Below are 71,093 nucleotides of genomic sequence, written 5' to 3'. Positions count from 1 at the left end.
ATTAGGCCTCGTGAGGTCACAGCCTTCATTGGAAAGCTGCTGTTCCTGCGTATCATCCTGTAATGGTTTGAGGAACCCAACCTTGAACACGTCATCCTTTTAAATGTGCAATGCAAACTACAAACACTGCTTTCTACTATCATTGCTATCAAGAAAACCCTACATTTTTTAATCTGTTTTAAATGTTTGATACCAGATTACTGTATTCATTTTTCTACGACGTTCGTGAAGCCGATAATGTCTCGAGGCACTAGTTTTGTTTTATTTGTAAAATACTTTTTGTACAACAAACTTATCATGAATTGGAGTCTATAGACACAACAGCATCAACATCACCACCTTATATAATAATGGATTGAGAAAAGGTCCAATATGGGGTCCGGGGATTCAGATAAGTTAACCTGATGTGTCTGAAATGTACATTCACGGATTTAAAATCGTCCATACACTTAATGATTCTATCCGAGGCAATTACAAGCACATGTGACGGTGTCAGGAAGCCATTACGCTGGTTAATTGCTCGCATAGTCGGCACAGTCGTCCCAATTACGCTTCAGCAAATCAACATCCTTGACGCGGGCATCCTGCGCCCTGTTGCCGTGCAAAGGCGCTCCACCGTGGCCGTGGTCGGAAAGCGTGGCAAGAAAACTCATCATTCCTGGAACCATCGCCAGAGTGCAACCGTGCAAGATGCACCGTGTGGTGGCCGGAAAGATCGCACACATCGCCTTCGATCGTCGGCCGGGCCAGCCAGCGAAAGGCACGGAAAGGGAGCCTCCAGTACATAGCCTCTGGGTAGACCGTTTTATGCCCTGCCAGCCACAAAAAGGCCGAAAGAGCGCGCCGAGAAGTAATAAATAATGCGCCAAGGGTCGATCGGCAGCAGCAGCAGCCTCATTCACGCACGGAAATGCCGAGTGCATAAATCCGGGTGCCGAGTAGGTGTGCATGTGTGGGTATTATGCTGTGTGCATAAGGGGCACCTGCGTATGTGTATGTGTGCGTCCGTTTATATAAGACCCCGTTCCGTTCCGTATCTAATGTTTGCGTCGGGAGCAACGGACCGGAGTCAAAGAGGAAGGAACGATATCTTTCGGAACGCAAGACGCGCGCATCCGAAGAGCATAGAGCGCAGAGAAAGAGAGAGAGAGAGGGAGAGAGAGGTCGCAGTGTGGCCAGGAGCGAAAAAGGAACGTGCAGGAAGAAGAAGCGAAGGAAAATGCTGCCGAGCAAGTTTCCAGCTTTACGATCGTCATCTTTCAACCCCTTGGCGCGGACTCCGGAGACTTTCTAGTCCGTTTGACAAACACTCCGTTTGGGCGTCTCCGCCGTTTCGTTGACGGCCACTTCCGATACGGTGGTTCCAAAGTCCAAACGAAAAGGCAAATTGTAATACTTGCGCTCCGAGGCAGCAGCCCCCACGTGAGCAGTGGCCGCGAATGGCAGCGACAAGTCCTACACGCATACCAGCGCGCTGGTTGGCGATCACGGGATGTACCCCGGTTTAAGGGAAACAGGCGTCAGGCTGCTCGGCTTATTCATATCTGCGTTCGGTTGTTTGCTCACTCGAAAGCCTCCTTGCCGTTTGGAGCATAAGTGCCTCGCGGCTGGCATGTGGCTGTCGGTGATTGGCGATCCCGGAATGACCCCAATCGGTCGAAACTCGCAGCGTCTTGAATTCCCCCGGGGCCCGGCCGTTTGTTGCGGTGGTAAACTTCTTATCTTGTATACATTTATTCGTGGTCCGGGGGCTTCCTGCGCTTCGCTCTCTTGGGTGGCTCAGCCTATCTGCGTCCCATATGCTCTGCCATCAGCGCGTTTTCGAAGCCTTCTCTGACGCTCTCTCTCGCACTCTCTTTGTTTCTCTTTCTTTTCCCTATCTTTCTCGAACGTTCGTCGATGACGCAGTCCCGTATTACGATCTTATTTATAACGTTTTTGCTTACCCATCAACACTCGGGCCGATTGTCGCGGAGTATCGTCTGTTTTATTAGGGTAAACAACGTTGTCCCATAATTGCTTCCAGGGTTGCGAGATTCGGTTCTCATTCGAAATCACTCTCCATCGCTCTCATTCTCGCGCTCCACACAGAGAGAGCGATCGTAGCCCAACCAATGGCACTACGATCGGTGTGAAAGCGATGCACGAAAAAACGGAGCGATTCTGGGTCGAGAAAATCCGGAAAACGTTCCCAATCGGCCAGTAATAAGTGTGTTTTTTTACATGATTCTCTAGCTTACGCCGTTACGCGAGATCGCCGTTTGACGTTTGGCGAGCCCACGACGGCACTCGCAACGCGTCGCGTGGAGGACTCGTCGGGGTTGCAGGTGATCGCAAAGGACTGAAATGGCAAAAACCCAACCACATCAGTGCTGAGAGAGCCCCACGTTTTCTCGCGATCGTGAGCGTAGGATTTGGGCCACCGAATGAACGGCCACTGCTTATGATTGATCGCTTATGATTTATGCTCCCCGGTAATGAGTTTTTCCAAAACAATTCGTTTATGACAAGAAATAAAGAACGGGGAACGGGGAAGGAGGGATTTGGAACGACTGGCTAGTGAGAACAAAGAGCACGATCGTGAGCGGGAGAAAATGAGAACGAACGCAGCGTGCTCGCTCGCTCGCTCATCCACATCCGCTCTCGATCCGTGAGATGCCTACGTCGTGTCTGCAGCATACTCGTCTCGTCGACGCGAAGATTACGCGTTCAGGTTTGATTCAATTTATGAAATATTTTTGCGTCTCAAACACGCTGTTTTGTAGCGCGAAACGGCGATCATCCTTTCCGGATCATCGTTGCTCGGGGGAATGAGCGCTGATTTCGCCCACCTTCTGGCGGATCATCCCCACGGAGCCGGAGCGCTCGATCGGCCCGAAAAAAAGCGGAGGAAAAGTCGCCCATTTTTCGCTACAAACTAAAATAACTCGAATCGGTCGTCGGCGGCCAAAAGTACCGCGTCTCCTTCGTTTGCAGTGCGATTCTCGAGCGAGCGAGAGAGAGAGAGAGAGAGCGAGAGTGTGAGAGAGGGATGCGGCCTCCACCGTGGGAAGGGTCGCGGGGGCGGTATGCGGTGGCCACGTCGCCGTGCGCTACATAAGACCCGGGTTGCCGTGTCGAGCATTCAGTGTGTATGTGTTCGGTCGGTTTCGAACGGACCGCGCGGCGTGGCTTATGTACTTCGGCTCCGCGCCGTGTCCACGCCAACCCTCGCCGTCGCAACGGACGGAGTACTAGGCGAGGTATGCGCTCCGGCTTATGTACTAGGAGACACCCCGGCCCGCCATCCCGCCATGCCACGGGGCTGACGTTGACGCTGACGTTGTTTCGGTTTTATTACATAGTAGAGGCGCAACCAGCAGCGGCAGATTCGACGCCGCGACCGTGCCACGTTTGATGATGGTTCGCCGTTCGCCTCGTTCGCTGCGCTCCGACTTCGCTTGCTCGAACGCGGTTCTTACCATCTTTTTTCGGTACGCGGCCATTCGGCGTTCGCGTCCGCTTGACCCTGAGACTGAGACTGGGTTGGATGGGCTACGTGGACCTATTGTGTTACTTTTACAACACGGCCAACGAATCATCGGCAGCCCGGCAAAGGTTGCGCTTTATTTTATCACACTACAGCTCAATCGTTTCCTCTACTAACCAGTATCGCCAATAGGTATCGCCAGCCCCGCACGCACGCAGCGCCGTCGTGGCCGGATATGGCTTTATCTTATCGGTGAGCTTCGCCTTTTCGGGCTTCATTTTTTACTCGGAAGCTTCCGCTACTCTAATTCGGCCTGCGGATTGTTGGTGATAAACGCGAAAATTTGGGCCCGTTAAAAACAATTTCTAGCTATCGATTATCGAAAGAACCAATACCAACCTTGGCGCGCATAATTTTGCCGCATAACCACCGGGGAGTGTGTCCAGATCTCGCACCGAACACAAACACGTAGTCCTGTGGCCCGAGCGTGTGTTGGTGCGAGTTTTTCCCACTGTTCGCTTTTCACCCTAATTTCGCACTCTTTTCGCGACGGCACGGTTTCGGCTTCGGTGTGCGCACACGGGCACACATCGCACACGGTTGACTGCAGTTGCTTCACCACTGCAAGATGCACACTGGCTGCCAATTTTTCCCCAAATTCGGCGAAGCTTTTCGAAGCAGACCGGCGAACCTGGCCGTGGCTTGGGAGTATTTTGCGATGCTAAGAGGCCTTTGGAGCTATTTCGTTGGCAAAAATCCTTCGGCTTGGGCGGGAAACTGTCAAAAAGATTGCAATCGGAGCAGGCGTTTCAGCGCCAACTCTCATTGGAGTAGGCGTCTGGCGCTTCCCGGAGCGACAGAGAAGCTAGCCGCGGCTGGGTGTGATTTATTGATTAGAGTGCGTAAAACCGACGGCAACCCTGCCATGTTGGTGGCCCCGCGGTTGGGGTCCACTGCCACGGCTCGAATATTCGAAGGTCAGCGGTGTCGAGAAAGATAATGATGAAGACGGCAAAAGTAACGTGTCAAAAACTCTGCCTCTCTGTTTCAACAGTTTCGATGCGGGACCAACAACCGAAACTTCTTGGACTCCTTGGATTGCTAGGAGAAAAAGTGTGCCCAGGACGTTGGAAGGACGTTGGATCCAAGTTTGTGCCCTGATGCCCATGAAGCTCAACTCGTGGAAATGATGAGGTATTTATATAGCTTTGGTATCATTTGAAAAATCTTTGGATGAGTCCTATTATCGTTACAACAATTCAGAAGTTATTCAATAAGGGTAGCAACATGTATGCTTCATTAATACTGAGTTGTTCCGTAAGTTTTGCGGTTTAAAAACAGAGGGCGTTGTTACTAGCCTATTTTTTGTTATGTTTTGCACACTCTTCATATGAACGTATGTAAAGTTTTTTTTTTCAATCGTTCATTTCATTCTTTTTTTTACGAGCCATTTACTGTCGACGCGTCACAGCTTTTTTTATAATAGAAAAAATCATCAATCATTTTGGAAGGTTTTAAACCAAGGCAAATTTATGAACGAACGTAGAGCGTATGTAAGGACTATTCGCATTCACTTGGTATAGTAGAAAGGTATGTTGTTGAATCTAAACGTGGTTGTACAAACCTTACAGACGATCATCGTTAAGTTTATGTGGATTACTTGCAAACTGGAAAACAATATTTTGAATATTATTGAAAGCTTTTAGAACAGTCGAAGGAAAAAAAACACAAGAATCTTTTGACACTGACAAAACTCCATCCAGAAATTGTTGGAGCATCTACCGTATTCATCAAATTTGGCCCCTAGGTTTCCGACTTCCATCTGCTTCCAGACTTTCCAGACCCTCATTTCAGTGCAGGAATCAATAACTATACCGAATAATTCAAACCCTAAAATTGTGCTTGTCTTATCGAACCACAAAACTTATTGAACAGCCTTGTATTCGGCTCTCCCGGTTCCACAGGAAACCCCTTGCGGGCTGACAGCTTCTAGAATCTCCTGGAACCTCACGGCTCCATCGTACCTACGTACCTCGAGCATTTATTCTACTCGGCTAATTTCTCAACCACTCTGCAACACAAAGCGTTTAAATGTCCTTGCCCACGTAATCGCATCCTAACGACTTTGTCATTATTTTCCTGCTGCTGCTGCTTCAGTGTTATTGAGTTGCTGTACATAGCGACAGCACCACACGGGGTTTCTCGTTTCTACACCACGGTCTGGCCGACAGCCTTCGTGAAGAGCTTATCGTGAGCTGGTATTCGTTCGTTTGGCACAGGTCAACCTGACGATCAATAACGGGCACAAGCTCGGAACCCTTCCCCATCATCTGCCACCTGCCACGGGCCCGGCCGCTTGCCCCATCGCCAGGTCAGGCTGCAAACTAGCTCGGCTTTGGTCGGCCAAAGAAGAAAAAAAGTTGTTGGTATTTAGTTTTAGCCGACCGGCTCCGTCAGCCATATGCCGGCCAGTTTGTTGCGGTGCGATGGCATGGATGGTGGTTTAAAAAAGTAGAACATCCAAATGGGAACAACGGCACCTTGGTTTTCCATTTTCATTCCATGTGCCGCCGGTGGTCGGTGTCCTCGTGCTGGACCCGTTGTAGGTGGCCAAGTGGATCGTGGAAACCGCAGAGCTGGTACATTGTATCACCCAAAATGGGGGCAGGTGTCAGGAGGCCCATTAATTATTAGTAGTATGCTTTATATATTGGACCAACACACGATGCCACTAAACTGTCCTTGCTTTATTGTCTTTGAAGTAGCGCTTAAAAGGCCTTTCGGGCATTGCAAAAGCTCCCGATCCTCACCGGTGGTTCTTTTTTAGCTTTGCACAGCGTATTTATGTAGCCCTTGTGTGCTGACAAAAAATGGCGTATACCTTCGTGTAATATAATGGAACCCATGGAAGGGGTTGTAATTAAAACAATGTATTTTTATAAGGGTACACATGGAGTTACTAGAATTTTATGACAATGAAAGGGTGCAACATAGATTGATGTATTTGATTAATAATCTTTCATCTTTATGTTAGTGGGTTTATTATGAACACAAAGGATTACATTTTAAGATCTCTTTTTGCTACTAAAGCTGACAACTGAAACGACAAAAATATGGCTTATCGAAATAACTACGGCAACATGTGCAAATTACTTCCACTGCTGATTGTTGAGTAGCGAAGAACAAGACTTTCAAATGGTTTCCATCATGAAACATCATGAAGAAAATTACTAACATAAACAGCTAAAAAACCCACGTTTTCGTGCAGTTGCTTTTAAGCCTCTCAAAGAGTCAAATTCTCTTCTTCTCTCACCGTTTGCCGACGACACGGCTAATGCGCTGTCAATTTCTTCCGCCTTTCGGAAATCATATTTACGGTTTAATGAACAAAAACTTTCAAACAACTCCCGAAGCCCATCTTCACCGGCCGAATGGTTAGTGAGCGGTACAAATATGCAATTATAATTCTGTCGCCGTTGCCACATGTGTCAGCGCCAGCGATCCACCGGTTCGCATAGCGCCATTTTCAAAGTTTTCTTATTAAAGCGCCCGCTTCCGCTAAATATCGACGACGGAGGCCGACTTGTCGGATTCCAGTCTTCTGTACGTTCCAAACTGGAACGGAAGTGCCGGGGGAAGGAGTTTCACGTGTCTATGGACGTTTCTTCTCTCCGGGGTTGCAAATATGCTGCGACGGAAGCAGCGGGACTAACTTTCGCCAAAGTCCTCTCCGTGCTTCTCCCAGAACAAAAAAACCCTATGGCGAGTTGGAAGCCGCATTTCCATTATTTCGCTATACCTGTGTCGTCCCGGTTCTCTGGCGGTTGAGTTGAGAGCATTCAAAGATTAACGTTTGCCCCAACCGAAAGAAGCTTCTCCAGTGGAGTCTGGCGGTACCCCAACGAGGAGTGCTTGAGCGTGGATTCGGCACGAGATTCCGGGAAGAAGATATCGATTGGAGGATGCTTCTGTCCGGCCTAGACCTTGTCGGCCTTCCACGAAAGGACCGACGGGGAGCAGTCTTCTGATCTTGGACAACGAGCCCTGCGTTGAGACACGTTCAGGGCAGGGGGCCGCAACCACATCACTCGGGGCCCCAAATTGTCGGGACGTGTTGCGCATCGTCGGAACGCGCTACCGTCATTGTCGAATATTTTCTGCACCAATTCGCACCCTCTGCTGCTGCTGCTACAGCACTGATTTCCGATTTCCGATTAATGTAGAATTCATTAATTTCACTCGCATTGTCGACTTTCGGCGCGTACCTCGTCGGCGAGCATTACCCAGACGACCGGAACGACAGCAGCTCTCGACAATGATAATCGATAAGGCCAGGCACGATCATCGTCGTCGTCGGTAAGCCGCGAGGGGTTCCATAAAACCGGAAACAGTCTCAGGCTGCGAGGGTTTTCATGGTACGGAAGACGCCTCCACGACGGTGACGGTGATTGGTGGTCAAAAATGAGAAACAATGTTTCAAATTTAATTCGATCGGTTAACTTTAGGGGTTTCCACTTGTTTTTAAATATTTTTTGCTAAATAAATATCCTCTGGATAAGCTCTTTGGTTACTCTATCCTATTTATTTTATTTGGTTGGGCTTTGACTAATTCTATGCTTTTTTAGATTGTCCAAATGGCCAAATGCCTGAACACTACTGTTAGATTGCTGATATTTCTTTACGATCTAAGTATCAATAAAGTATCCGTAAATATTTAAAATTGTGAAACATTCTTTGACCAACAACTAGCCGGCCAGTTTTCCCTTAGTGCTCCGGTGCACCTTCTAAGAAGCTTCTCTCGGAGACAAAAACCAAACTGTCGTCTTTAATCCTGTCTCCACCTTCCAAATCGGCTCCGGGCAACAGTACAGAACGGAAGCAGGATCCCGAAAAACAAAGTCCGAGAAGGCGGGATGAAGACACGGCCCAACCCCGCCGAACCCGTGGGACGGGAAGCCGGGCAGCAGAGAGCAACCTGAGAAAAAACGACATCACCGACGACGACACCGCACGGCTTGGACTTATTGATTTTTATTGATCTGCCAGAAAATCCCCTCCGATTGCGTTCTGCGACATTAATTTCGATTATTGAATTTTCTTGTCGTACATTCTGGTCGCATCTCGCTGCTTACAGTCAGACAGAATTAAGAGAGGCGGCAATGGGCTGCGAACTGGAAGTTGCAGGGAGGAGTTGCGAATTGGGCTTACGGCCGTGACCGAAAGTCGGGCGGGGATTCAGAAATAATTAGTCCTAGTCATTTGAGTTTTACAACTTGACCAGCGCCGGCGACAGAGAGTATCCTTTTCTGGGGGGGCCTGGAAGTCGGGGTGAAGGGTCCTTGGTCTGCCTTTTTCCCGTTGCCGGTCGGAGGGGGTCACTCGGGTTTGGGTGGGAGGGAGATAATTTGAACTCGCTTAATCGGCCGGATCGTAACATCAATAATGATCGATGACTGGAAGGAAGTTTGGAGCGTGGAGCTCGAGCCAGAATCGATACTGTTCGAGACTGACTGAAGACGAATTTTGAAGTAATTAATTATAGCCGTACTTCCGGTGGTAGTAATTAAATTTGTTGCAGCAAATTTGTGTCATTTTTATGCAGCAGAAGACGCCATTGGAAGCTTTCTTCGTTTGCGTATGTTTGTTGTTGAAGTGTGGACAAGGCGCAATTTTAAATCGTTTGCCACTCGCATGAGGCTTCCAGCTTTTCGTCCAATTGAAGGGATTTTTGAATTCAATCCCCACCACGTCAAAGCTTGAGATAAATCCGAAAAGAAACGAAAAAGTAAAAATAAATGGGACGAACATTCGTCTTGCCCACCCAAGCGAGATATCCGTTGGCGATAGTCGGTTGCCAAAAATTCACCTTCCGGATACGGATCTGGACGGTCGTTGGTGGCCAACCGATACACACAAATGCCACACAGATACACACGGAATGAAAAGAAGATTTATCGTCCTCGAAACGGATTGTGTTTGGGCTGGCAATATTTATGCTTTCTCTAAGCATTGGCCGTTCGTCGGGTCGATCATCCCCAAAGCGAAGCTTTGGCTTTCTAGTGTTGCTGCCATTTTTTTGTGTAGGACGAGTCTGATTCAGTGCTTTTTTTTTCGTTCAACTTTAGCCCCAGCATCTTTCCCTGGCACTATCGTTAGTTGCTTTATTTTAACTTACACACGTAATCGGTGGCTCTTGTTCTGATGCATGCTCAGTGTGTAGATTGATATTTTATTACTATCGATTAATCACCGCTCGAACATACGGCCACGGTGCGCTATTTCCACAGCCAGATCTTTGCGGCCAGACGCCCGCAAACAGGGGGTCGAGCAAACGAGTGCCACTCGATGGTGCTGTGATTTTTATGTAGTACCTGTCAGTGGGAACAATCGAACCTGTCCACTCGAGCAGTCTGGTTGTTTGCACCGATTCGGTCAGTTGTTTGTCGATGAATTAGTAGCTGTCCCATGCGAGGTGACATTGTTTGGCTGATGCAGTTCCTGCGAACGAATTATTTGCCATGATGAGGAAGATCGTACGATTGGAAAACTATTCTCAAGAATTGTTTGGCTTAACGTTTTTGATTGCCAGTCTGTTCACGTTTAGTTCAGGTGGAGTTGACAGCATATCAATGGCATAGGTTTAATAATATTTTTGTACATTTCCTACATTTCAATTCACTACATTCAATAAAAAACTAACTGGTACTTTACAAACAAAACATGGTACAGGAAAGAAAAGAAACAACATGTGTCTATCCGACTGTCTTGAAGTCGTAATGATTATCGGCTTAGTGCAATGAAATCACACAGATTGGAATAGCTTATGGCAACACTCACCAAATAGCTAAGCATAAGCGAACGAAGAACGGAAACACTCTTGTCGCCAGCCGTGCCCTGACGGAAGACTAATACCGAGACAAATATCGTTAATGTGTTTGTTTTCTCTTACACGTATTACTACCGGAGGTAACCGCACTCCGGATTGCTTATTTTGATAAATGTGATATATTTATTCGGTCCCCGCCAAAACAACATAACCGAAAATGTGTATCCGCCCGCTCGAATACCCGATCGACCGAATACGAGGACCGTGGACATCGATGAGATTGTAGTACAAAAAAGGTTAAGCCATCGTCCTTCGGTGGTCCTTCCGCTTTTACGGGCTCACTCCCTTCCGGCTGAGCTGTGCCGGTAGAAAAGGTGCACCGGCAGGATACATAGCAATACACCCACACCATTAATCGGCAACGGTCGGTCCGGTCCCGGTGGGTGTAAATCAGATTCTATGCCATGAATGTTCGATTGGAAGGTTGTTCTGAGGTTTAAAATGGGCAATATATTTTTATTGTTCCAAGTTTCGTATTCGATGAAGAATAGCAATACTTACACTTATACCTTTGGCCAACGACGGGAGCAGACATTCAGTCGAATCGAACCAGTTTCTTTGGAGTGCATGAGTGCATTCGGTGAGCGTAAAAATTATCTTAATAAACCCAATATTATTAGAAAATTTGAGTCAGTAGAAAATAGTTTCTATAATAAAAAACACGTTTTATTTAATGTCTGATTATTTTTAAAGCAGTCAAGTGTAACACTACAATAGATGTAATAAATGTTCAGGCAGTATTATCAAACGGTATGATTCAGACCAAAACGTACTATAAAGCAAATGAGGATAGAAATATTAATCGTAATAGTTCACACAAGGCCCAATGCTTCGTGACGGACAAGGATAGATAAAACCTATTCCTGTTCATGCCGCGCTCAACATATAGCGGAGCGATGGAGACGCATGGTGGTGCACGAAGTGCATGGCTTTTCTTCGAAAAGGTATGAACCCAGAACCATTTCACAGGGGAACTTTATGCATCCATTCATCATGGAACTTAATTTAAATAAACTTTCTGCTCCGCGTTATTTTCGTAATACCGGTAGTTAAAATAACTATTGTTATGTAAGGTCCTTGACTAAATAAATGATCTGTTTTGTGTAGGTATTTTTCTGCTTTATATGAAAGTATACACAACAAAAATGTATGCATAAATTTGTTGTTGTTAAACTAAATTAAAGAATTTTGTTTATTAAGTATTATTTCAATCATTTTTTTCCTCGTAAAATTTCAATTTCGGTGCTCGAATTCACTTTTTTTGTATATAACAAATTCTCAAGAGCCCATCGGTTCCAGAACTGTAAATGAAAAGAGTAAGTGGACCAATTATCTTTTTTCCAAACAAGTTCGGGCCCTCAAATGATGATTCGTTGCAAAGAAGAATAATTGAGCAAAGTTAGGAGCACCCGACCGGCAGTGGCACTTAATCTTGACTGCTGCTATTTACAATCAACTGTTAGTTTGGCAAACAACAACCGTTTCCCGATGTCCGCGAAAAAAAGTTTGTTCTACGGCATAATCGGATGGGAAGGAATTGGATCGCTGCCAACTGCACAGTTAATTATCGAGCGATGAGATACAGTGTTAGTATAATTTATTGATTGGATTCGTCGCTTTGAACGGTTCCTCGTGGGACGACTGAACGATAGAGAAAGAATTCTGTTTTATGAAAAAAAAATGACTTTCGTTATTTTGTTTATTTATTATTATTAGAACGGACAGATTTAGAACCAACTTAAAGTTTTGCACTCAAGTTTATGTACTGTCAGTGTTTGAAATGACGTCATTCGTCGATAGAAACCGAAAAATCGGTTCAACGCAGACGGATGATCTACGGATGAGCCAAGCCAAAGCCTCATTTTTTAAACTAAAGCTTTGTAATCGTTTTGTAAAACAGAGAAATATGCAAAATTTAGGTAAAAATAAAGGTTTTCATAGTTTTTTTACTAGTCACATATAAGTACACAGTCGGGTACAAACGAGTCAGATACGTTAACAAAGGCATAGAAATGGGATACTAAGTAACATTGATAGCAAATGAAGCACAAGTATGGTAATTCTATGTATCAACTTGTTATGTTTATTAAGCAAAACACCGGTATAGTTACCATTTTCATCATCCTTACTACTGTCTTCACCAGCAATGCCATCCATCGGCGGGCGGCACAGATATTGTTAATGCACAAAGTTTCAATGCTCTTTTTCAATTAATATTTCACTTGATAACGACCCACCGTGCCGCGGGGTTTTTCCTCGATTCCGCACCAGCTAACGGTGGGTGAAGCTCGTTAAAAGCTTCATTAGCTCGCAAAGCTCCGTCCCAGGACCTTAAGGTCCTGCGGCGATGGGTGAATACTTTTTCTACGGAACAAATCGTTCTCACAGACTTTCGCGTCCAAAATCGAACCACAGTCCCCTGGCACAGTATTGCGGAAGTATTTTGGGTCGTAAACTCGATTAAATTAACCTTTTCTGAGCGGGACCTCTTCCGAATGGACTTTTCCTTTTCTCCCGATACTTTAACGCCACATCCACAAAGCACGAGGCGATGACTGTCGGTGATTTCCGAATACTATAAAATGCGTCATGTAGCGAGCCTTGGCCAACGGGGGTGGGTTTACGCCGACCGTCGAGACAGGCAGATGAACAGATTGGAAATTACAATTAACAATTACGATTAATTGCAAAAGTTTATCCACCTTCTGGTCACTGTGAGTTGTGCGGAAAGTATATGAAAATGGAAGAACGCGCGCGAAACACTACCTTTTATTCTTATTTAGCGTGTTGAGCGCGTTGAAAGAAAATCGGCCGAAAGGAAATACGGCGTGTAAACTGCTGGAAAGTGTATAATTTTAAAATTAATGTCCTGCCACTTTATCACCTGATTATGCTGAGCGTATTTAAGCAAGAAATGGAAGAAAGAAAATGCTGAATATCGTTGCGCCCAAATTTGGAGGGGACCAAAAAGGAATTCTTTTAAGTGGACGCAGTGGACATTCTTTCCTAAAAGACTCCAGTCTCTGCTGCAAGATCTTCCATTCAATTTCCATTTGGGCGACATTTTTCTTGGGAGTGTACCGGGAGAAAAAAAAAACCCTTCGTAAACCATTCAAATAACAATGATTTATTAGCATCCAACTGTGCTAATGAATGCTTTTCGTCCCCCAAATCGGTGTTTCAAATGGAGATGATCGCAACTGGTCGAAGCTGAGAAGAGAGGGCAGCGTTAAGGAAAGCAAACAGAATCAAAATAACATTTTGTGCCTAATTGTTTCGAGTGTATAATTATAATAAATGATGCATCGGAAATTAGGTGGAAGCGTGGCCGACCGATTACGTCCAAGATTTATATCGCACCTTCAACGATCGATTAACGTTCCATTAAACTCACAGCAATACAACAGAAAGAGGACCCAAATGTTGTTTTGCAATTCAATTATTAACCATTTCTTTCGACATCTCAAACCCAACATTAGTTGTCAACTATGAATATGGTAAAACAATTTTCTAAATACATTAACTAGTAACAGTAACTACACGCGCAGGACAGAATCTAAACATTCGCCCCATACCATAATAACATAACATAACATTATTTAAAGGAATTGTTTTAGTCATTGGCTGTTTCATACCAAGGAAATGTTTTAATCAGAGGAGTTTTATTTCAGAAGAACGCACTTTACTCAAAATTTTTTCCTTATTTTCCATAAATCTACGTCGTAAATCCAGTAGACTTTTAGACACAAAAGAAATGACATTGGAACTAATTTCATAAATGTGCATATCCTGCTTCGTTAAGACCGATTGTATTATTTGTGTTTTATTTTTTTGTTTTTTCTAGACACTTCTCAAATCGATTTCGGTCAACAGTCCTTTAACGTTTGGCCTTGAGTTTATAGGATCATCTTTAGTAAATCGTACAAGAGGAAGTTTTATCTGCTAGAAACCGGATCGGCTTCTATATCATTTCAGGTTGCAGATTATAGCAGCATCTAACGTGTCTCATTATAGTACAAACCAATATGACTTTTATCTACGCAATACTTGGTACTTTTTTTACTTTTCCCACTTGCCTACTTTTCGTAACGTAGTTGATCGCTCTAGGAACTTCAGATGACAATACTTACATCTGTCATCGGCTTCACAACAAACAATCTAAGTCGATCATGTTTCATCACAAATACGGAAACTAAAATCAGTTTACCGTGAATCTAACTGACCGGTGTGCTCAACTAAAGGCAACCTTTATGGTAGCACCCCCCATATAAAGCACCTCTAAGGAAAACGGCCCCCAACGACCCTTTGTATAATTGTTAGTGTCCTCAAGGCCTCGGGGCGCTCCGTACAGCGTTGACGTCCACGTCAAAACAGTGTTTAACGCGTTCCGAGACAAGGTGGCATAATTGGTAACTTCTTGGAAACAGTGTAAACGGTGGTTACGCCCCACTCGCTGACACCAAACCACGGAGCATCACCCCAGTTCTAGGGTCCGTCCGTGTGGGGATGGCCAGCGGATTGCTCAGTCCGTGGGGGACATTTGGTTGCAAACTGAGAGCGATCAGAGGAGCGGGTGGACAGAGAGTGTTGCGCGTCCGGTGACGAAACAAAGCGTCCGGTTTGCGCCCGGTCCGCGCGACGGGGCCAGGCGAAAGAAAAATGCGCAGCGCGTCTCATGTGTGTGCACGCCGCATATGTGTTGGTGCGTGGGGCGCTCGCGTTGGGGCCTTGCACTGGTAGTGTTCGCGATGGGGCCCAGGCCCTGCGGACCCCGCGGGCCGTACGAAGTCGGACTCGAAACGAAACCAACGATTGAACGCCGGGGCCGATGATGGGCGTTGAAGGGGTCGCGCGTCGCGTAGGTAGCAGCGGCGCCGGCGGCGGCGGCTCGGTTGTATCAGGTTGCTGCTAGTGTTCGTGTCGTACTTCATTTAAAACGGCTTCTTTTAGAACGGCGGCGGCCCAAACTGGGTACGCTCTCGGCGTTTTGCAGTTCCGACGGCGCTCGAAGAGCTTACGTGGCACTCGGACTACGATTTTTGTGCCACTTTCAGTTCGCAGGCCGTGGAGCATGAATTTTTGCATGAATTTCAATACATTTTCCCAACCCCAACCGCAGGCTGGACATTAGGGTAGGGCTTCAAACTTTCATAATCGATCCGGCAAGCGCTAGCTTATCGAGCGGAAGGTACCTAGCGGCTGCACAGAAACTGAATGTATTTTTAGATTCACAAACGACGAGAAACGGTAAATGATTGGTGGGCCATAGATTTAGTCGTTCGCCAACACCTCGTCCTGCAAACCATGATAATCAATTCGCTCCACCTGTAGCCGCGCTGATCCTACGATCCTCACCTATCGAACCCTCTGCCGTAGTGTGTCGGTCGCAACGAACTAAACACATAAACCATGTACATACAGCGCGCCGTTCGTTGTGCATTATTTATTTTTGAGGCCTTGTGCTCTTTCGAAAGTGGATGTTAACCTTAACACGGGGACCAGCGCCGGTTGTTCGGTGGTTCACTATGGTCATTGTGCGCACGGTGGTTGGTGTTGGTGCGCACGTGGGTGCCACAGGGTAGTACGATAAATGTACTAATTTTGGTTAAGTAGTTTAACGAACCGGCCCTGCCCGGCGCGATGTTTCGAGTACGAATACTACGGAATGTAATCGGAGCTTCCACGGATACTGACGTCCGCTGCTGAGTACAAATACGCGCGTCGCACACACTCGCGACACTCGGCCATGATCTGAAGTGATAAGAACAAACTTTGTGCACTGAGAGGGGCAGGCTATAATGTAGAGTTTTTTGGGTGAGGTGAATATCATTACGAAGGACCCAGAGGTCTATTTAATCGTAAAGAAGCTCAGCAGCCCCGAGAAGATGATCAAACAATGATCCTTAGATGAATGGAAATTGATTACACGGAGTTTGATGGTTGCATGATTTAACCCGGAATTGAACCGGGGAGATAAACCTTTCAGTACAACTGTGCAAGCTTTACTATGTAGCAGATAAGATAAGGTGGAGGAGTTTAGCTTTCTAGCTCTTGATTGCACGTACTCTAAATTTTCATCATCAGCTAACAGCAAAACTCATTTTACCATCGTCGTTAATAATTTGTTGTTTCTATTACACTTTTATAACTGAAAAATAACATTCCGGGACATTCTTTAAGTTCTGAGAGTTTTTTTAACCAAGCACAGAAAAGCTAACATGGTTGAAGCGACAATGGAAACCTTGCTAACATGGTAATAAACGTAGCAGTTAAGAAAGGCCAAGATCTACTGACCTTTATAGGATTTGTCGCTGGGGGATCTTACCAACAAACCATTGAGCTTTGTCAAATAATTTCGCTTTAATTCGCTCTCAAATTACATCGAACAGAATTACCAAAGATTCCGACTAAACACAAGGAAATGTGGTGCGAAGTGAACTTGCTTCCAGAAGTCGAGGTCGCATACAGCCTTAGTCCTCCCTTCTGAAATGTGACTGTAGTCAGTGGCTTTGGAAGGGTGAAAAGTAGTATCGAGGTGAGAGGATTCCGGGAGAGATCCTTCATTAAGCCCCTTCTTATGTGGCAGTACACCAGACGTTATGGATTGGAGAAATACTTAGTACTCGATCTCAGCCTGCCAGACGGGACAACAGTTGGAGTAAAAGTTCACCTCATAGTTTACAAATAATATCTTTTTTATTATTTATTATAATTATAACAGGCACAGCCGTATTGTATTAAGCCCCACCATAAAGTTTTGCACTAAAGTTGATAGACTGTCAGGGTTCAAACTTACGTATTTCACCTAGAAACCGATTAATCGATGCAGCGAGCCGGATGTCCATGGACGAGCCACGGCAGAATATGTATGTTTTAACCAAAATAATTACGACGATTTACTAAAATAATTTACAATGATCGTGGTTTTCATTCAACAAGTCATCGCTCAGTAGATCAAATCTACTCGCACTCGATCCGTCATCCTTGTTAAGCGTTGCACAGCACTATATTTTAGAGATTTACAAACACTACATAATAGATCGGGTACATTGACGTTATTTATGTAAATGGGTCTACGCTTAAGCATCTTTCAATGTTGATTCATTTCGATCTAAGATCCGTCTAAAGTGCTGATAGGAAAATATGTTCAAGCATATCTTAAGTACCATTCCAATTAAGACGTCTTAGCAAACTATTCAGTGCTATTTAAGCGCCTCAGAAAAAGAGTAGAGATCCTTGACGGGTTCAGAATTTACGAGGAATCAAACATGTATCTCAATATTCGATCATATTCTTGGCCCCACGAAAATACCACTGCTTTTATGAGTGTTTAATGTACTCAAGCATATCTGATTATTATACGAAGCTAAGCTTAATTAGTTAGTTTATTCCGTGGATGGTCATGAATGCGTTTTATTAATAGGAAGGTTGTTTTCCTTCTAATATCGCTCGGCAAACTTCATACAGCAACAAAGTTGGCCACATCCGACGCTTTTGTTCTCGAAATTAGACTAAATCCGATTAGGTCCGGAAACTTTATCCTTTCGGGCCCTGCCGTTGGCGGTCGAGCTGTGGACGAGGAGGATGAAGGTGTATTAAACTATCATGCTTTGCTATTCTATCGCTGGGTTCATCTGCACTGCCATCGTTCGTCACCATCAGTGACTAGGGAATGCCTTAAATTAGGAGCGAGTTTAGGAATACTGTATTGAACTACGTCCACTTGTTATTATTGTAAAATAGAACATTTTATACACCTGTAATGAATTAATTATTAATGATTTGATTATCAGTCGGGTTGGTTTATTCAGCTTATTGTTGTTGTTACCAAAAAGAGTGTAGGATTCTTTTGTCGGAATATATAATGGCTTAGATACAGCCAACACAGATACATATTGTTTCGTAAGGAAAATGAATCTGCAATGCAAATAAAGTGGAATCTGTCTGACAAAGGACGGTTTATTTTCAATAAAATCCAGCAAAATTATGCACATGCTTTCAATGCAATTTTAATATTGCTTTCAGAATAATGAGCCCAGCTGTGTGCATAGTATTGTTCAGAGATCAACTTCAATTGAATTAGCCTGAACATCGTGAACCGTGTTGGTTCCTCAATGCCTGTTGTAGTGGCATTCTCTCCAATATTGGGGATACTTCTACTGGGCGTTATTTGGTAAAAATGTTCACATTTCGCTGGTATTCTACAGCAGTTTATTATATTTCGTGAAAATAACTGCCTAGCACATATGTTTAAAGGCAATCCTGAGTTCCTGAGGCATATGTTGTTTTATCGTCCTAGGGAGCATTTCATCACCAATAAAAAAATATTTTAATATTATTTTCTTACAAATTATTGATTAATCGAATCAGGATTCTTCATCAGGCCATTCGCTTTCCCTTCCAAAGAGGAATAGAAAACACCACCTACAGTCACCGCGAGAAACCTAATTAATCAAATGGAATCGAAATTGCTGTTTATTATTATTCAGCCCTCCCCTGCTTTTGATTAGTTTTTCCACAATTAGTCCCACAAAAGACGTTGTTTGTTTGCACCATCAACAAACTGGACCGGAAAGCTTGTGTCTCGATTTCATGTTTTTTCTCTTACACCGAATGCAAAGGGAGCCCCGAAGGAGTCACCATCATAACGCAGCGGGAGCGCCGGGACCGGGGCTGTAGGAAATATTGTCCTCAGTGTGGGTTCGGTTTGGGCTTTGCCTTTCCGGTAAACCGCAACCGGCGACCGGCTATCCTCGACAGCTGGGTCGGTGGCCAACAGGCGCACGCACACACAGCAAGCGTGAGGCGAAGGAATAAGCTCGCAACACGGTCGGTGGCCAACCATTTTGCCCTTGTGTACGTATCGGGTGTCGGTGTCCATTCTGATCCAATGCCGTCCCAAGCGAACGCTTTCCGGTGGGGACAGCGAAATAAAACGCATCCCCCGGCATTCGTTTACCGGCAACATTGACCGGGACGGATTGTGACCGGAATCGGCATTTTCTTTCGCCAGCCGCCGCTTGGAAATGTGCGACTTTCTTACCACGTAAAGGCGCTGCTGAATCGCTTTCGCCAAAGCTATCGCGCGAGCAGCGCAAAAATGGAGAGCGAGAGAGCGAGAGAGCCATCGGTTCGAAGAGAGATTTCGGTGCGCATGTTGAGAGCGAACGAGAGCGCCGTGTCGGTGTGTGCGTGTCAACCTCGCGCCAGCGCGGCCCGTTCTAGGGATTTTTCCTGCGGAGTGCTCCGAAATTCAGGCGAAACTCGTTGCCGGTCATACGAGGCTTGCGAGAGCCACCATCAGGCCGTCCATGCGTGTGCGTGACGGCGCGAGAGCGAGAAAATTGCGAGCGCGCGACCAGAGACACGTACACAGTGCAGTGGTGCAGTGTTCGCACGGAGATCGGCTTTGGCGTAGTGCGGCCGGCGGAGAACTCTTTCTCGGTGCTCTGGTGGCTCTCCCGCAGCAATCGCGGACAGCACAACAGTGCGCGTTCTCCAGTGCTACACCAACTGTACACGCAAGTGGCGCGGTCAGCAACAATCGTGGCAGCAGCGGAACCAGCATCAGCAGCAGGCGAGTGTCGGCCACCGCGATGGATACGAAGTTTTAGTAGCCTCCTTCTGGTGGTTTGTGTGTGGCTCCGTGTACGTGGGGGGCATCGCATCGGTACGTTCCTAGCAGGATTCGGTGGCCACCGTGTGGAGCTTCACCATCACCCCCCTTCCATTCCTCGGCGGCGTTGTTGTGGCCAAGCGAAACCGGTCGGCTCTTGCAATCAAAGCCTTGCGCGCGCGGCAAGCTCGCGCCTCGTTCTTTCGTGCGTGCGTGAAAGCGAACGGTCGAGAGCCAAACAAACACTCCGCTGTTCCGTGCGAAAGTGTGGCGCTCCCAGAGCAGCATTCTGCCGAGAGGGGAGGAAAACCGGGAAACAACAACAGTGGCGGGGCCGCGAAATGCCGGTGAGGGTGTTTGCATTTGCATCGTCTCGGAACCCCGGTGGGTTTCCCTGTTATTTGCAACGGTCGCGGGATACGCGCGCGTTCGATTCCTTTTTTCCCCCTTTTTTGTCCTTCGGTCGTCGGGTCGCGTCGGTTCGCTGTCGGGTCGGTTTCGGGTCGGCCCGGCCCGGTGTCGTGTTTTCGCCCGGTGGTTTTCGCCCGTCGCTCAAATGGTCGGTTCCGTTTCCGTCGATTTTGACAGCACAAGAGTTCGCTTCGATGTTGTTTTTTCTGTTTGCTTCCTCTTCGTTTCGCTACGTCGCGCGCGTGTATGTGTGCTTCGTATCGGATGGCTAACCAGGAGTGAGTGTGAGAGAGAAAGAGAGAGAGAGAGAGAGAGAGAGAGAGAGAGAGAGAGAGAGAGAGGGGTCTAGTACAAAATGCCATCCGAATACTATCGCTGCGTAGGGAGAGCCACAGATGCTTTTCTTCGCAGCGCAACCTGATTATGAGTGGCGAATTTTTTTCGCGTTTGTTGGGAACATTTTGTTTTCGGGTTTCGCAAAAACGGGGGTTCAGAAAGGCTTTGCTGAGTTCCTCCGGGAAGTAATGAGTGAGTGTCGCAAAATAAGTAACGCTGAAATGCTGTGAGTGGTGTGGTGTAGTACATACGGACGGTTCGCTTGTACATAGGTGGCCTGTGTGTGCAATCGACGCATAATGTGCATAATAAGTTTAAAAGAAAAAAAGTATAGTGTCTAGTCTATCTACGTGTTGACAAGCTACTAATTTTCTTTCCACAGGTTTCACAACAAGCCGATTTTAAACAGGAAAACACAAAAGACCAATCAATGAACAATGGACCAAAACGTTCGAATCAGTTTGTGATATAGAACCACAGAAACGTGATCAGTCTGGAACAGGAATCCGCGAAACAAAAGGAAAGCGTTTGTGAAGATCGCGTACCTGACTCAATCCTGTCAAACTTTACGCGTCAACCGGGCAAAATTCATAACTCCCCATTGGTTCAGTTCCACATAACGTGTAGTGTGATCATTGAGGAAGATCATATTGGCTTGTGTCAAGTCAGTCTCATAAAGACAGTAGGATCGAAACAACGATCTGTGCACGCAACGAAATTGTTTCCCAACAGCAGCGTATTGGCGCAGACGCATCAGGATTACTATGCCGGCTACTGTTCGTTGTGAACCTTCACACTTTCAGCAGATTGACGGATTTACGAGCATTTGGATAGTTGCTTTGGGTAAGTATGAGCAACAGATATTGAATTGTCGCTTGTCGTTAAAAATAATACGAGCAATATCCTTAATTTTAAAAAATACAATTATCAAATCATACACGGAATATGTTGGTGCACCAAATACAATTTTCAGTTTCGCGTACAGTCGGTGCCACATACGAAGGTGAAGGTCTGTTATGTATTTTCACTGTCATACCCATAACATCCATCGCCCATCGTTGTCTGCGGTCCGGTTAGGAAAACGCCAGAGAGTGGAAAAAGCCAAACAGTAATAACAACAGCTGCAAGGAAGACTCGACGCGTACTAGTTGAGAGGCGCAGTAGGCACATCAGCCCCGACTAGTAGTGTACGGGCAAATGGTGCGAAAACGATGAAAATCTCATTGCTAACGAGGGCAACATGTCGTTCGCACCGCGATAGAAAGTCAATGTGTCTGTCTCTGTAGTTGTGCTGTGTATGTGCGCGCGCACTGACGGGAGCCGCGAAATAGAAAGAGAAAGAGATTAAAACAAATAGCGATTAACAAGGTAAAGAGTAAAGGAAAGCACGCCAACACTTGGCAAAGGTGCGCTCCTTCGATTCGCCAGCGAGCTGATGTTGCTTGGGGCAACCGAAAAACAATACTTGGCAAAATCAATTTTCTGTCCATTGACGAATTTTGTTAATTTCTATTGATAACTACCGTCTTATCCATGCCAAACTAGTAGTGCACACACCTTTTCCATCGTGTGGCTACGCAAATTATGTCTTGCTTCGACCAACGTGCACGTTATTTTCCTGTCACATTTGACGTTTCGTGTTATCTGTTATTTACGCTCTTTTCTGTCACAAGCCTTGCCAGCCGGCCGCCGCCGCATAGTTCCAGCTGATACGCAATCATAGCGGCGTAGTGGACGGTGTTTGGTGTGGGTATTTACTGAACCGAGCCACACCGCACCGCGTATAACAAACAGCCAGCCTTTCTATGTGCCGCGGCGCTGCTTGCGTGTGTGTTGGTGTCCAACCGGTTGATCGGTACATAGTAGCACTATTTTTTTTTCGAAGCAACATTTTTGTACATTCCAAGGCTGGGTGCCAGAGTCTAGGAGGCCGCGTCGTGATGGCTCGGCCATTGCGGGGTTTTGTTTCAAACACCCCAACAGTAGTGGCCCAACATTCGAGTGAGCTTTTCACTTTTTTTTTAATTCTCTAGATCGCGTCATGAAAGCTTTTTTTATGTGTATTTCATTCATTTTATGGCTGTAGGATATGGAGTGCATTATGACACTAAAATATGAGTACTTTCCAAACTTGTTATGATTATTAGAAAAATAGTGTGAAGATAGTTTTATAATATATGTTCTCTGTGTTACCTTCAACAAGCAATCAAACTATCATAACATCTTCTAAAAAATCAAGAATGGCAAAAGGATTGGGAAACGTGCTTGAATTAGTTTGGCTAAAAGAAAAGAGAAGGTTTAGTTTTTTTTTCTAAAATATTACCAACTTCGTACGTGTTCCAGCTCTACAGAGGCACAGTACACGGGCCTTTAAAATCGATATTTCTGTCCCTCCATAGAACTTACCAACATAGCAACGATGCAAAAGTACTTGTTTGTAGCTTATATCCCATTAGTTGGTGTGGTGTCTACCAACAACCAGCAGGAGGACGACTTATTTACCTTTGCTTCCGTTATGGGATAGCATTTCTAAGAGTATGAACTAATGATTCGAAGTATCAGAAGAGGTCCTTATTTTCAAAGCGTTTCATAATGAAGCTATGCTTTAAAACCAACGAAATGATTTAATCACGATGAAAGAAAGTAGCGCCCTGATCGAACGTAGGTCTGGGTACATTTTCGTTACAGTTCCTTTCAGGTTGGCCAAAAGTGTTTCTGTCTATCGGCCGCTAGAAATACATCACACGGCTCCCAACATTCACCGGCGGTGTGCGTGGCTTATATACTTAGGAAGCCGTTTTGCGGTGGGAGAATCTTGCCCCCAAAATGGGGAGACTCAATCCTTCTAAAGCATCGTGTGTTTACGACACACCAAGGACGCGCTGATGGGAACCCATTTTATTGCGGAAGGAAACACCGCAACCGTGTCGTAGTCTACCGTCGCCAGGAGACGCGTCGTTTTGCGGCAACGCAAAACTCGCGAAGAGACTAAAGAAGCGAGTGTCGGGACGTCGTGTATTTATTTGTTTTAAGTGAATTCCTCGCGGCGTAGCACCTTCTTCGACAGACGGGAAGATTCCTTCAGACGAAGTAAATTTCATTTCGGGAAGCGATGGCAAGGTCGAACGACCAACAAGACAGGATTACGTACTCCTCTCCCGCTCGGGACTCTCTCTCCTTCCCGAACCGGAAAACAATAGGAACAGACCGAACTGGCTGGCAGGCTGGATTAAGCCGTAACCGATGATAGTACATAAATTTTAAATTATCGACACCTGTTGGCAATTTTCAACCGGAGGGCGGCGAATGAAATGAAGCGTGGATTTTCTTCGGAATGTTTCTCGAAAGCGGAAGTCCACATTCTCCATCGAACACACGCGCGCGACGACGACACGAGTTGGTGGAATGGCAAACGATTAGTCTCGTCGGCGTGCGCAAATGAGGTTTTAAGAAGCTTCGGCCGCAGATTGCGTGCGTGAGGGTGGTTTGGTTTGGAACGGCAGATTCTTGCGCAAATGTGATTTTACTCCTGATCGAGGTTGAAGCGTTGATGCTAATTGAAAATGATGCTAAGCTTTCAATTAACAGCCGCGCCGACGATAAAAATGATGCGGAGGTGTCCTAAACGGTTTTACATTTACTCCCTTTTTTCGCAGATGGTTCCTTCATTTCGTTTTATTACTGATTCAATATAGCATACGATATCATTCTATCCCTTTGGAAGTGGAATCGTTTAGCACATTTGTTTGAATCACTTAAATTTAGCAGATCCCTCGACGTTTATAAAGATGTTCGTGTAGGATTTTAACTACATTCCATGTCTTCACGAGTCATGTTCTGTGGACGAACCCTGGACAAGCTCAAGAATTCGTGAGCAACGAGCATCAGTCTTTCTCTGCCTATGGCAGCAGCAGCCGAACAGCTTAAGCACGCACAATATTTCATATTTCGCCAATCATTAATCATTCAAATCACCGGTGCCCGTGCGCGAAACCGCTCGGACCGAAGAAAGTGAATACCGTTGTCCGTGCCGGCCTGGGTGCTCCCAGGACAGTAAAGTTTTGGAACCCGTGGCGGGTGCTCCGTGTGGCGGGCCTGTGGCGTCCCATTACACGGTAATTTTTGCGTGCTGGATTGCCCCGGCGCGAAAGCTCGTGCTCGTTGTGGAACGTGATGATTTTCAAAAGATCTCCGATCTCCGGACCGACAAAAAGCGTTCAACAAGCGGTAAGGCAGCCATGGAAAATGGTTTTCCTTTTCCAGAAACAAGCTTCTTCTGTTCTTCGAGTTCAATACCTGTGCCCGTCCGCCCCAGCATCAATCAGTTCACAGATGATTAATGCTTCGGGGTCTGGCCAGATTTTACTACTGGGGAGGAAAAATGGGATGGAAAAATAAGGAAAATCCGATGGTGTCAAGGCTTTTATGCTGAGGGGTGCCCGCAGTCGCGCAAGACAGAGCAAACAAGCAAAGCTCCGGGCATTACGACGAAGCGATTTGGCTCGGACAAAAGGGTTGTTCTTCAGTGGCGTGGAAATCGTAACAGTGGAATTGTTGCCAAATGTTGCTCAAAATACAGGACAATTGTTTTCGGAACATGAATAACGCGTACCTAAATAGAACAAATCTGGTGAATGAGTTAAATGGATGGAAACAAACTGTGAAGATGTTGATAAATTATGCTTTATTACAGTCGATTTTTGGCCACCGATAGCAAAGCACTTGCGGGAAAACTATAGTGAGCGGCTCTTGGTATGATTTATCCTCTGTTAGACTATCTTGGTCGACCTACGAATGGGGGAACCCTCGGAGAAACCGGTGCGTTAAATAGGATTACTTTGCGCGCCGATGTTTCATCCTCTTCCGTTCCGGCTTAGAAGAATCCTGTTTGATTCTTTAAACAGTGGATCATTGGAAAGTTGGAAAGAGCTCGGCTGTGGTGGGGGTTCATCTCATCTTCCCGGCGACCGGTGCGGCTCGTGCTCATGGCGTTTTCCTTCCAGACCAGAAGGCCGCCATACTCAGGTGGGAGGTAAAATTTTCTCCAAGAAGGAAAACCATCTACGATGAAACGAGTCTGCCCGTTCCTCGAAGAGCCCGTTTCGTTAACGCCCCGCGACACACCGGGGCCGGTGTTTGCTCTGAAGCTTAGCTGGGTGGCATCGTGACGTTGAAGGCACGTTTTTGGTCTTCAAGACCAGGTGTGGTAGTGTGTTCCGGTAATGGTTCCTTCTGCCGTACTACCAGCAGTTTGTAGTACATTTTTTCCAGCGCAATGGCGGATGAAAACCGTACAGAGGAAGTTTCTCGGGGGTGATGGTGGTCGAACCGTTTTGTTTGCACTTTTAACTACGCCGTTCAATAATCCGGGGCTATCCTTCTTTGTTCTAAAAGTCTCACTTCGGTTTTGTGCGCCAATGCTGCGTCGACCATGAATGGATTGAGGATTCGAGGATTCGTTTCACAGTGGCCTTCATTTATCACCAACAGACCATTGCACAATCACAGCAGAAATGATGGGTACAACCCAAAACTTCTATTGCTCGAGTATTCGTGTGGTGAGTATTACTGAATTCTATTTTCACCATTTGAGGATGTGCGTTTAAGAACAAAGAACACTGGATTTAATCCGTTACTCACTGCTCTCAGTGAGACTGGAGTGATGATCAGTGACTGATCGAGAATTAGAGAACCGACTGTTGTTGTTACTATCACTTAAGAGATTTTTGGCAGGACACTTCTCTTATATTCTTTCTTTCTTTTCTTATCTTAGAACTTTCTTATCTTATCTTATCTATAAAGGAAGTTCCTACCTCATTTTCCTACCATAAAAAATTCTGCAGCATAGCTTGGATCTCTGCAATTTTCAACGAAAGATATCGTTGGGACCTCAACGGAACGGTTTTTGCGATGTTTTTTGTATTCTAAAGATGAAACGAAAGGCTACATCACATGCGACTACCTCGTTGACACGTCTGTTATAACTTTTGGACCTAATTATTAGCCTCTTCAATCTGGCGAATAGAACAAGATGTTCGGCCAAGGCCAATGCAGACGTTCTGTGTGAGACAGTGAAGTTCCTGTATTTAACGATGTACACCTAATGCCACTAACGTATTGCATATTCTTTTGTCACTAACAGGCCACTAACGCGTTGGGGAAGTTCTTCGTTTTTTCTTACGCGTTTGACCATCTTTTGACTGCCAACCTTTTAGTATACAAGCAAAATAAAAGAAAGAAAAGCGACGAAAAGAAAGCTGTCGGTCGCCGGCGGTCGGTCGGGGTCCCTAAATCGACCATGAATTACCTGTTTATTTTCCATCTTTATTAAAAAGTTTCCAGTCTTTCGCTTCCGTTGTTTGCCACCGTGCCCTACCACCACGCGCCCAACGGTCGTTATCCCTGTGTCACTCAACAAGATGCTAATGGACAAGAGGTGTCCCCGCTCCAGCGGCTCAGACTCCCCTCCATCAGTTTTCTTGGGTCGTGTTGCTTCCGGAACCTGGGAAGTTGGGCGCTTTTCCCGGGTGTTGTTTTTTTCACTTTCGCTGGGACCCTCCGATACCTGTTGAATTAACAAATTGAAAAATGTTATCAAATATTTGGCCAAGCGTGCGGCGCGCGCGGTGCCGAAATCACATTAAAACCCACCGTAACGTCCCGGTGGCGACGGGTGCAGAAGCAAAGCTCATCCCCGATGGGGTGTGAAAATGACTGAAAAACTCTCCACCGGCAGAGGCAGCAGGATGGTTCTCGGTTTCCGAACTTTTCCGAGAGCCAGCCACCACACGCCGAACAATGAACTGTTGGGCGCGCGCCGATCGATGGAAGAAACGATGGAAATCAATCAATTTAATGGCATTTCAAACATTATCGTGTGCGGCCGGGGCAGGCACATAAAATCCCCCCGGAGCGGGGATGACTCCGGAAGCTGTGTGGGTGGTGCTGCTGTGCCTCGGTGGCCGGGGCTTGTTATTCCATTGCGGGACAATTGGTCTCCGTCTTCCGTCTGGTGTGCGGTGCTGGTGTGTTTGTCTATCACTTTGTTCTTGATATATTTTTCAGCTCCTCTTGACTTGCGCGAATGACTTTTTCCTTTTTTGACTTGGAATGTAATTTTTTCACCCAAGAAACAAACCAGAGCGAGGAAGTCCTTCCTTCCTTCCGGAACCGAAAAGTCAGCGGAACGGAACAGATAAAGTATCCCCTCCATGCACAACACTGCCCAATGTGTTGCGAGACTTATCTTTGATTCGTCTTTGCTACGGCCGCTCACTTTCTTGATCGCACTTTTCCCCGAGTGGTTCGTAGAATCCGATGGTGGAAAGCCGTTTTCGTCGAGGGATGTAAATTCCGTGAGAAGAATTTCTTCCTCTGCGCGCCACGAATAATTTCTTCCGGAAGGCCGGGGCCAGGACCTGCCCAAACCGGGCCGGGTCGGCGGGCTGCTGACTGTCTCGTTATTGACGGCGGTTCCTCGCGCTGCTGCTGCTGATTTTATTTGTTAAACAATCTATTTCAATTTATACCATTCCGTTGAAGTGTGCACGGGTCCGAGGGCTGGCCACGGGGCTGAGGACTACACTTCTTCCGGAACGCAGAATGGAAATGTTGACAGGTTTACTTCTCCGATTTCGATCGGTAGGGGTCATAAATATTGCTTGCTCTCGGTATCGTGCTTTCACAAATCGGAAACAAAAAACCGTATGCTTAAGTGATTCAAGCGAATTATAAGGCGGCACCCAGTCACAGCAGGTCTGGAGAATAGTGCAGAGTTTGGACAATGCACTTTGGATTTCGATTTGGGGCCAGTTGCTGCTCAGTTTTACAATTGATTTTGAATTGATTTGAAATTCGGAGACTATTTTAAGAACTTTGTAGAGAATTTTGTGCCTTTTGTCGCTAGTTTGAAAGAGCTGCCTTTTCATAAATGTTCCATTGCGTCACATGAACTGACCGAAGTAATGGAACTGACCACAAGTTAAATGCTTCTTAACCGCTAGGAAATCAACCCACGTTGGAAACTACCCAGAAACGACGAGAAAACGATTCAATATGAAAATAGTCAACGCCAAGACATCACAAGACATCAAAGGCACGTGACACTCCATAAACGACTTCAATGCCTGGATCGACGTAATGTTGCAATGGTCCAGCAAGAACTGTACTGAATTCGATCATTTGGGCGAAGCAATCAAGAGAGACGAACATAATTTTACAATAAGAAAAAAGCGTTTTGTTTTATCATGATAAGTCCAGACCTTACACATCTTGGAGGGCTCGTAAAAATTCAAAGAACTTGGCTGATAATATTCAGGTATGGTGGATACCCATCCGGTCTAACGAGCACTTGTTTTGTTTTTTTGCAAAACTTTGTTAACGGAAAAAACTGACCGCACTTCAAACTCTACTCGCTTTAAAGCTTCAAATTTATTCACAAATGGTCCGGATACCGGATACTCAATGGCACTTTGTTTTAAAATTTCTAAGCCCTCGGCCAGAATTCAATTTGGTGCTTCCAATGATTATGGTGTTCATATAAATATTATTAATCGCTTGTCTCGCATCATCATCGATGGCAAACATTAATTAATCCCCGAAACAGCCATTCTAAACTTACTGTCTGCTGACTGGAAACACGGATATTATCGGCCCCCGTGTGGCAGCGTGTCTGGCAGGATTGTAGTATCGTGAACCGGGCAAATGTATAAATCACCCTGCTCTGCCTGCTTTCCCCATATAGTCGTAACCGCTCTTGGAAAGTTGCAGGCGTAAAACACATTTTATCTCGACACAGCATCACACGACCGGAGAAGAGTGTCTGTCAGCCGCTTTACCTTAGCGGGTTGGTGTTTGTCAAAGGGCGATAGTTAAGACGGTCGCAGACCTTTCTCTATCGCAGCCGACGAGACGCGAGGCCCACCGACTAATCGAAGACCGTCCCCAACCGAAGGACCCAAAGGACCAAAGTGTTACCTCGTACGAGCATCATCATTCGCACTCCACAACGCTCGTTCCAACGCCACAGCTCGGGTCGGCCGTTGTTCTGTTCGGGGTGCTGTGAAATTGCCTTGTCCTGGAAGCGCCTCCATTAAGAACCACCACCTTGCTTGCTGCATCACCCTTTCGGTTGCCGAATAATTTCAACCCAAAACCGCCACGGGTTTGTTGGTGCCCTCAGGGCTCTGCAGTTCGATAGGTGTTCATTGTAACATGCGCGCCCGGGGCAGCTTGTGCCGGAAGTTACAGCGCATTAAAAACCTCCCAAATATCCTCAACTTCTTCGAGGGAAGAAAGCGGGCGCTGCTGCTATCGTTAATGGTAATGACCCGATAAAGACTCAGTACCACACCCCGTAAGCGACCGGAAAGCAGTTATGGTTTAGCGGCCTATTGATTGAATTCGGGAGATACTAACTTTTTGTACGTACCAGTGGCCCGTGCGACGCGGTCTCGTTTGGCCACTGGGAGGGAACATTAGAACCGCAGCAACCTCATAAGCTGCTCAAATGAGAAGAATTCGAGTACTAAAGGTCCTGAAAAGTATGGTCATGGGGCCGGATTTCAACCTCCCATAGTTTAATATCCCGACGTCGCTCGAAAGGACATTACGATCGCCGCGCCAGAGTTTGGGCGACGGAGCTAGAGTTTGTGAATATGATTTGGACAGGGAGCTGACCTTTACCACGCGCTGTGCAACAGCGTCATTGGACGAAAACCATTATAGGGGACATTTCTACATCCAGTTCCAACTATCAAAAGCTGACGGTTGAGGCTAGTGGCTGAACCGGAGGATATAAATCACAGCTCGGGTCGGCCCACGGTTCCATTGACCACGTGTGGGGCCGTTGCTGGCAGACGGTATCCTTTCTGCGAGTGTGGTTATACCACTCGGGGACATGTTGCGCTCCAATCTGCCGTGCTGCACAAATTTGACCACGAATTTGCTCCTGTCGCCTGCTCAAGTTGGTGAGCTTCCTGGACAAAAATAAAGTGCAAAAAGTGTGGTCACAACACAGTTTGTGTCCTAGGGCGGGTCCCGACCAACGGGGTCCGTTTAAAAGAGGGAACTAGAAATAAATTTGCCAACACCCACACCCGAAAAAATGGTGTGCGGGTGTGGAAAAGTTTTTCCCGTGCGGTTGGAAATAATCATAAAACTAATTTCTGTCCTTTTTGTTTGAAACATAATGGGACCGGGTTTGGGACGGAGTTTTCGGGGACCCCCTTCCCGTACCGACCCGGAATCGAAGATCGGCACTCGAACGCTTTCATTTCTGTAAATTACGACTTTTACGAAACATTCCATCTGATACCCAAAACCCCGGTGTGTGGTGGTCCCGGCGAACCTCGATCCGTGCGATTTTACGGTCCACGTTGCGTTATGAATATATGGGTTTCGTTATTACCACAAAGCTTCCAACGAAATGAGGATTTCTGTGGACGATAAAAAACTGAATTCATCGGGACGAAAGGGAGAAAACAAGCCGGCGAAAAAGAAATATGGTTTCACAATCGGTGGCCGACGAACGATGCATCCGTATTTTAAAAAGGGTGCTCTTTGGAAGCGAAGAAAATGTTCAAAAACTTTCCGAAGCAAAACAGAAACATTTGATGACGATAAACAATATGGTTTTATTTTCGGACGAACTCTGGGGAACGGGTTCAAGGAATGTCGCAGTTTTTGGAGCAATTCACTAATTTTTAATCTTAGAAAACGGACTGGTTCGTATTTATAGTAATTCACTTGTATTCTGTGCACAAGTCGGTTTGTCATTTTTGCTTAAAGTCTAGAGAGTTGTCATATACGCAGAGGTTACTATGACTTCATGTTGCTATGCTGCAATGTATGGATTTCCCTAGCCTAACCTAAAGGTTGGGTTCGTTCTTCCAGAACGAAAAGTTTGCTATTCCATTTGTTTATTATTTATGGTGGAAATTAACATCTAAGAAAGTTCTGTTTCCATTTTCATCTGTACAAAGCTGATTAGTTTAGATGATTGTTTCGAAGATACACATTATGTCCTTTAAGTAACGAGATATTTTAAAACATTATTTGCAGCCATATCTATTAGTAACATAATTTGAAACGTACGTTCTCCCCTCTTTGTGTAAAAATTTTTGCGCGTTTTTGCGCAAATTTTTGCGCGTAGCCTTATGGCGTGTGTTAAAAAAGTAAACGAAGGAACCAAAGGGCCGATATTAATTTTTTTGTGTGGTCTCGATTCAAGTAAATGTCAAAAGTAAAGAAGAAAAACTATGCTGACTACCTTTTTATGGGTTGAAGGGCTTAAACCACAAAGAACTCGTTCCTGAAGTGTCATTGTACCATTGTAGCAAAACGTTCCTTTGAAACTATGCTACTAACCAATAGATATGGCTACTTTATATGTTTAAAAAAATAAAATCTCATTATTTAAAGGACATACTGTGCATTTGCATTTGTCGCGCTGTGGGTTTAAAATATTTCAAAACATTACAATACGAAACAGTTTGGACCTTGCCAGACATTATTATTGTAATCTTTTTTAAATTATTTTCTTTTATTCATTGCCTTCGGATTCTCAATAATGTAAAGCACGCTTTGTTTGGTGTCGCGTAATCACGCAAAGCCCCCGATAAGGTTCACAACTTGTTACAATCAGCGAACCGTGTGGGGCTCGGTCGGGCGTCGCCGAACGTTGCAGAAAGCCCGGGAAAACCATAAATCATATCTCTATTTGGCGTCGGGTTTTCTACGACTTGGGGGTGGGGCGATGCGGACAGCCTTTTTAAAAGGTACACGACGGTGGGTGGCTATGAAATGTGCGCTCCCTACAGTAGCGCACGGCCATCGTCGTCGTCGGCCTATTTCATCCCTCATTTGACGGGGCCATCTCCGGGTGAAGAGCTTGCCTGGGACGGCGCTCCAGTCCCGCACACATATTATTCGTGTTCCGGTTCCGGCAGAATATTCGTGTGTGGTTGTGTCCGTAGCGGGTAGTTTCCAAAATCGATCGACCTTCGAGGCGAAACCGAATTCGCGACCAACGGAGCCACTGCGCTGCGGTGCTGAATTCGAACCAGAAAAGTCATTCACCGAACGGCCGGTCGCGCTGCTGATAGAAGGGTTGTCGTTGTGCTGTCATAATCGGGGAAAATTGTGGAAAACAAGAGGGAAAATCCTATCGACCGTAGCGCACTGACACATACGCAGTATAGGCTGTAATAGGGGGCGGCGAGTAGACAGCGACGAGAGAACATGATCCGAATCGCTCGTCCTCGACCTTGGGCTGGCTGGCATGCTGCTTGTCCCCCCCAGCATCCGTTCATGCGTACGAAGCGTTCACCAGAGTCTAGCCATCAGAGTCTGAGAGGGGGTGAATGTCCTGACAGTGAGTTGCGCCCTCGCTTGCCGCTCACAACGCCCCTTATCAACGTCATCGTCGTCCTTTGTGGCCATCAAAAGTGATTGTAGCGTAACGTAGGTTAGGTTGCGTCTCGTAATTCGGGACCGAAGCCGAGTCGGCGTGGAGCACGGTGAACGATACACGAGGGTTGTGAAACGTTGCCGCTCGGTTTAAAGGGGATTCTCCATTGGAATTGCCGCCGACCTTCAATTTGGGGGCCGCAACTTTCGTTTGCAACAGACGGCAGCGTCCTGCGCGCAACGGTGGCAGGAGCGCACAACATCCTGCCAACGGGCGACTCCTGGTTTGAGCGACCATTTTGAGCTCTCCCTGTTTGTGTCAAACCTAATATACTTTATTCTTTTGGCCAGCGAAATGATAAACTGGTACGAGAGAGCTAGGAGAGAGGTGGTACATGTCGATATCATTTTATGGTGCAGTTCATTTATGTTACAAATTTGCTGTGAATTCATAGAAATATGCGGATGATGTTGCCACGGCAACCGCATCTCGAAGGGCCAAGTGCCAAGCCCAAGAAGAGACCTGCTGTGGTGAAAATACAATTATTCGCTACGATTCGCGAAACTTTCAGCGGTCGCCGTGTCGTGATGAGGCTTTTCGACCTTGCTTTGAGGTTGGCATTTTCCGGAACCCGGAATGAAACAGTGCAATGCAAGATTCCACAAGGGAATGGCTTCATGGATTCCAGTAATTCCCCTTAACCCTGACGCCATTGTGCGTATTGCTGCAAAATTTTTCGCCAACTCCGCAAGTACGACACAACAGTAATCAGGTTCTCGTCCTTTGATGTGGGTCATCATAGGTCATCCGTCTGATGTGTTGCTTCGAGTAATTTCTTTCTGCGAGAAACATCAGTTCGAATCCGGGACAGTACATCAACCTGAGTACATAACTTGAGTAAGTTGATGCTCAACACGGTACAGTGTGTTCTAACAATAATAAACAAATAGTAAATGAAGCCCTTGGGCTACTTTATTGCCGAATTGGACATTGCCGCCAGATCGAAAGTGGTGAGCAACCCGTAACACGCGCGTTTCGAGCAGGTCCTGATGGCGCAATGGTCCCCACTAAGGCAGCAGGAAATCTTTATTGTAATTACGGAAAAGGCGCCCCGGTTTTACTGGCACTTAATTGATTGTTGTCCAGCCAGAGAAAATGTTCACGACCAGCCGGGAATATTGTTCGCCGCCGGACAGAAGAAAGTCTGATGGCCGCCGCCGCCGCTCCCAAAGCAAACATGAGTATGGGGCCGTGGCCTGACTTCACAAAGTTACGCCACGGGCAAAACACAAACCGAACCTCGCCTTCCGGGCGGGGTCCGACGACGACGAGACCTTAAATATGTTTGAAAAAATGTAGAATAAAATAAATGAACACCCGACCGAGTACCACCCTGTGTGGTGTGTCCGTGCGTTCGTTTGGGTTCTCTACCTCCCCGGAGACCGTCATGGACCAATTTTCATCCTGTGAAAGGGAAGCACAAAAAAATGGTAAGTCAAAGGGGGTACATACGCACACACTTAAGCCATCCAAACATTCACGCCAACCCGGCCCCTGGGGGTAAAGTAAACTTTCTGTGCCAACCTTTCCCGGTATAAAGAAGCCATCGTGTGTCGGCGTTAAATAGGATAGGTAGAGAAGAGTGAGCTGCTCACTTTTTCTACACTACCCTACTGTGAGGTGCTGGTGTCCTGTGCCCGGCTCCGTGGCCTTGCCCGTACACTTTTGCTCATTAACTGTGAAACGTTCGGTTAATTTAATGTAATGAAATTCAAATTCACCGCCTAAAACCTACCGGAGACCGAATCGCTCTGCTCTCGTGTGTTTGTGTCGCAAGCGAAAAAACGCGTTCCTGGACAAAATAAAACCAAATAAATATTGTGTTTCTTTCCACTACCACGGGGACCGCGTTTCGTCGTTCGAATAAATCTTTCGCAAGGCTCGGTTTCTCTCTCCTTTCGGGACATAACAGGTTGGCTTGGTGTGGTCACTTTGGCCAGGAAAACTAATATACCACACCCACGGGCGGCACATACTCTCTGCTCGACCGTCGTCGTGTTGTGGCGCTTGCCTGCCAGCCAAACACTGTTTGGAAAATGTCGGAAAAGTTTTCCAACCCGGCGGCGGGCGCGCGCCTTGTGTACCCGTGCGTCTGGTTTGGTCGGATGGTCAGTTTCAAGCAGGGAAAATGTAAAAAAAAAACCGGGGCGGCCAAGTGAGCCAAGAACTTCGATTCATTTCTTTACGCTCTCAGCCTCCGGTAAAACCCCAAACGCAAATAATCCAATATTTGCCGACATCGGCCCTGGGTTTGGTTGCTGCTGTTGGCTGCTGGCCACCACCCTTGGGGGTACCTTGTCCCTTCCGGTGGGCAACAGTGTTTCCGTTGTTGCCTGATTAGCGAAGAGAACGGGAGACGATGAACCGGAAATAGTCCTCCGCACAGCTTGACTGCATTTGGTACCCTTCTGAATATAGTGGCTACCGGTCTCTCTGCTGCGGCCGGATGGTTTCTCGTTACACACCAAGAACAACGATGCTCCTGTTCCTCAAAACTAGGATCGTCGCAGTACAGTAGTGTGCTCTGGTGTCCCAAATTGGAGGACTTTACGATGGCTGGGGAAAACTATCGGGGATCGGTTGAGGTTTGATTTTTTGTTGAGCAAACATATCCAAACACAAACATACGCCAACTCTCTCCAGTGTTCCCCGCTATCGAACGAAACTACGGTTTAGCAGCTTCCGGTGACACATTACGCAAACTGCTGCTGCTCCGTCGATGGCCATCGATAGTGTCGTGCATCAAGTGGGAAATCTTCGATAAACTCCTTTCTGCTTCTGGACTCCCTTTCCAACGGTCAGTTTTCGGCGAACCATTCCCAAAATTGGCCATGTTATACGCCTGTAAAGGAAACGGGCACCGGGGATGGAAATTGCCACTTGGCATAAACAATGGCAGTGACTTTAAAGTTCTTTGTTCTTCGAACAAACAAACCCGAAGAGGGCCAATTGTCTGCCGACCAAACTACCCGTTTGATTGTGCGAACGTAATTTAGGTAGTATTGTTGCTACAAGACACTTGTCAACACGTGGGCTCATAAGGATCAGCGACTATTTTATTGGGAATATTTTATTTTCATCCAGTATCCCCAATTAGTGCGACTTGTTAGCCTCGCGAAACCATTAATACAAGTGCGCTTTTTGCCATTATGCTCAAAGCGGAGCTGGCGGAGAGTGTCTGTAGCATGGGCGTGATGTATGAGTAATGTAGAATGACATAGTAAAACGTAGTCGAGAAAAGATAGCAGCTGCGACCAAAGGCGCAAAGGAAGAGGAACGCAGGGAAATAGTGTGTGGCCAGAGGAACGGACAATCAAGGCGCGCGGAAGGAGATAAGCTAAAGTATGTCCATTTGGAGACCGGATTGGAAATTCGATTTTCCTCGGAAAATTCCGCCCGGTTGGCCGTGTCCGAATCACGATTGTGATTTACACAGCCATTGCAAATATGCTTTTCCTGTTGTGCTGCGGCTTGAAAGCACCAGGCGCAGAAAGCAGCATAGAAATGCGCGACGCCATTCGCAACGCAAGAGAGCGAGCCGCGCCGAGCGCGACGAGTCGAAAATAGCAGCATAAAGCATGCGGATATGCGCAGTGCGTGCCTGCGCGCGTGTGCGTTGATGTTCGTGAGATGGCGGAGAACGAGAACATGAGAGCGAGCCACAGACGGAGCAAGAGCGAGTGATAAGCGCCCGTTTGACGGACGGAATGCGAGAGACCCCGCGAACACGGTAGAGAGCGAGCGATCGCGCTCCGTAAGAGCGTGCCTGAGTGTGCCTGTGTGTGTTGTGTAAGCCTGTCGCGCAGGAGGAAAATTCGGCGAAAAGATAGAACGCGGCGGAAACCGTGCGCCTAGCTTGGAAAAGCGCCATATCGGCCGTGCGGACGCGCAACCTGCGCCAGTCAAAATGTCGGACATAAAGAGACCCATCGGGAGAGCGCAGAAGAGAGAGAGAGCGCGAAGAGAAAAAGTATCATCGGTGTGTCGATGAACAATCGGTGCGAGTATTTGTGCCACAGGGGAGCGAAACGAAGCGAAGAGCGACACTTTTCTTCTGCTGAAATGCACGAACATTGAAACGGAAGATTAAAAACAAGAGCGCCCATAGCGCATGCAATGGAGCATAATTATCCCTGCAGACGGTTGCTTCTGCAGGTTTAGGCTCCCGTTCCGTTTTTTCCAATTTTTACTCACAAAACCGCGAACGCTCGCACAAATCACGGGGTGAGAACAGATGTGAAAAAGCTACGAACACGCGAGCGAGAGAGAGAGAGGCGTTTCTGGGCGCGTCACGCTTTGTGTGCGTGACATTGGAGACCGAGGTGAGAGAGTGTAGGAAAAAAGCATACCAACAGCGAGCCGTTCATCAATGCTTTCGCTGCGCGTGTGCGTATCGGGAGAGCGAGAGAGCGACCATCTTAAGCTCAGCGCGCGATTCGCGCTGGTGTGCGTGAGTTGCGCGGACCGATCAGTGGCTGGCTCGTGGGTCTCGGGCTTTGTAGGGATAGAAGGGCAGATTCGGGGGTCCGATTCTCAGTTCATGACCAGCGCTCATCCGCACCGCTACACAAGTGGGCGCGCGTGGTACGGGTGTGAGTGCTCGTTTCGCGATTTATGTTTTTATCTCATTCAGCACCACCCGTGTCCCAGAGCAACCCGCGGTGGTGTGGTGGTGGTGGTGGTGGTTGGCTGCTACTCCGTGGAGGAAGTGTTGTGATCCGCCGAGCAAGAAGAGCAAGAAAACACAGCAACATCGGCACGGATGAGAGCGAGTTCATCTCTCGCGACGACCGGGCACGTAGGTTCCGTTTTCCGTTTCGTTTCGTTGTGGTGTCTGCACTTTTGTTGTGAGCGGCGAGTGTTTTCTATTATCCTATTGGTTTCCATCGTTTGTTGCTCGATGCTTGTGGGTCGGGGTTATCAAGAGCAGAGTGCTTCTGTCAAAACCGACCGTGTCGTCGATCGATGATGGCGCGCGCCGCTGGCTGATGGATTACGTTATCCTTCGAGGACTTCTTTTTTGACAACCTCTCGATCTCGCGACCGTCTCGCTGTTTCGGAGCGGGCATAAGCTCTGTGCTCTCCAACTTCCGAGCGATTTTTTGCCCGTCTCCAGGGTAACACAACATCGTCGCTCCGGCTCGATCCTCTCTCGCTCACTCTCTCTGTGCCGCGAGTTGGAAAAGTAGTTTTTGATGCCGCAGCTTGCTTGCTTGTATTTTTGTTGTGTTTGTCAGCGAATTTAGTCTCTATCTGCGCTGTTGCTCCTTGACTGAGTGTGTGCGTGCGAATGTGTAATTCGCGCATCCGCGGACACACTCGAACTCGGCGGAAGTGTCTCTGTGTGCGCGATGAGGTGTTAGTATGCACGCGCGCTGGGAGCTTATCCGCAAATTTTGCCACTTTTTGCCATGCGCGCGGCTGGCCTGTGATTCTCAGATGAGTGGCGCCGTGTTTGAGGATGTTTTCGTAATAGGGGCCCGGGTTTTTTTTCCTGTTTGATGGGCGCGTTAGGATATTCCGCGCGAACGGGAGAATGATTACGGTGAAGAGTTTTGACGTCATCAGCGCCCCGAGTTATTTGACAGCGGCTCGTCGACGGAATGCATCGTCGCTTTTTAGGGTGTGCAGCCGCAGACGAGTGCAACAGGCTCTCAGCGAATGGCAACCGAAAGAAGAGGAAGCGAATGAGCGATCGCTAGAAAACATCTAGCACCCGTGTGTGAAGGAAAGAAAAAATAATTAAATAACCGTTCCATTAACATGGAAACATATTCGCTCATCGCAGCACCACTCACACTGGCGGCAGTTTTCCTTTGCGGCGTTCCCGAGGGATCCGAGCAGGGAAATGCATTGAGTGCCAACTTTTCCATCGAAGTAACCATCTCTGTTGGTAGCAAAAGCGTATAAATGGTAGTTGATGTGACTTTTTGGGCCTAACTTCACCGATCGTGGGAAAAACTTTGTTGCCAACATCAAATTTGCTCACATTACGTGTTGCTAGGTAACCGCGATTGACGTTTTCGTTAACTGTATTTCCCATTTTTTTCCTGTATGTCTTGCAGATTTAACCAATAGCTCCGTTTGGCTATCAGTACCCGGCGGAGCAGCTGGCACTAGCAGCACCGTGCTTTGAGGGGCGCAAAAGAGTGAGATAGTCGTCTTCGGCTCTCACTTGGCCGCCCGACCGCCCTTTTCATCCCCGTGCCCCAGCCTAAGATGGCAACGCGGGAGAAGAAGGCCAGATCCGTGACAGCCGATTCTCCGACACCATCCCTGGGCAGTGCGCACGGTGGCAGCGGTAGCTATCTGAACAGTGGCGGCAGCAGCACCCTTGTGACCAGTTCCAATACCACTACGACGGGCAACGCACTGACGTTGACGACGGTAGGTGGTGGCGGTGGGGGTAGCGTATCCGCTCCAACAACACCGACGTCCACCAGGAAGCGACTGGCCAGCACGGGCAATGCCAGCAACAACAGCACCGGCAGTAGTGGCAACAACAGTGGCCTAGGCAGTAGTGCCAGTAGCGCCAGCGTTGGCAGCATATCGAGCACTCGTGGATCCTTGAGCAGGCTAAAGTCAAAGCAACTGCAACAAACGGCTGGTGACGAGACGGTGCAAGACGACACAACAACGACCGCTGAAGGCGGCGGTTCACTGTTGTCCGTCGTCACCACGACGCCACGGACGACGCGCGGTGGAACGTTGCGCGAGGAATCATCGCCATCCTCCACGGCCGGTGATGTGAGTTCCACTTCCGTCGTCCCGACGTCCTCGACTTCGTTGACCATGGAGCGAGGTGAAGATCGAACCCTGGCGGCGGCGGCGGCATCATCATCATCGGTAGGCGGTGGTGCACTGAAGGATCTAACCAAATCTCCCGCCATCGGTGCGCGGCGTGCTGCGGCGGCGATCGCCGCTACGAAGTTTCCCGGCAGGGCATCTTCGACTGCCGCGATCGGCGCCACATCAACTACCTCCACGCGGGCCACCAATCGGAAGCATCATCGGGGTCTTGGGCTGAAGCGCACCACTCTGCTGAAGCGCAAGGGAAAGAAAATCATCGTTAAGCCGGTGCTCGGCAGGAAGGGTGGTGTCGCACGCCGGGCACTGGCTGCGGTGGCCACGAAAGCAACGGCGGGGCCAAGCGTTTTGCGTGGCGCGACAGCCGCATCGACCACGACAGCGGTCAAAAAGGATCCCGCACCATCGACGGTGCGAGGAGTCGAAGCACTATCCGAGAACCGTACGGCGACACCGAGCTTGCGGAATGGTAAACCACGCAACTCGGACAGCCCGGTGCCGAAACGGAAAGCGGCCATCGGGGCCACAGCCGGAGTGAAACCAGAACCGCCGGTCCACAAATCCCCTGATAGCTCCTCCGAGCGACGACGCTCGGAATCGGTCCTCAAGTGTTCCGCCGAGCCGACGGTAGAGGATGGCGACGACGACGACGCAGCGGTGGTAGCACCCAGCCTAGACATCAAGCGTGAGCTGATCGATGCGGACACGAAAACCAAATCGTTCGTGTTGGACAAAATGTCGGAGACATTCAACGAGCGGAAGGGCGTTGTATCGCCGGTTGTGAGCGAGAAAGGTGGAAACACGCTGCTGCGGCGCAGTATGCGCCAGCGGAAGAGTACGGCGCGCGACAAGGAAGACTTTGTCAGCCCACGGCAGAAACCATCGGGGCTGGGGAACACCGCCACGGTTGTGATCAAAATCGAACCGTTCGAACGGTGTGATTCGGCATTAGGCGACCCACTAGAGATGGGTTTGGGAGCAGTGGCGGACAGACAGTCACCGGTGGCGGCACCGGCGGCGGCAGCGGCGGAACCACTAACGATCGATACGACCGATGAGCGACGAATAGTGGTGGAAGCACCGAAGGACGGCACCGAGGCTGACTCAGACACATCCACCCATGTTGAGGATGTACTGCTACCACCGGAACCTACATCCACCGTGGCCGTTGCCGTGGTGGAGCTCGTGGAAGAAAAGGACACGTCGTCGCTCAGCCCGGAGCTGGTCAGTGAGGGTGTGTCGGAGCTGAGCGTGAAGGAGTGCTACGCGGAGCCCGCCTTTCTCGAGAATAATCTCGGTATCGAGAAGGACCCGAAGCTGGGCGAGATCGTGCAGGAACGCTTCTGGTACGACAAGGTTAGTGGGGACGAAGTTAGTAATGGTGGTGCTTGTGAGGAGGGAGCCGAGGTGGAGGAGGAAGTGGACGCAAAACGAGAGCAGGAGCTACCCAGTGTTGTTGTTGCTAGTGGTGGTGGTGATGATGATAATGATGATGATGATGATCTTGATACTGAACTACCGGAAGTGGATCGTAAAGATTCGGAGAAGGAGACAGAGGAACGAGAGCAGGGCAAGGAGAAGGCGGAAGAGGAGGAGGAGGAGGGAAGCGAGGAGAAAGAGGACAAAACGATCGTCAATCTAGCGCCGGAAGATCTAGACGAACACGAAGATGTTGTGGAAGTGCAGGAGGCAGATGATGATCCTATGATCATCGATGACGATCAACCGATTGCCGTAATAGTCGTCGAGGAGCACAGCAATGGTGGTGATGATCACGAGGTGGTGGTGACGAAAAACAGTGTCGTGGTGGAGCAGGATGAGTCACACGAACTCGATGCTGGTGGCGTTAGTCAAGGGCATGAAGATCAGCAGCAGACCAGCGAGGCAACGATGGACCCGATCACGAATGGTCCAGCAATGGGCACACAGCGCTCATCATCACTCTCAGGGGCCGAGGAAGAGGACGTGGCCATTGTGGATGTATCAAAGACTGAACTGATGGCGGATGATTCTGCTTCACCGGCACCGGTGGCTGATGCCATCACCACCCCGCCGGTGGTCGTTATTGACGACGGAGAAGACGACGACGACGATTTGACGGACAAGTCCGATCAGGAAGGTGGCGGTAGCGATACGAAGACTGAAAACGTTTCAAAAACGGCAACTCAACCCGGCTGTTCCGGCGATAAACATCACCGCGGGGGTTCGCAATCCCCGAGGGCGAACGGCGATAGTAGTGGAAGCGAAAAATCGTGCTCCAGCACCAGCGGCCATCAAACAGGAGCTGCGGCGGCGACGGCAGCCCGCACAGGAGGTGTGAAAGCAAGCCCAGCCGGTGGCACCCCATCGAAGGCTAAGGCCGGTGGCACCAGCCAAGGGACGCACGGGAACGGCAAGGGTTCGAAGGGTGGTCGCACCACTAAGGAAAAGCCGAAAGAGGACGAAAGAACGCGCGAGGAAAAGTTGCGCCAGGAGAAGCTGCGCGTCGAGGAGAAGGTGCGCGAGGAGAAGCGGCGGGCCGAGCGTTTGGAAGCCGAGCAGCGTTTGCTGCTGCACGAACGGAAACCGGTGGAAAATGGTAGCCTGGTGGTGGAAGACGGACGAGCTTCGAACGCTGGCAGCCATCCATCGAGCCCGATTAGTGGCGATGGCGAAGGCGAACGGAAACCAGAAGTCGACAGTCCGACTCCGGTGCCCGCGGCTACGACGCTTATCTCGCTCGGGGCGCTCAATTTACCGGCCATCACGATTGTCAAGAAGGACAACAACGGAGCCACCCCGACGGAGCCACCATTGGCGGATGCCGTCAAGGACGAAGATAAGGAACTGACGGCGACCCAAAAGCCAAAGGCCGCCAAGCTGGAAATGGTGCCGCTCAAGAAGGAGTCGTCGTCGTCATCGCCACCGCCAGCCACTGTTCCGACGGCGAAGGACGAGAAAGGACCGACCAAGGACACCAAGGGGTCCGGCGATTCCGTCGAGTCACCGTTGCAGATTATTTCCAAGAGCGAAGCGGCCGCCGCTGCCGTAACCGTGACGAAGACGCTCAACGGAAGCGGCAACAAGTTGTCGCTCTCGTTGTCGTCGTCGACGAGTATAATCAAAATCGAAAGCAGTAGCGGTGGCGCGTCGGAAGATGACCGGAAGGAGCTCCTGACCGGCAGCAGCAGCAAACGCACCACGGAAGTGGTGGCCCAGCTGCCGGCGGAACCAGCGGCCACATCTCCGGCGCCCGCTGCGGTCCTAGAGGAATCCGATGACGTGGCGAAACAGAAGGAATCCCACCTCAAGCACCTTGGCCTGCTCACGATTCGGGCGGCGTGCGAAGAGAAACAACGGCGAGCGGAGCAGAAGCCTGCGGTGGCTCCGACAACCACCTCACCGTCGGTGGCCGATATGATGGCGCGCGACGATGGCCACACGGTGGCCGGCAGAGAAGGATGGCTGGCAGCGGCCATCAGCCAATCTGCGGGCGGCAGCGGCAGTGGTGCCGGCGGTGGCGGTCGAAGTGGCAATAAATCAACGCGCAGCTCGAAGGATGAGTACACGGTTTCGATGAAAACCGTACTGATGAAGGGCAGCTCCAGTGGGGCGCGAGGTGGCGAAAAGCGCAAACAGCAACGGATGCCCCTGAAGATGACGTTTCAGAAGGGAAAGGGCAAAAGCAGTGGCAGCGGTGCCACCCGACGCAACTCATCACACGGCGGCGGCAGCAGCGGATTCTCCGGCACTGCGAACCACCACGTTAGCAACGGTGGCTCCGGTTCCGCCAGCGGCTACGTCACTGACGGTGGTCCGAACAACGGCGGCGGACAAGACTTCTACACGATCCACAGTAACGAGGTGAGCTTAACGAGGACACTACCAAAACCGAGCTCTCTGAGCGCATTAGCTTTGAATGGCACGCGGGCCCTTGTGCGTTTTTGGGGTTTTTCACCGCACCTTCAGTTCCTTTTTAAGTTTCTTATGTTTTGTGTTCCCTCCTCTGACCTCTCCTCCTTCTTCGGCACGATCTTCGATCGATCCACTGATTTATTTGCAATTTACAACAACCGGGCAGTAGTCGCGCGTGGGGACAAGAACTTGTTGCTTGGAAGATTGGTTCTAGTTTTTTTTTTGCTTTTTCTTTGTAGGCTGATCACCATTCGTCCAACTCCTCCGATGGACACACTCACCGCGGAGAGGGTGGAAGGAAAAGTCATAGTCGATCACACACCACCGGTAAGTGGTAGACATAAGGAAATCGTCGCTTAACATGAATCTTCGCCATCCAGAGGGACCCGATCCACTTATTCTTGAGAGAGAGAGAAAGAGAGTGAGAGAGAGATTCCCTTAAAGAGAGTATGATGGTGCTGCCTCGATGAAAGTGTGTTTCATTTGGCCACCAATATTTCCGGTGAACGACATCCAATCCAATGTCACATGGCGGGGGTTTGTTATTACAATTGTAATATGTTGACCCGTTCCGGCTGGTCCTACATATTCGGTACAGGAAGTCTGTGGGCCGAACCGAACATAAAAAAACAAGCCGTAGCGGCCGTTGGAAAGTGTTTGGATAGGATTGTGTGAACCTCCCTCCTCGTTCCATCGGACCGTCAGTGTCCTCTCAATCTGGGGAGTATAGTTCTTTCGAATTGCCCGGAGGCTGTGTCATGTCGTAGGATTGCTCGAACGGAACAAAAGCAAGATTATTCACCTTTGTGTGTGTGGGGTTGTTTGATTGTTTTTCGCCGTTTGAACGATGGAATCGGCATCATCTGGCGGATTGTGATGTTACCCCTCGCTGGACCTATGTGTGGAGGGCGACAATTTTTAATTGCGCACGGATCATATTTACGTTTACCCTAATGCCGGGGTTTTTCTGGGGTGGTAATTCTCTAACATGAATGGAAAAAGATTTGCATAAAATGGCAATCTTTTCAAAGTTCACACATGAGAAGTTGATTAGAGAGCGACTAATTTGCAGGCATTTTTTTTGGTAACGAACTGTGGTCATCATGGAATGACTGGCTCGTTGAAATGATGTATCAACAGAAGCAATCTAGTAATCCTGTTGGTGCGTGATGAAATACGAATTAGTCTTAATCTACCTTCAATCCGTGATGTCTTGAATTGCTGCCAGCGATTCGTGAACTTCAATCGTTGTTATTGTATAGCTAATAATGGATTGATTTTGAGCCTGTTCACCTTAATATATATTCGAAGTTGCTTATATTGCCGAGCTTAAGATTAAAAATTTGCAGCGATGGAGACGCATGGTGTTTCACTTTGCCAGTCAGATCAACTGGACTGGGTAACAAACAATGTGATTCATTCTACAGCGAAAGGAGGATAAATAGAAGGAGTGCTTCCTTACCCTACTCTAGTGATGGATTTTGTTTCCCACATTTTAGCCCACAATCATTAAAAACTGAATTAATCTAGAAAGATATCCAGGGACGCCGCGCAGGAGTTAATAGCCTCGATTCATGGCTTACTCGAGGTAAAGAGCGCGATTCATTCGTCGCCGTCCTATATGAACGCTCGTAAAATCCCTGTTTCGAGATACTTTATTGAACATCATCTCCCCAAGGCATGCTGCGCCGCGAGCCTCTTGCTGCATCCCTCCTGAAGCAAAACACGCGTAAATAGAGAGATTTAAATGTTGTCAATGATTGTCTCGCTCCAGCAGAGGGTCGCTTATTATGCCATTCGCAGTAGCGATAATAATTAAAATTGTTGTCATAAAACGTCGCGCCTCAGAATGCTGTGTAATGTAATTAAAACATCGCTTAACGGTCCCGCCGTGACTACACCGCGCGCCGCCTGGAATGGGAAAAATGTCCCTTCTTTTTGCTTTTGCTTATCCTTGCCCAAGAGAATCAGAATCCCATCAGAGGAACCGCTTGTGCAGCAGTAAGAAGATGATGAATATTGACGCCCGGCATCGTTTGCAGTAGCGAGTGACACCGAACGAAGGACCACGGCGAAGGCGAATGAATAAAAGGACAGTCGCGCGCCGCCCACGAAAAGATGCTTTGCTGCTGCACCCTCCAAGAAAAACAGACAGCGTCCCCGTCGTCGTCGTCGTCCCGTGAGCCGGGTTGATTATTTTAGCAAATGAAACTTCCAAACTGCCAACGAAGCGAAGAGAAAGACGGGGTGGCGGGTCAGATTATTGGCACACGACAGAGAAACAATGGTCAAAAATATGCTTGTCAACATTCGATGGCCTGCTTTTATTGTAGCGCCCGCTGCCTGGGTCCGTTGATCGGATTTGTAAGTTATCTTTCGTGGGGCATCCGAAAATGAAACGAAACCCCCAAGAGATATTTCAGTAGAATCGTTCCGTTCGTCGGAAGACCTTAAGCGGCTAGCCGGCCATTGTTTCCTATCAAAATATTGAATTTATGGCGTATTAAAAGTTGACCTTTTCTTCGAGTCCTCTGTCCCACTCGAGGGGTCTCGAGGGGAGCACTGCAACTTCGCTGAAAATCGGTACAATTGGCTCGATTTTTGTCGATAGAAAAAGAAGGAAATCAAAGCACGAAGAGGGTTTAGCTGCCGGGGGTGACCATCGTCATCTTCATCACGCGAGGCATAATGAGTGGACCGGCAACTCGGGGAGATGAAGTTAATTTCCGACGCAGGGAGGTGAATTCTAATGAGGGTATAACGTTTTGCCTTTTTTCCTACTCGTGGGGAGCAGCGTGGGTTCAGAGCAAATGTTGACCGACAGCGAATGGGGCCGGCTGTGGCCCGTTGTGAATCGACCCTTCGGTGGGGTGCGGCCAACACCTCATCATCCCGAGTCGGACGGAAAGAGAAGGCGCATCGAATAGGTGTGTTGTACCCTGTGCGGCTCGCTGTTCCGGGTGATGATTTGTTGATTATTCCGTTACGCTGATGACACCTTTTTAACACTTACCGGAAGCGCAGCGATGGAACTGCGGTAAATTGGTTGAGTGAAATTTTGAAGGAAATTAGTACCCTGCTACTTGTTACAAACCTAGTGACCGGGAGGGTTGAAAATGTGTGTACAACCTTTAAGCTCTTGGTTCTTCGAAGGGCCACACTAAAAGATTCCGTATTATTGAGTTCAACATAATTTTGAATTATTTCGAATAGTTTTATCTGATTGTCTCAATTTACGACGTTTCTTACAGATGGTGTGGGGCCAGCGGACGCGGTTGCTGGAGAGACCTCGTCGTCGAAGGAGGCAATACAGACTTCGTTGGTTATCCCGGAGAAGGCTTCATCGTTCAACGTACACCCGGAACGCCTGTGCCAGGATCAGTGCTTTTACTGTGGTGGCAAGTTCGGACTGTTCGATACGCCCTGTCACATTGCTGCCCTTAAGTCGACCGAGCGGCAGCAGAAAATTTTGCTTGGTACGTGTGCCTCTACAGTTGCATGTTACAGCTTCATATAACAACAACTATTGTAGCACAAATGTTTATTCAAATTCGCTTCCACCAATATTAATTGCCTTTATTGTCTGTTCTTTTCTGGTCACCATTCCGTAGTTGAATCCAAAATCTCGCTCGACAGTTGCCTGTGCGATGCGTGCTTTCGCCACGTGGACCGCAAAGCGAATTGCCCGTCCCAAAAGAAAAAGGTTACAACTGCTACAGCCACCACGCCTGCATCATCGTCCTCGGCTAGTAGCGCTACTGGGGCCCCCTCTCAGTCGACCGTCTCGCCGATTGTGATCAAAGTGACCACCAACAAGGACGGTTCGACGAGCATCGCCGGCCAACAACAGCAGCAGCAGCAACACCCGCCACTGTCGCTGATCGATGATGGCAACGGTGGCAAAATTTGTGCCGTACGGCAGTGTAGCGCAAATACCGTGCAGCCCCTGCGCCGGAAGTGGGTGCTGAAAATGAAGCGCAAAATTATCAAACACCTGGACATTAATCTCGAGCAGGCGACCAAAGCGACCGCCGAAAGTATCTTCATCTGTAACAAGCACTACGAGCAGATCGGCCACCTGATGATATGCGCCATGTGTACGAAACCGCTCCAGCGGAACGGGGTGTACCATGTGTATAATGTAAGTTGTCGGTAGGAGGCACCCCTCATACTCCAATCCTCATTCCCAGAATACGATTGACAACCACATCTCGGCAGCACCCCAAAGACACGGCGTAGACACGGGTTTCCCCGTACCGGAAATAAATGACTATAAATTTTTGGCCAAACTCCCTGGGTGCGGGGAGCGCGCACGACTTGTCGTTGTATTCGGGGTCCTACAGTAAAGACATCATTCGACGTGTCTGGTTTCTTGGGACGATGTTACTTTCGTGGTGGTTGTCGGTGTCAATGTGCGGTTTCTTCGGCGTCCCCGCCGTGGCATTACGATGCTTCCCGTTTCCTACGCAAACATCTCCAATCGCTTCTTAGTCGTTCTAATCAGTTTAACGTTATTTTTACCACAACTTCCGTTTTCTCGACAGAATATTTCACAATTAGATCGCCTGATCCAGGAGCAGGGCGTACCGGGCCTGAGGCTGAGCAGTTCGGAACTGGTCGTGTGTAAATTATGTAGATATTATGCTAATCTATTGCTTAAGCCACCGGATGCCAAATCCCAAAAGGCTCAATTTATTAAGAGCTACAATCGAAAGTAAGTGTCGGTGAACCGGGAACACCGGGTGTCGGCGACAGCCGGTCATTAGTTACTTCCGGTCTTCTGAGAGAGAGCGGGAATAGTTTTATTCAAACCCGTTCGAGTAATTTACAGTGCCGAATTGTCGGGTCGGTGTTTCGGGTTGGCAGTCTTTGGAAACAATAGCCGCCATTCTTCCACAAACTCTCACAGAACAACGGGGACAACGTCGAAAGTAACTGAATGACCGGGCGTCTCCATTGCCAAATCAGTTTCTTGTTGGACCACTCCCCTCCTAACAAAACACACACGTTTCGTTTGGGTTGTTTTTGGACCGTTCATTTACAGATTGTACAATACACGGAACCGGAACAGCGAGTCACAGGAGGAGGAAGTCGAGATGGTGCAACACGTTGACCCATCGTTTGCGCTGATGAACGCGTCAGCGTGTGCCGCCCGGCAACCGGCGACCGTAGACATTGTTATTTCGGTCGGGGATGACGAAGAGGCGGAAGACGAAGAAGAGGAAGTCCGGGAGTGCCCTTCGCAGCTTCAGCCCGCGATGGAGCACCAACAGTTCCAATCGGTGTCCGATCTGTTCTCAATAGGCGACAGTTCCGTGTCGTTGCAGCGGCGTGTGAACTCGAGAAAATCGCCGGATGTGAGCATCGTCGAGAACAATGGCGCAACACAAATGGGCGACCTGGGCGAGATCACCATCATACCGACGACGAAAAGTTTGTCCTCTGCCAACAGCATCACCCAGCACCAGCCGCCGCCGGCAACACGCGATGACGACAATATCGATATGACGAAGGTGCTGAAATCGAATCCAAACATTTCGATGCGTGAACTGTTCCCGGGCGAGGAGGAGCTAGGCATTCACGTGAACATTCCGTTCAGCTCGTCGTCGATGCGCACGCCGGAGGGATGGACCAAGGAGACGGCCACCATCCAGTACGACGATAGTACGCGAGCCTTGTGGGAGGAGCTGCAGGAACCTTACGGCAATCAGTCGAGCTTCCTGCGCCATCTGATACTGCTCGAGCGCTACTTCCGCAACGGGGAGTTGGTCCTGTCGCCGCAGGCCAAAACAAGCGCCACGAGCTACGCGGAAGCGATGCAAAACCGGTTACGCTCGTACGATAACAAACCGACTCCATCGTCACCGCCGGCACTCGCTTCACTGACCCCTTCGACATCCGTCGTTCTGCCGGCGCAGCTCGACAAGGCTACCAACATTTTGCAACAGTTTAGCAACGCAACCATCACCATTGTGCCGGCATCACGTGTACGGCCGAAGGCGACGGCAACGAGTACTGCCGGTGGCAGCAGTGTTGCAGATGGCTTGTCTACGACGGCACCGATTAGTTTGTTAAAATCGAACAATCTTCACCTGAGCAGTGGCGGCTACGACCAGCATCATACGGTTGCAAGTAGTTTGAAGCGTAAACTTTCAAACGAAGGCAAGTCGCTTGCGCCACCATCCCTTGCTACGGTGACCACCATGCCTGTTGCGAAGGTAGCCAAACTGGACGATCCCACTAAGCTTCCTTCATCCATGCCACCGGAGCTGATTAGCATCAATCGTAAGCCGAACGTTACGATCACCACCATTCCGGTGGCTCGTTTTGCGCCACTTCAACCGCAACAACAATCCCTTCTGCAACCAACATCATCGCAGTCACTGTTGCAACAGCAACCACAGCCACAGGCAGTGCCGTCAGTTAGCCATATCGCTTCGAAGCAATCGTCACCTACGGGCATCGCAGATGGGTCGAGCACTGCGAAAGAAATCATCCAAATGCCGGACCAGCTAACAGAAGCGGAGCGCCGCAAATCGTCACCTCCGTGGCGCCCGACGCTTCTTCCGATCGCACCGGGCGTAACGGAGAGCTTGAAGGCGGGCCCGCAGTATAAGACAGCCGATGGTCGGTTGCTCCCGAAGCTGGTGCAGGTAATGTCGGGCGGCAAGCCGTACCACATCTCGATCAACGACTACAACCGAATGTGCATCCTGCGACGGGAGAAGCTTATTCAGCAGCAGCTTCTGTCGGCCAACAAGCGCCCAGGGCTGCAGCAGCCGCCGCAGCAAACCACGAAACAAGCCTCGTCATCCATTTCACCTTCGGCACCTAGTTCGCTTCCTAGCCTGCGTTTAACTACGACTATTTCCGAGGGAGCAGCAGCCACGGTTAGCCAACCGGTGGCCACGGCGAAAATGGTGCAGATTCCGAATCAAATCTTCGAGCAAAATTCATTGATCCCGATCATCGGCACAACGAGTGCCGGAGGCACCACCAAACTCGGCACGACGGCCAGTTCACACAAAAGCAGCAGCCTTACGGTAACCATGACTACTACTTCAGCCAGCAACAATAACAATATTAACAGCCTTACGAAACTAAACAGCGCGCCGAAACCGCTGTCACTGCCCAACAGTACCACCGTGTACCCGATGACAATTACGGCCAACACGATCACGCTTCCGTCAGCCGCGTACTCGGTGGCACCCGGTACGGCCATCTCCTCACCCGTCTCCAATAGTTCCGTCACGTCGTCGTTAATGTTGACCTCGGCAACGTCACCGTCGCTTATAAGCGGCAACAGCACCACCAGCAACAACAGCAACGTACAGGTCACGCTAAACTCGACAACGGCGGCACCGGTGGCGACCAGCAGCAATCCGATTGAGCAGCTGCTAAAAAGTGGCAACTTGGTGTCCCAGGCTCAGCTGCACGCGTTCGTGGCAGCCGCCGCAGCTGCCGGGATGGCAGGGACCACCGGGTTGGGCAGCACCACCACGACCGATAATTCGGCCGCTCAGCTACTTTCGAAGATACCAAAATCGTTAACTGTGATACCACAACAGAAACAAAGATCAATGTCCCGCGTTTCCTCGAACGAGGACCAAAACAGTGCCTAAAGAGAAAACAAGTGGCAGGGAAGAAGACGGTCGATCGGTTGCGACGTGCACTACGAATAGGGTGTGTGTACAGTTCTCATACGCGCGATTGCCCCACGACGGAACACGTACGATTGCAAACCACCTGGGGCGTAAAAATGCTGAACGAGAAGGAAAACTGATTTAATATTGTATTATAGTAAGCTAAATTGAACATTTTTCTTTTAGAAACAGAAATAGGAAAACAAAAAGAGAAAAACATAACAAGGCGAGTCATGTTTAACCCAGCGCGTTAAGGTGAAGGTCTAACAAAAGAGTTAGGTCCCTGAGTATAATACACCACAACAAAACGACGGTATCTTTAAATTGGCCTACCTGATAATAGGATACGAGAAAGTACACAAAACAAACCACGGAATGGTCATGTGAATTAGAAATCAGGAACGGAAGTTGAAATGCGGTTATGTGAAAGGAATAATCAAATCTACATGTTCCTACTTTTGTTTAATTGCTCTTTTTATCTCTTTATCTTTTCTTTTTCTAAAATATCTTCTTATAGCTTTCCTCTAGTCATTGCGTTTGGACGCAAGTTGCCCGCAAAGTTTCTCAAATGCACGTCAATTGATATACATCTTCCACTGCTTCCGATAGGTTTGCTTTGGGCCTGTGAAGATTGATCGAATAGCCCTCATCTCCTTGTTTATGCCACCAGTAAATCGGCGCGGAGTGAACATTGTAATATATTACCGAAGAGAACGGAAGAGCAGTGACTTGAGGATAGGTTGTCGTGAAAACTACACATATCGTTCAATGAGTCTTCTCGAAGGCCCACAAATGCACACACATTCCACTCCACGATGGACGCTAGTATCCAGCGGGATCGCGTTCGGGGTTTAAATTGGACCTTCCAACCAAGCCTCTTTCCGCTTGACTGCAATAAACTGCTATTTGGTTCATAATGTGTTTTTTGTGTTGACAAACATTTAACCGTAGTACGCCACTGACTGGTTTGGTTGAACTCTGGAATACAGTCATTGGAAGAAAGGATAAGAATAAGGTGTTTTGTATCGCGCGATATGTGTGAATGGCAGAAAGTGACAAGGCGAGTGTCCTAAAGTCCCACCCGATGTAGAAGATCTTAACTGATCCACTGAATAAATCAGGCAACGCGTTTGTAAAGTTCTTTCGTTAAATTTAATTTATTACTATTTAGTAATCACAGCGTTAAGTTAGGTGTACAATACAGCACATTGGTATAAAGAATCGCATCTTTATTCAATATCAGAATAGCAATCGTAATAAATAAGCAATTCCTTTTACTACACCATCATCCACACTGTTCGAACATTCGAAGCGATAAGACAAGCCTCGTGTGACTACAGTTTAGAGTTTGGGAATCGCATTAGAAGTGCGTAAGAATTGTACGAGGAACGGGCACCTACAATCTCCTTGCACAGTAACGCATTGAAACCCTTTTCGTCATATTTCAATCCGTAAACTAAGGGCTCTACCTGCTCAACTCGCATTGGACCATCGCAGGACGTGCACGTTTACGTTTGTATCATTGTATACCACACTTTCATCGGTTTAAGTTACAATGTTAGATCGTTAGTTTTTGTCCCTATCGATACCGATTGAGCAATAAGTCTCCGAACAATTATACGATAAGAGTAATTACAGACTTTGCTTACTTACGAAGGCATAAACATTGTCGATCAAAGGGGCACCCCACATGGTGGTATGTTGAAAGTGTTTGCGCTTCGAATCAAATCTGTAAGGACCTTGTCTCTCCGATGATGGGCAAAGACGACCAACCCTTAGCAATTGAATGGTAGGCGCAAGCGTCCATTTGGGACAACCGATGCCAATCGCACCGAATAGTTTAACAGTGTTCAAATTAAACAACCAAACGTACGGGCAGAGGATCGAGGATCGCTAGTAATTGATTATCTGGATTGAGTTGTGTTATGATGATAGTACTGCTGCTCTTATTCAAACCGGTCGTTGCGTTTCTCATACTCAGTAGCTAGCCACTAGCAATGGACAGTTTAGTCAGCGAACTAGAATCAGAACCAATTCCGTCGCCTACAGTACGGCTATACTGCTTTGTGAAGACATCGGTGGCGTGGGATATGAACCTTATGGCTCGGAACGGCTAAAGCTACCTAGAAAAAGAAGAAACGACAGGGGTTAAAACTAATTCATTGCCATGCAGCAAATGCGTGCCGCATGAAAACAAAAGAAGAAGAAAAACATTGAAGAAAACATATTTTTACTATGACCTGTATAATCTATTATATATATATATATATACATATACAACGCAGAATAAGATTTACGAAGGCAAGAAACTATAAAGCGAACCACAACATGTGGGGTGTATTGTGGCAAGTGCAAGCCGTGATTACGATGGACAAGTGTTGTAGCATCGACGATCGTAAACCCATTTGAAAGGAATAAAATTACTGTAAGAAAAGTACAAAAGTGAGTACAACACGTAAGCATATACACTTCTCTTTGTTGCAACACGTGCCTGGCGGAACCTTTTCTTCGCAAGCGGTGAGTTTCCACCCAAAATTTCGGAAAACATAAGGTGTCGAAGGCGTTTCTTTTAAAGTTGTAGGCTTGTTCAGCTTGTGAATTTAAATTCTAAAAAATGCTCCTTTGTTATGAAGACAAATGCTTCCTTTGTTGTATGAAGACATTTTCATTCGTTGATGCGAATAAAATATGACCGACATCGTAATAACATTTTATGGCAGTTAGATTTCATTCGTAAAGTTTACGCGAAACCTAATATCAATTTCCTCTTAACTGTCAGAGTTTGCGCCATTTATTTAAATTAACTCCCACAAAACATCCGGCGGCCGTCGTGTCCATCGACAGAAACATCCTTCTTGCCGGAGGTGCCAAGACGGTTTCGAAGACATCGTCATCTGCTGAAAACTTTTCGCCACTACCGAGCATCGTTGGCAACATCTGGCCGTGGCCCATTCGTTTGAAAGGCGTGTGGTTTCACAGCTAATCTTCAACCGGAACCAAGGAGCGAACTCCGATCAGCTGGCTGGCGAGGTCGTAAGTTTTGTATCGATTTACCTAGTCTAATTATGAAACAATCTATCTCCATACCTTTTGAGACTTCCAAAGGAAAAGTATGATTATAATGTATTTTGTGTGAGTTTTCCGCTTTCCAATCGAATTAATATTTTTTTCCGTTTCAATAAAATCAGTCCAGGAGCATCCTAATTTTTGATATTCTATTTTCAACACAATTTTGCATATTTTTTCAATTTCTCTTCAGCCTATCTCATTTTGCTTCTTCCGAATAGTTGGTGCTACGAAAAGAAGCTGGTGCTATCATTTCGTCGCTCAGCTGTTTTGACAGTTGACAGTGCAGTGTTGTTTACGCTGGATTGCCATTCGGCAGTCAGTCGTTTGCGAAACATTCTGAAAAAACAGCTGACGGAGAGCGATGGTTGTGATCGTGTTGGCCGGTGTGCGAACAGTGAAAGCAAGATGTTTATAAACCTTCTCAAACGGAGTGAAATTAGAACACTATCGAAAACCTATCGTTCTGTGCGTCAACTGTCTTGCCTTAGCAATGGTTTCAGGTGCTACGGAGAATTTTCGGCATCGCACGACTCACGACGATCAGCGATTGGCCTTGCGAGCAGATTTCGTAATCGACAGCCTATACCCCGCGATCGACCATCACATCGCCAGTTCGCGACCAGCAGCAATGAAAGTAAAACTGAGTTGACCGGAGCACCGACCAACACGACGGAGGAGGAAGAGAGGGATGCGAAACAGTCCAAGAAGCTGCAGTTACGATCGTCGGACGTGAAACGATTGCTGGGGTTTGCGAAATCGGAGCAATGGCACATCGCAGGCTAGTGAAGAAGATCGCAGGCCCCCGGGGGTGCGATAAGAACCTCACAGTCCGCCGAATGTCGAAACTAATTTTGTCTAATGTTTTTATTCACTCTCGCAGGAGGCATCGGATGCTTGATAATTTCGTCCGCAATCACCATGTCCGTCCCGTTCGCGATGGGCAAAATTCTGGACGTGATCTTTGCCGCATCCACCGAAACGTGCATAGCGAAGGAGCAGCTCGATAAGCTGTGTCTGGTGTTGGGCGGAGTTTTTCTTCTCGGCGGACTGGCCAACTTTGGGCGCGTCTATTTGTTCAGCAATGCCTGTAGGTTTACCTCCCACATTGGACCGTCCGGGTTAGAGCCTTGATGCTTACCAGTGTCCCTGTGCCTTTTCAGCGCTGCGAATAACGAACGCCATCCGTGCGAAGTTGTACAGCTCGATGTTGAATCAGGAGTCCGGTTGGTTCGATCGGAAAGGTACCGGCGAGCTGGTCAATCGGTTGTCCTCGGACACCTATCTGGTGGGCAATTCCCTCAGCATGAACCTCTCCGATGGGCTGCGCTCGACCGTGATGATATTGGCCGGGTCGGGCATGATGGTCTACACGTCGCCCCATCTCGCCCTGGTTGGCACGTGCATCGTTCCAGTGGTGGCCGGCGGAGCAGTCGTTTACGGAAGGTACGTCCGTAACATAACCCGGGAGCTCACGGACAAGTACGCCGAGATTATGAAGGTTGGTGAGGAGCGGCTGGGAAACGTGAAAACGGTGAAGATGTTCTGCAAGGAGCGCTTCGAAAAGCAACTGTTTTCCGAGCAGCTGATGGACGCTCTCAACATTGGCTACCGGGAAACGAAGGCTCGGGCAACGTTTTATGGAATGGTAATGTCTCAAACCGCTGTTTGTGTTGCTTCTAAATGCGATATTCCTAATGTTAACTTTCGCTCTCATCATAGACGGGTCTTTCGGGAAATATCATCATCCTTTCGGTGCTTTACTATGGCGGTACGATGGTGAACAATGCAGAAATGACAATTGGGGCCCTTACTTCCTTCATCCTGTACGCCGGCTACACTGCCATCTCGATTGGTGGTCTCAGCAATTTCTACACGGAGCTCAACAAAGGCGTGGGCTCGGCGAGCCGGCTCTGGGAGATCATCGATCGCAAATACACGATCCCGATTGAGGGTATGTAAATAAGGAGCTGTTAGTTGCAAGCACCTGATGTTATCATATGGTGTTTGCATTTTGCTTCCCTTGAAGGAGGAACCAAACTAACTAACCCACCGGCCGGCGAAATACGGTTTAACGATGTCGTATTTCGGTATCTTTCCCGACCGGATGCTGCCATTTTGAGTGGAGTCAATCTGACGATTGAACCTGGCACGACGACGGCCGTTGTAGGCCGCAGTGGCTCGGGAAAGTCGACTATCGCATCTCTAGTGCTACGGTAATCAGGGAACAAAAGTAATGTTGTGAATTGAATGCTTCACGGAACACGATATCGGTTTCAGATTGTACGATCCGGAGCAGGGCTCCGTACTACTGGATGGAACCGATTTGCGCGAACTGAATCCAACATCGTTGCGGCGCTACATTGCCGCTGTCAATCAAGTGAGTGCCATCATGCTCATCGTTGCGCACGAACACGTTTGATTTTAAAATTTTTGTTTCATAGGAACCGATCCTGTTTAGTGGCACCGTACGGGAAAACATTCTGTATGGACTAAATATGGGCGAAAAGATCTCCGAAAGTCAGTTCGAGCGGGTGGTTCGTGAGGCGCACGTGGACGAATTTGTGCGTGGATTCCCGGACGGACTGAACACGCTCGTTGGCCAGCGTGGTGTAATGCTGAGCGGTGGCCAGAAGCAGCGGGTGGCCATCGCGCGGGCGATCATCAGAGTAAGCTGAAGCACGACCGACGCACTAGCTTGGCAAGTATGGTTTGTCTCATCTATTCTGTTTCCTTCTTCCTGTTAGAATCCGAAAATTCTTATTCTCGATGAGGCCACAAGCGCGCTGGATGCGGTATCGGAAGAGCTGATACAAAATGCCCTGGAGAGGCTAACGAAGAACCGTACCGTGCTGACGATAGCCCACCGGCTAAGCACGATTCGGAATGCGACCAACATATTGGTGCTGCAGGACGGTCGGGTCGTGGAGCAGGGAAATTACGATCAGCTGATGGCCACCGAAGGTGGCGTGTTCCGGGAGTTGGTACAACGACAAACGTTTGGCTCCACTGCCGTCAGCTGAAGCGCAATATTAGTATTTATTTAGTGCGATTGGGTTATTATGTCGAAGGATGTGGTAATATCGATTCCTATTTTGTCTCATGCAAAGCCGAGAGAAATACAAACGTTAGTTAGTGAAAGGTGAATAAATGGTGCTTATTTCTTATCGTGCGGCAACTCTACCAGTCTTCTTATTTGTTTCTGGGTCTCAGAACAGGTTAAGCCAAATTTCCACACGTTACGAAGGCTGTGCGGGCCCGCATTTTCCTTGTAGTTGCGGCAGCAAATTGAAGTTCTTCTTGCCCGACGATCGTAACAGGGTCGCAGACGGATGAAGATCTCATCCATGCACTTTTCCCTATAACGGTGTCGTCTCAGCGGTCATTAGTGGCAACGGCGTGTGCGTGATGAACTCTACGAAGAAAATGCTTTTGCATTACTTAGATGACCGTTATCGGAATTTTGCGAAAAAGATAAATTCATTCCCGAGCCAAATGTTGTTAGAAATTCGTTTAAATTGCAATACCGGCCATCCGGCCATGGGAAACGGCCAACGATTGTAACAGGGTCGCAGGCTAACGGAAGGGCGCAAATCGGGGGATTGGATTAGAGCGAGAATTTCTGTTCTCTTCTCTCTAACGAGGCTGAGGAGCCGCGCTTAAGCGTGCATTAGTAATTATTCAGTCGAGCAGTTATTACGTTGTCACAATTAACGCTTAATGTTGACGATAAAGTCAAAATTCAAAGTTTCATCAAACGAAATGTACACGAAGAAAAATCTTTTATTTTATTCAGTTTTGTCTTTTGTTGTCTATCCCAGGATTCCCAGCTAACTTTTGCTAAAATAAATGTTACCCTTCTCCTTGGTAAGTTGGTAAAACGATTGGGTTTAATTTGACTATACACACGGGCTAGCTAGTTGATGGACGTGGGGAAGATCAAGATCAAGAAACAGCTAACATTTTAAAACTTAAAAAAGATAAACAAACAGTAAATGCCTTAAACGTGTACAACACATTCGCGCCAGTCTCTATTGCAGGGCAAGAAATTATTTAGAACAAAACTCCGAACCCTTCCTAGAAATCCGTGATGAGATTTTTCTCTTGTTCCGAATCGTTCAGCAGTAATATCTTTCGCTGGCATCCATGACCCGGAGCCCGGCCGGTTCCGGTTTTATGAGCAGTACTGTTCCTTGAGCGTCCGCCGTAAGATTTTGCCCGACGCATTCTTCGGAATACTGTCCAGGAAAGTGACGCCACCCTCGAGCCGCTTGTACGAGGCCACCTTGCCCGCGATATACTCTTTCAGGTTGTCCTCGCTCACCCGGGCGTCCTTCTTAAGCACCACGAAGGCGCGTGGTACCTCCCCCGAAATGGGATGCGGTGTGCCGACGACGGCCGCATCGACCACGTGATCGTGCGCCCGTAGCAGTTCCTCTAGCTCGGCCGGCGGAACCTGGAAGCCCTTCACCTTGATTAGCTCCTTCAACCGATCAGTGATATAGAACTGTAGATTGTCATCGTAGTGTGCGATGTCGCCCGTACGCAGCCAGCCTCCTTCGATGATCATTTCCTCGGTGGCCTGGCGATTGTTGTGGTAACCCTTCATCACATGCGGACCACGAACGAGCAGTTCACCGGTCTGGTTCGGCCCGAGTGCCGTGTTGGTGGTGTCGTTCAGGGCAACAATCTTGGCCTGTGTCCGCGGGCACGGTGAACCCACGGACGCGTAGTTCCGGGCGCCCAGCGCCCCCATCAGTGCAACCGGAGACGTCTCCGTGAGACCGTACCCCTGGATGAACTCGGCCTGCGGTGCCCGAGCTGTGAAGCGTTCTGCATCCGGTGCTCCCATCGGGGCCGCCCCAGAAAACACGTTCCGTATCGACTCGGTGTGCCGCGGTTTGACGCCATCGTGATGGCCCAGGAAGATAACTGGAACGAAGCAACGGAACTGTATTTTTTTTTTGTTCAAGTGTCAAACTCGCGGTGAGACTTACTTATCGGTGGAACCAGGTGTAGCACCGTGCCCTTATGTTCGGCCAGTGCATTCAAGAACGTGTCGGGACGGAAGTTGGGCAAAGTGACCATCTTGCAGCCAGAGCGAAGCTTCGAGAGCAGCGTCACCGTCAGGCCGTAGATGTGGAAGAACGGGAGAACGCACGGCAGCACATCCTGATACGTGTCGGTCGTGGGCAGAATGACCGTACTGGTACCCGCCTTAACGCTGAGCATTTCACTGTTCGCCACGATGTTGACGTGCGTCAGCTCGACACCCTTCGGCATGCCCGTGGTTCCGGAGGAGTACGGCAGGAAGACGATATCCTCCGGCGTGCGGTCATGCTGGCGAAGCTCGCTATAGTGGATGCCTAAAAGCGGTAGGAAACGAAATCCGTTAGGTTGTGAGGTCAGTATTTAGTCTCTAGGCATCGTATTACCATTCGGGCTGGAGAGCTCCGCAAAGTCGATCGTTCCGGCGGGAAGACTCTCGTCGTTGGACGTACGGATACAGGCGATGCGGATGTCGCGCTTCGCCAGCTGCACGGCCTCTCTTAATACTGCAATGTTGGAGGCCAAACCGACCAGAAACTTTGTATCACTGTCCACCAGCTGGCGGGCTATTTCCTCTGCAAAGTCGCAAACGGCAAAGAGGTAAATCGAATTATTTCTCCGCACCTAATCGAGGCTTATCTTTATCGGCCAATGATTCCCAACTTGACTGATCGGTAGCGGTAGGATTTTGGCAGTGTCGCAATATGAATGAATCGGCATGAAAACGTGCCCGAACGTGGTCATTCGGTGATAATTGATCGGTCGTCGGGTACTTCCTTAACTTCCTTCACGCAATGAATGGGCACTTTCGAGTGGCTTTCTTGGTGACCGATACTCAGAATTAGCCATTGATAAGCGACTGGGGCTCGTGACTAACTGCAGGCGCCAGCATGTAATCCGCTTGGGCTCCCCACGCAAGCGCCAGTATGACCATGTGATTCGGACCTTCGGACCTAAGGGGGCGTCGTAGAGAGCCAATTGGTGTCATCGTCCTATGCACTTACCGGCGGTGTAGATGGGATTGATTGTCGTGACCACGAGTCCAGCTTCGATAGCACCGAGCGTCACCAGCGGAAACTCTGGAATGTTGTTGAGACAAACGGCAATTGTATCGCCGGATTTGAGGTTAAGCTTTCGCTGCAGTCGTATCGCGAGCGCCGCGCAATGGTCGCGCAGTGTGCCGAAGGTGTAGCTGCGTCCGGTGAGGCCACAAACCTGATCAAACGAACACACGAAACGAACGATCATCAGAGAGATAGAAGGTGCTAGTAACATTGGCGCCGGTGAGCAGTGAAGTGTGTTGCAAAGCAAAACATGTTCTCGAGTACACGTTTTGGGCTCGTTGCAATGGCGCGCTTGCGTTCTTTCCGGTTGGCGTATTTTCTCCAACTGTTCCCGAACGCTCACACAAGCTTGTATTATTTTAAATTTTTTTTCAACAAAAGGTAAGCGAAAAGCTGTTTAATTGAATGTTCATCAGCCGTAAATGGTATGCTGAACCATCAGCCTCCTATTAGTGGTTCTGTCTCAATGCAAACCGAATCCCTCATCTCATTCGATGATGGCCAAGAAGAAGAGTTCAGCTTCACTCGCAGCCAATCAGTTGGCCACAACTTTAACCCTGCTCGAATGACTCTAACCAGCCCGAACCGCTTCAGACTTGATAGTGGGGCAAAAGATGCTTGGGATGCGCAAAGAACCGGGAGCAAGTCGGGTACGAAAATGGCGCGCACTTCCATCACCCTACAGCTTCGGAGTGCGCGCGGCAGAACATTTCGGTGTTATCAATCACCTTATTTGACGTGGGGCCACCGGCGAGATTGCGAGCGAACTGAGAGTGTCCCTTGATAAGCGGGATGACACCGTGGCCGTGCGCCATATCATGGCCGTTGACCGGGAAGCGAACAATAAATAGCCCATAAAACAATTGTTTCACGCCATCATCGGTGGAGCCAGCAAAGCGCGAGATAGCGGGAAGGACTTTGAACCTGCGGCGGCCAGCATATCGTACACTTGGTCCTTACCGCGGCCGTCTTGTTGGTCCACCGGCTGAAGTTGTCCCACAGGTACTGATCGAGGGTCTGGTGCGGAATCGGCAGGTTGTTCTCGTACAGTGTGTTCTGCTCGTATCCGTTCTCGGCCGGAAAGATGGTTTCTTCGATGAACTTGGCCTGCCGTTGGGTGCTCAGCAGACGGGCAGCCCGCAGGGTCCGGCAGTACCGCTGATAGCCAGCCACCAGGCCACCGCTCTGCGAACTCTTGTAGCCCTGCTGAGCCAATCGTGCCAGCGGTAGTCCTCGGATCATTTTCGATCGAATCGGGAGAATACAGTGCGGCGTAGCGTTGAGGTGTCTTCGGTGGGCTTCGAGGTCGGTTTTGTACTGAGAGGTCCTTGGGGTCGCCTTCGGTAGGTTGCACTTCTGACTGGATATGTGATCTGCAGAAGAAACGATGGGAAACGATTCTTTGAGTGAAGCCAACACACTGCACTGAATAATAAACAGCATTGTTTGAATGTTTAATATCGAAGATGCTTTAAGCTGCCCATTAAGAGGCATCGGATATGACGCAACAGCTCCGCTGCATCGTGCCACAAAGGCGAATAATCATATGCTTGCGTTTCCGTTTTCACAATCAGCCCTCCCGGCAGCTCCCGTTTAATGGTCCCCACGTGACCGTGCGTGTTCCGTTGCAACAGAGGCAGGTAGGCAGAGATGGTTGGAAGCCCTTCCTCCCGCCAAGGGATCAAATCACCCTCGGTTCGGTTCGTGTGCGAAAGCCTTCAGGGAGGCTGCCTGTTCCCGAGGGGAGGCCTGCTAAATTTAGTAACACACCCGGAGCGTGTTTACGAACAAACATTTTAAATTATTCAGTTCCAGCAACGACCACAAAATCCTGAAGAGGGCGGCACAAAGGGTCGGCAGGAACAAGCAAGTAAACAATCAGCCTCCGGGACGAGTCACCCAAGCGCCCCGAAAAGAACCAGGTCAAGAAGTCCGGCCCGGGAGATAGAAACAGCGGGATCGGTTCGGGCAGAAGCAGTTTGAAGTGTTTCACTTTTCGATGAACGTTCAGCCCAGGGCTCCCCGCCGGGAAGAAGGGTCCCAAAGATTGCGCCCGATGCAGCAGCCATGCAGCGGCTTGGCATTGAACGTCGTGGGGCTGGTTATTGAAAACATCGCTCCTGCGCCTGCAATCCTGTATGAATTGTTTACAAAATACCGTTCACCTTGACCGGCCTTGCAAGGTGGGCCCGGTGGCGGATTGCAGAAGCAGCGGGGCCGAAGATCGCCACCATTTGTGGAAAGGCGGAAAACTGAATTGAAAGTTTGAAAAATGAAACAAAAAGGGAGCAGGGAGCGAAAATGGAGGCTCGTCCCGTTGTTGATTGGCGCTGGCGGGGAAATGAATGTTTGAATTTTTAAAACCAACTCTTTCCCAGGTTTCGGGCCCCAGGTCCAGGGTCCAGGAGTTTTATGTTTTGCCACGCCAATCTCATTTGCGCTGATGATGTTTACCGTTTCCCTGAACCTGACGCGCGAGAATCTGGAAGAATGTTCCGCGGCTGGGTGTTTAAGGTAAACAATCGGTGGACACACACAATTGCATGGTACCGCACCGCGCGTAATGTTGTGGCGAAAAGGGCAGCATAAAACGGACCACGGACGGGTTCCTGTTCCTCGGCAATAGGTGTTTGTGCGCCGCGGGGCACATTTTGAACGCACCGTGCCATCATCCGATGGAAACGATGCTGTTAAAGAGCTGACACCTTTAAGGGTTTAAAAAAAGAGAGAACCCACTAAAAGAACCGCCCGCGCGAAAACTAATATAAAAAGACCATCCACGTCATCAGCATCAGTGATGCTGGCTGGCTAGCTGGCTGGAGGGCATGTTTAAGGGCTCATTGCCCGTCAAGAGGCCACTTTCTTCGCTCAAGGCGTTGGCGTCGGAGAGGTCGGGGCACCCTTTCCGGAGCATGGCGGGCGCGTCGGTCCTTAAAGCGACGCCAAGCAACAGGCGTGCTTGGCCATAATATCCCCTTTTGGTGAGTGATTTTCACGGCACTTGCGCTTTGCGTACGCTTTGTGCAATATTTTCTTTTCTCACTTCCGGCCAAAGGCGAAAACAAAAACAGCCCCTAATTACCCTACATCCAATTACGACGCCGACGGAGGAGCCGGGTTGGGTTCCATTTCTATCGCTCTCTCCCTCTTTCGCGGGGTGGTTCGCGTGATCCTTGTCGTGTTCCTGTCCGGGTGTTGTTTTCTTAACATAAATTTCAATAAAAAACCGGAACATGCTTTTCCAGCGGCGGCGGAGTGGCACGTGCTTAATCGAGTTGCTTCGACCGCCAGACGAGTGCCGGACGATGCGAGCTGTGGAAGCTTATAAGCGGGCACACGTTTCGTTGCACCTTTAGTCGCCGGGGCATTCTAGTGGCAAGGCCTAGTGCCACGATGCTTCACGAAGGCTTCTAACGAGCCGCCATTACGCGACTAATGATACCGACGGTGATGACGGTAATGGTGGCTCACTTACACGACGGTGAGTGAGCGCAAGGAATTCGCACGAATTTAAAGAGACACATTACACAAACAGTAATCAGCAGTTAGGCGAAACGTGACCGACGAATTTTGTTTTCTGTAGCTCTGTTTTATGGTCAGCCGGGGCCACATTCTTTTAACGGGGTTTTTTGGACGGCGGAACCAGACCGATTCCCGAACCACAAGTCACATCCTGGAGTGCCCCCCCCCCACGGGTGGATTGATTCATAACACTTTTGTTGGAAAATCAGCGTAAATTCGAGCATTGCACGCTTATCAACACTTATCGCGCGTGTTTCGTCTACCGATCCGCTATAGGCTATTCGGTTCGGCCATCAAGTAAGATAAGAGTCCCCGGCCCAGACTGGGTTGAGCATGTGGTGGGGAGACCGGGGAATAGCAGGTAATTGTAAGGCTTGTCGCCGCAGCGAAGTGGCGTAGTGTGTTTTCGGGGGCCAGCATCGGAGAGTTTGCAAAGCTGCTCTTATCATGGTGCTTCTTGCCCGGCAATGCCGTAACATTCTTATCGGAAGGAAGGAAGACCAATGTAGTTGTTTTGCTATTTGAGCCTAAAGGACGGGGCTTTTTCCGCTTTTTCCATCCTAATTCCTAATGAATTCTGATGCCCCAATGATAGCCTCGCGGCTCGTAGGTCAATTGCTAATTTACCGCCAGGGTTTGAAATCAGAAAACCTGCGTCAACTGTGTGGCTGAGAGGGAACTGATAGTGGAAGCGTTAACAATCGGGTTGACCCATCCATCTTGTTGCTCAACTCAATCGCAATACTCAATCCAAACACTGATACACTGATCTCATCATCGAGACTCATCTGACTAAGACATTAGGGCGATCGGCGAATCGGAGCCGAAGATCGCTCTAATTGATCCCTCATCCCAACATAGATGTTTACAAACGTGAACGTTGTGTCAATGTTGGAGCGGGATCTGGGGACGAAATGGAAGCTTGCCGCTCTGTTCGATATGACACAGATTCGCGTGTTGCGTGCCACGCAAACAAGCAAAGCCTGAAAGAGAGAGGGAGAGAGAGAGAGAGAGAGCGTGATCAAGAGGAGTCAGAGCAAGACGTTGGGCCGGATCAGGGAAGAAAAAATCAAGCGTCGAAGATGTCGGACGCGAGGGGGACTTTCGAGTGAGCGGTACAAAGTCCAACGGCCGCCGCCGGTTTGTTGTTGCTGCAGTTTTTGCTGTTGCTTCGCTTTGCCGACACGTTCCGTGAGTTGTGGTGTCCTGGGTTTATTATTGCTCCGCCTGCGATCGTCACCAATCGGGTCCAACGGTTGCGGAATCTTGCGGTTCCTTTTTCTTTTTTTAAGTTTATTCGCGCTTCGCGAAACCCATATCGCGTGTGCACGCCACAGCACCATCGCGTTTATCGCAATTGTTCGGTCACAACATGCGAACGGCATAAGCTCCTTGCACCACTTTAATTAACGATCGTCCCGTGGTGACCTCGCAGGGAATTGTAAAACCATTCGCCAGGAGCAGCTTTCTAAAATGCTTCAATTTTAGTATTATGCCATTTACCCGTGTGCAGGTTGGGTTAGCTAGCTACAAAGAAGGAAGCCCCGCGACGGGATCGTCTGCTTATGGCTTCTCCGCTGTGGTGGCCAAAATTATGGTTGTGTCTCTACCAACCGGTCACTGACCTTCGCGCTGGCGTGAGAGTAAAGAGTGTAACCAGATTTCTCACTTCCGCTTTCACTGGCGGAATTGATCCGTTCATCATATTCACGATCGTGATCGTGTTTCTGAAACGAGAACGAGGGCAATAAATTGTCTGTATGCGCCGCGCCGCGAACAATTCGGGAATTGGGAATTTAAATTTAGCACCGGATCTATCCGCACGGGGCGGAACGGTGAAACATGCCGTTCCCCATCGGTCACGGTCTGTTTTTTTGCGGCGAGCACGAGAACACGACTATCACGAGAGTGATAGCGTGTGGACAGACACTTGAACAAACACAGTGCAAGGGAATATCAAAATTCAACGACCTTGTGCCTTTGGGCGCATCGTTTCGTTTCGTGCTTAGAGCCGGCAAAGCGTTTTGAGAAGCGCCTATGCAGTTTGCCGTTGGTGTAGGTCGTGGAGTGCGATGATCGAGAAGCCGAAAAACAGGGGCGAAGGATGAACGTGGTGCGAAACCAGATTAATCATACTTTTGCTAAGCAGCGTGCATCCTTCACTGAAACGCTTCACTTCTGTTTCACACATTCGCGATCGCAATCCCGTTTCGTGGTGTATGTGTTCCTGCGGGCTCACAAAATGGACTGGAAACCGTAGGCCACTCGTTTGCGGGCATTAATCATCATTAATTCCGTGGATCGCCACACATTCGACGAACGAAAACAAACCTTCGTGGGCACGTTTCTCGGCACACAGCAATCGGACGGACGGACACAAAAAAAGGGAATCACACGCAGCACCAACGGGGTTAACGGGGGAGACGCGACAGCAGCACGGAACCGAGAGACCGCTTCGTGGACGCGATCAGTTGAAGGGTTGTCGGCGGACTGAAGCGGTGCGTAAAAATAATGAACGACCGACCCGCTAAGTCGCTTGCGCTCACAGGCGGCCGCTCAAACCAATACAACCAAACACGGGGGAGGGAGCTATTCCGGAGATGCTCCACAGCTCCACATGTGTTATGATGCTCCACAGATCGCGTCATAGCGGGGCAGCTACGAGAGCGTTTGGAAGGATAGAAAAAAGGTATCAGTTTGTTGTCGATCGCTAAACCCTAGTGCCGGTTACATTTCAAACCACTGCACTATTGACAATTTGTATGGGACATTGATGGTTTAAGGACGACTTTTAAATCTGCGGACTTACTTTTAAACTTGTTTCTTTTGTATGTGGTTTGATCAAATTCGACATTTTAACTCTAATACACGAGAGAAAACCTTATCACTTATGTGGATAAACATACAAACTGATCGTAATTAGTAATTTCTTCATCCAAATTCATATCGATATTGTCGACTTCCTAACAACTTAACGTCCTAATCGTTCTAAGAAGTTAGGCCTCATAATTACCCCTTTTCCACGCCATCTTCCTTGCCAATTCAATCACAACTTCAAAGCCGTATTCGGTTTCACTTATTCTGCGATGATTACAAAGTTCCTCCAACGACCTTCGTACTATACAAGGATATGGATCTAAGTTCGTTAATTCTATGTTGAATGTCAAAAAAAACTGTCGTCGTTTACTTTGATCAGATCACATCACTTATGGTAAAATCACACAGTTTCATCCACGTTCTCAATTCTTCTTCTTTCTTCTTCTTATTTGGACGATCTTAGCCTCAGAGACAATGTCAATACGTCTGGTGCTATTCGCAATTCGGGATTCGAACCCAGGCCAGCTGCGTAATATCGACAAGCGTTACCGACTGCGCTATCAGCGGGGGTAACGTTCCACATTCAATTGACATACCCTAAATTGCACACAAGAACAATACTATGCTAACGTATATTCAGTCTCAGGTCGATGCTTATTTCCTGAACAGGTTTCGGCGGTTCGATAAAAATAAATAAATATTATACCTTTTTTCCTCGATAACAGAAAAATAAAATGGACAACACATTTGTACTCCTGGTACTCTGGTACCTTATGTTGGTAATGTTTTCTTAAAATAACCGTAGTGGTCGATCTCGCAAAAACATGTACTTAAAATCTGTTGGAAATAATTCATAATTAACTAAATTTTAATGCTAAGCCTAATTTAAGCGACACAAGACATTTCTTTGCTGCACTAGCAAACTTGAAAAAATTGCATTTTTTGTAGTGCACTAATTCCCGACTGTACAAGCAATGCTAATTGTGAATATTTGATCACATCAAAGAAGGGTTTGGTCCACTCTTTTGACTTTGCCATATCAATTCTTGCGATCTACGCAACCCAGAAGGCTTAAAATTTGAGTCGGTCATTGATAACTTATCTATTTTTGGAAACTATATCTAAAAATCCTCACTTTTTTAAATTAGTCTATTATTATTATGACCACATTCCATTTGTCCCATAGTGACCGCCTTTTCACCGGCTGACGTGCTGAGCGCTGCTCACTTCTCACCTGTGCAGTTTCTCACGCGATGAGACGACGCTGCTCAGGCGTGCAATGCCCGTTGCCTACTTTGAGGGGCAAACTTGTTGATAAAATTCGGCCCTTGACCGCGCTGTTTTTGGCGCGGAAAAATCAAATTATCACTCAACACAGAGACATTCGCACACTCGAATGTCCCAGATCTTATATCGATATTCGATTTACTAACCTGTGCGCTGTAGTGCCTAAGCAGGTAGATTGCGATAGATTTGTGCGGTTTCGGCGGTTAGTCGAAATGCCCAAATTATGTTTTCACTTTGCTAATGTTTGATGACCACACCCGACACACGTTTGCGAAGACACTACAAACTGTGGCACACTGTGGTGGGGTAAAAGTAGCAAAATAGTGTTTGCTTGGCAAATGATGAACACCGTCGTTTCGTTGCTTGTTGACAAACAGAACTGCTGCTGGGCGACTCTTACGCTTTTCCTTTGCCGACCGGAGAGCAGCCGCTGAGAGACGGCCTTCCTGTGTGTTTCCTGTGTGTTCTGAAATCAGACACCTCGCGGGAGCAGGCGGGCATGCGTACTACACGCACCGTAACCCGGTCACCCTACTGCCCCCTGGTCCAAACGCTTTACTACAAGAGATTGCGGAAGCCCCTTTTTACAACAATCGGCAGGCAGGTAGCATGAGGTGCGTCGCACAGGACCTTCGGTGCGGTTCAACGGAAAACGATCCATGGAAACCCCGACAGACGGTTGCAGAAAGGGCTTTTAATAATTGATCGCTACACGGGGGCGATTCACTTCGTTCAATTGATTACCGAGTAGCTAATCCATCATACTTGGGGCTACATGTGGCACTTGAATTCTTAAAATTGTTGGTGGCCAGGCGAGGTTGGTTGGTGTATATACACGGCTAGGCACCACTTTGCCGGCGGTACAGGGGGAACCAAGCGGTGTGTCACCCTGTGGCTGGATCCCTGTGCCATCTGCTGCGAGTTAACTGCGAGCGGGCGGAGAGTGCGACAAGTTCTCCTTCCGAACCGGGAAGAAACCGAAACCGAGCGCTGCGAGTGCGCCTGCCCAGTGATACGAAGGCGGCTTGTTCGGTGGAAAGCTTTAGCCTTTCCTTACACCGTACACGCACCTGGCCCTCCGATGGGTGTCCTGCTGGACGGAGCGGAAGGGTGCCGGTTCGTGCTCGGCGCTCGTGGCACCCGAGTGCCGTTACAAACGGAAGTCAGTCTACGTTGAGGGCGCAGCAAAGCAGGCTGCGAAAGCTTAGGTCGACCGCAGTCCGGTCGCGCACTGGTCAAAGTCGAGCGAGGTCGTAAAAATGTGGTTCTTGATGTGCAGTGGCTAGTTTCACTATCGTGACCCCGCGGTGCAGTCCCAGGACGAACGCTCGCTAGCGCTCCCAAGAAGCGCCAGAAGAAGTCGTCGGACTAAGGGTATCGAATCACAATCGCTAGGTGAATAGCCATTCTTCAGCGCGGGCCACTGTGTTGCTCCTTGGTGCTGCACCATCCTCCTGCTGGCCATTGAGCGTGACAAATGGCGTGTGTGTAAAGTGTTGGCTTTAACAATCCTTGCTGCAAGCTTGGGTCTGGTTCGAACGCTCAAGACTCTGCCGACGTGTTACGGAATGGAGCACGGGAATCGCCACCGTTCCGTAGCGAGCGTAGGAATTCAGTGGTCTGCGATGGCTGAAAAATAATTTAGCAAAATAGCTGTGGTCACATAACAAAGGCGCTTGGTAGTGGTGGTGGTGCTAATAGCTCCTGTACGACACCGTGGAGTTCCCGGGGCCAGGAGGAACCGCCGGAGCTGGCTGCGTGCTTACTACTCCATCCGGCGGCACCTCCAGTTTGCCGTGCGTGCGTTAGTGTTAGTGTCCTCGATCCCTTCTCCTCGTAATACGTACTGGCTGTGGTAGCGGAAACAGCGAAAACTACACGGCAGTATCCTTCCGTTACATCGACCAGGCGCGCGCGGTTATGGTCGCTTGTTGGTGCGGTCTGCCTGTGGCTTATGTGTTGTGCGGCAGTGTAGCCTTTATCGGTGGGCGAGGGCGCTCTGAAAGCGTACGGAACGCTTGCCGAGCCGAGTCTGGCCAAATTAGTGTGCCAATTCATCATTAAAACCATCCTCTTCTCTTTGTTCCCAACATGTGCATCTGACGTTTTGGTGCAGGAGCAGTGAGCGTGTTGCATCGGAGCCGGTGTGTAGCGTGCCAGCTCCATTATCCAAGGCGATCCCGGGCATAAGTAGACATCAAAGTGGGCTGGGTGCTGTGCTGTGGAAGTTTAGCTTTACCGCTAATTTCGTGCCGACGTTAAAGGATACGATGTTTGGGTGCAAAAAAAATGAAAGCGAAAGCAATGAAGGCGCGCACGATGTTTCGTGCCGATGGAGTGATGGAGCCGCCGTATAAAAGTTCTGACACGTTAGCCGTCCATCCGATCCGCGGTGCCGCTACCTGTGTCCTACCAGAAGAAGCTGAACGTGGCTTCACGCAGAACGTTGCTTCTCGTGGGAAGGTGGAACACGCCGATAGGTTCACGCGGTGCGTGCGTGACTCGCTGGCGTGTTTTGGAGCTCCAGTGTGTGGTGGTCGTGTAGTGTGTGTCCGCGCAGCAAAGCAGCAAAAAATAAGAGAAAGCCGTAATCAGATTATAAGCAGCTTGGGAACGTCTGAATTTTAATGCGGTTATAAAACGAGCCCGGCGAACCGAGAGCGGCCCCCGTACATGTATGCCCGTCCTTGGATTATGAATCCCGGGCGTAACTACCCTGCGCATAGTCTTTAGGAGTGGTATTTTATAAACTTTTTC

The 71,093-nt window shown here is 48.5% G+C and overlaps 3 protein-coding genes across 3 annotated transcripts; 2 read left to right on the top strand and 1 right to left on the bottom strand.

Moving 5' to 3' along the window:
• Positions 1 to 39,406: 39,406 nt before the first annotated feature.
• On the top strand, positions 39,407 to 53,953 carry LOC131207343 (uncharacterized). The gene is made up of 8 exons (XM_058199954.1): positions 39,407 to 39,934; positions 39,986 to 41,444; positions 41,520 to 43,837; positions 44,128 to 44,215; positions 47,140 to 47,370; positions 47,500 to 48,029; positions 48,433 to 48,602; positions 48,933 to 53,953. Exons 1-8 carry the CDS (start codon positions 39,407 to 39,409, stop codon positions 51,508 to 51,510), a joined length of 7,902 nt encoding a protein of 2,633 aa, XP_058055937.1. The 3' UTR covers positions 51,511 to 53,953.
• Positions 53,954 to 54,945: 992 nt separating this feature from the next.
• LOC131208699 (ATP-binding cassette sub-family B member 10, mitochondrial) lies at positions 54,946 to 57,760 on the top strand. The gene is made up of 8 exons (XM_058201520.1): positions 54,946 to 55,378; positions 55,481 to 55,687; positions 55,761 to 56,245; positions 56,320 to 56,551; positions 56,627 to 56,813; positions 56,878 to 56,977; positions 57,042 to 57,266; positions 57,345 to 57,760. The coding sequence occupies exons 1-8, from the start codon at positions 55,006 to 55,008 to the stop codon at positions 57,618 to 57,620; spliced, it is 2,085 nt and encodes a 694-aa protein (XP_058057503.1). The 5' UTR covers positions 54,946 to 55,005; the 3' UTR covers positions 57,621 to 57,760.
• A 645-nt stretch (positions 57,761 to 58,405) lies between these two features.
• On the bottom strand, positions 58,406 to 66,686 carry LOC131209390 (uncharacterized). Its single transcript, XM_058202446.1, has 6 exons — positions 66,564 to 66,686; positions 61,671 to 62,083; positions 60,651 to 60,861; positions 60,033 to 60,221; positions 59,595 to 59,963; positions 58,406 to 59,529 (listed from the first exon to the last, which is right to left on the bottom strand). The coding sequence occupies exons 2-6, from the start codon at positions 61,950 to 61,952 to the stop codon at positions 58,772 to 58,774; spliced, it is 1,809 nt and encodes a 602-aa protein (XP_058058429.1). The 5' UTR covers positions 61,953 to 62,083; positions 66,564 to 66,686; the 3' UTR covers positions 58,406 to 58,771.
• Between the last annotated feature and the right edge of the window lie 4,407 nt (positions 66,687 to 71,093).

This window comes from Anopheles bellator, chromosome 2, assembly GCF_943735745.2.
Source record: "Anopheles bellator chromosome 2, idAnoBellAS_SP24_06.2, whole genome shotgun sequence".
Lineage (NCBI taxonomy): Eukaryota > Metazoa > Arthropoda > Insecta > Diptera > Culicidae > Anopheles > Anopheles bellator.
Note: the sequence above shows the minus strand (reverse complement) of the source record. Positions and strands in the feature narration are given on the sequence as shown.

Excerpts from the sequence above, each read along its gene's own strand:
- LOC131207343 (XM_058199954.1), top strand. The coding sequence starts at position 39,407 with ATGGCAACGCGGGAGAAGAAGGCCAGATCCGTGACAGCCGATTCTCCG. Across the intron at positions 39,935-39,985 it reads CATCCTCCACGGCCGGTGAT|CGAGGTGAAGATCGAACCCT; the intron begins GTGAGTTCCACT and ends TTGACCATGGAG. Across the intron at positions 43,838-44,127 it reads ACACGATCCACAGTAACGAG|GCTGATCACCATTCGTCCAA; the intron begins GTGAGCTTAACG and ends TTTTCTTTGTAG.
- LOC131208699 (XM_058201520.1), top strand. The coding sequence starts at position 55,006 with ATGTTTATAAACCTTCTCAAACGGAGTGAAATTAGAACACTATCGAAA. Across the intron at positions 56,814-56,877 it reads ATCGCATCTCTAGTGCTACG|ATTGTACGATCCGGAGCAGG; the intron begins GTAATCAGGGAA and ends TATCGGTTTCAG. Across the intron at positions 57,267-57,344 it reads TCGCGCGGGCGATCATCAGA|AATCCGAAAATTCTTATTCT; the intron begins GTAAGCTGAAGC and ends TCTTCCTGTTAG.
- LOC131209390 (XM_058202446.1), bottom strand. The coding sequence starts at position 61,952 with ATGATCCGAGGACTACCGCTGGCACGATTGGCTCAGCAGGGCTACAAG. Across the intron at positions 60,862-61,670 it reads GGACCAACAAGACGGCCGCG|GTTTGTGGCCTCACCGGACG; the intron begins GTAAGGACCAAG and ends TCGTTTGATCAG. Across the intron at positions 59,964-60,032 it reads GGAGCTCTCCAGCCCGAATG|GCATCCACTATAGCGAGCTT; the intron begins GTAATACGATGC and ends TACCGCTTTTAG.